Source organism: Dasypus novemcinctus, chromosome 19 (genome assembly GCF_030445035.2).
Source record: "Dasypus novemcinctus isolate mDasNov1 chromosome 19, mDasNov1.1.hap2, whole genome shotgun sequence".
In the NCBI taxonomy this organism is placed as follows: domain Eukaryota; kingdom Metazoa; phylum Chordata; class Mammalia; order Cingulata; family Dasypodidae; genus Dasypus; species Dasypus novemcinctus.
Genome location: NC_080691.1, coordinates 68581189 through 68653277, shown reverse-complemented (window position 1 = coordinate 68653277; position 72089 = coordinate 68581189). Strand labels below are relative to the sequence as shown.

Sequence of the window (72089 nt, the reverse complement as noted above, 5' to 3'; positions counted from 1 at the left end):
AAAAAAAATTAAAGGTATTCAAACAGGAAAACAGGAAGTAAAACTCTATTTGTGGATGACATGATCTTATATTTGGAAAATTCTGAAATGTCTACAACAAAGCTACTCGAGCTAATAAATGAATTCAGCAAAGTGGCGGGGAACAATGTCAACAGAGAGAAATCAGTAATGTTTTTGTACACTAGTACTGCACATTTTGAGGAGGAAATAGGGGGGGAAATTCCATTTACAATAGCAACAAAAAGATTCAAATACCTAGGAATCAATTTAACAAAAGAAGTACAAGACCTACAGGCAGAAAACTATAAAACAATGCTAAAAGAAATTTAAGAAGACCTAAACAAATGGGAAGACAGTCCATGTTCATTTAATGGAACTAAGTATCATGAAGATGTGAATCCTACCCAAACTGATTTATAGATTCAATTCAATACCAATCAAAATTCCAACAGCCTACTTTACAGAAATAGAAAAGACAATTACCAAATCATTTGGAAGGGAAGGTGCACCTGAGTAGCTGAAAGCATTCCAAAAAAGAAGAGTGACAAAGGAGGAAGTTCATTGCCTGATCATGAAACATATTACAAAGCTACAGTGGACAAATCAGCATGATACTGCCACAAAGAGAAATACGCCAATCAGTGGAACAGAATTGAGAGTACAGAAATAAACTCTCACCACTCTGCTCAACTAGTTTTTGACAAGCCTATCAAGTCTGTGTTAACGGGAAAAAAAAAACAGTCTCTTCAACAAATGCTGCTGGGAGACAGGATCTCTATAACCAGAAGGATTAAAGAAGACCCCTATCTCACTCCCTGTAAAAAAATCAACTCAAAATGGATCAAAAATCTAAATATAAAAGAAAGTACTTACTAGAAGAAAATGTAGATAAACATAAACATCTCAAAGACCTTCTGGTACACCGTGGTTTTTTGGACATTTCACTCAACAAAACCAACAACAAAAAAATAGATAAATGCGATCTACCCCAAATTAAACACTTTTGCACCTCCCAGGACTTTTGTCAAAAGGGTGAAAAGGCAGTTGACTCAAAGGGAGAAAATATTGGGAAATTGCATGTCCAATAAGGGCTTAATATCCAGGATATACAAAGAAATGTTACAAGTATCTTGGACAATAAAAAGACAAATGACCCAATTAAAAAATGGGCAAAAGACATGAACAGACTTTTGTCAAAAGAAACACAAAACACATGAAAAATGTTCAACATCATTAATGATTAGGGAAATGCGAATCAAAAAAACAATGAGATATCATTTCATAACTATCAGAATGGCCAATATTAAAAAGCCAGAGAGCTACAAGTGCTGGAGAGGATGTGGAGAAATAGGAACATTTATTCACTGTTGGTAGGAATGCAGAATGGTACACAGCCACTGTGGAGGAGTTCCTGCATTTGGCAGTTCTTGAAGAAGTTGAATATAAACTTGCCATGTGATCCTGCAATACTGCTACTGGATGTATACAAAGAACAACGGAGAGAAGTGAGATGAATAGACACCTTCACACCTATATTCATAGTGGCATTATTCACAATTGCCAAAAGCTGGAAACCACCTAGGTGTCCATCAGCTGAAGAATGGTCAAACAAACTGTGGTGTATTCACACAGTGGAATATTATGCAATGATAAGAAGAAACGAAGTCATAAACCATATAACAACATGGATGAATCTCGAAGACTATATGTTGAGTGAAGCAAGCAGACACAAAAGGACAAATGCAGGAAGGTTGCATTACTATGACCTAAATGTATTGAGTAATATAATGCAAGATTCCACTGATATAAAATGGAAATATAAATCAACTTATAGAGGAAAAAAAAGTATTTATGCAAAAATAGCCAGAAATGAGATTTGTGGATAGCAGGGGAAGCATAGAGAGATTGAGAGGTGATGGATTTTCTTATCTGTTTTTTTGTGTGTGTTTATTATTATTGTTATTGTTATTGAAATAATGAAAATGCTCTAACAATGACTGAGGTGATTGATGCCTAACTATGTGATTGTGCCAAATACCACTAATTGTGCACTATGGATGAATTGTAGGCTTTGTTGATATACAACAATAAAATTGATTTGTTTAAAAAAAATGAAAATAGCACTTAAAAATGGCGAAGTATGTGAATACACATTTACCTAAGAAAAAAGGTTCACTAGGGAAATACAAGTTAAAATCTGCTCTACATAATGCCTAAAATCAAGAGAAATAATACCATCTATTAAAAAACGTGGAAAAAATGGAGCACTCATACATTTCTAGTGAGAATGCAAAATGATGCTGCCACTTTGGGAAACATTTTGTCAGTTTCTTAAAAATATAAACTTACCATAATTTTTGGTAATTCCACTCCAAGAAAACTATTCAAGACAAATGAAATCATGTCCAGGCAATGATTCCGAGGGCAAGAGCATGGCAGCCAAAGCTGGAAAAAGAAATACCAATGTCTATGAGCTGGAGCAAGGATAACAAAAGGTGGTACATCCATAAATACATTTACGTCTATTTAGGGGGGACCATTGGGGGCTGGAGCGATTGTGGAGGAGAGAAAGGACCAGGGGGAAGGAGGGATTGTGGGCCAAGGTGATGGGGGGGAGAGGGTCAGTGAGGGGTAAGGAAGGACTTTGGGGGACTGGGAGGACTGTGGGGGAGGGGAGGGCCATGGGGTGGAGGGACTTTGGGGGTCAAGAGGGACCGTGGGGGAGTAGGAGGGAAATTTGTGGGGTCGGGAGTGACCTTGGGGGGGGGGGAGGGAAGGGACCGTGGTGGGCGGAGGGACGGAGGAAGGGCAGCAGGGTCCACTGGGCAGGCACCGTGGCAGGGAGGAGGAACGCTGGGGGGTGAGGGGCCGTGGAGGGGAGGAGGAACCGTGAGATGTCAACAACCTTGGGAATTGAGGAGGGACAGTAAAGGGTCAGTAAGGGGTGGGAGAGACCATGGGGGAAAGGGGCCGTGGGGGGGTTGGAGGGAACTTGAGGGTGAAGGAGGGACCATGGAGGAAGGCAGGCCGCCCTTCCCGTGTGCTGTGGGACCCTTATTCTGAAACGGGGCCTCACGCCACAGACCAGCAGGGTTGGGCCAGGATCCCCGACAGGACCCTGAGCCCCCCGCCCGCCCCCTCAACGCCCCCAAAGGCAGCGCCCCAGGCCAGGCGCGGCCCTGCCCCCACCCGGGCCCTGAGGGGCGCAGGACCCGCGGAGATGGCGCTGCGCACAACTTTCCGAGACCCCCCCCCCTTCTCCCCCAGGAAAGCGAGCAGGAACTTTAACAGGCGCAGGACCAGCGCCCCCTAACGCAGCAAGGTGAGGCTCCCTCACCCACTTCTCAGCGCCTGTAAGGGTCCCCGCCCAAACTGCGCCCCGACCCTGACGCCAAGCCGGGTCCCAACTTACCTCTTCCGCAGGCCGGGGACACAGGCGGGGGTCCCCAGGGGCGGGGCCAAGCACTCTCCGCAGCCGCCCAATGCACGGCCACACACTACGTCCCTCGTGCCCTCCTGGGTCCCGGGGGCACAGCCCGAGCCCTCGCAGCAGGTCCTCCGCAAGCTGCCCAAGCACTTCGAGCTCTTCAAGACACAGAGGCCTTCACGTGGACTATGAGGGACTCGAGGTGCCGCAGCACCAGCCTTATCGCAGGCCAATGAGGTCTGGACCCGGTTCCGGGACAACGCCCCTGAAGGGTGCGTGGCCTGTTCCTTGATGGACAGTATCCGACATCCAATCAAAGCACGGTCCATCTGGCGCACGTGTTCTTGCTGGTGGCGGGGTGGGCCCGAGGGGGCGGGGAATAAGGGTAACTGATAGGGCACCGGTCAACCGGAATGCAATGTGAATTTCCAGGCTTGCGGAGGTGGGGCTCCAGCCACAGGGCGTAACACCCCAAAAGGCGGGCCTGGGGGTTCGGTAAAGTCCTGGCCAGCTTGCTCGGAGGGTGGTTTTCCCAATCGCCTTGTCGCTGGAGACTGGTCGGGCACGGGGTTCCCCCAACAGTGGAATGTCCCTATCCACAACGCACCTAGAGGCGGCCTGGCCTGGGTCGGGTGAATTAGGGTCCCGGATTCCGGACTTCATGTGGGGAAAATGCAATTGAAGGGCCCCTGCGCCAGTCGCAGCCAGACCCAGTCCCTCACCGGTTCCATTGCCCCTGCGCTCCTTCCTCCTCAGACTTGGGGGCTTGGCTTTTCTGAGGACATTCTTCAGTAATTTTTGCCCCTGGCCGGTGTTCTGAGAATTTCTTTTCCCAAATCAATTTTATTCATACATATTAATAATTCATACAATAAGTCCAAAGAATACAATCAATGGTATTTTGTACATCACATAGTTGTGCATGCATCACTTCAATCAGTAGTGCATGTTCATTATTTCAATAATAATAATAATAAAGAAACAGGAAAACAGGAAACTTGACTCCTCAATCTGTTTCCCCTGCTGTACCGAGCTGCTAGTTTTGGCTACAGAAACACATTTATTTATTAAATGGTTTTATTCAGAAATATTCACATACCATATGATCTAAGGTGTATATTCAATGGCTTTTATTATAATCACAAAGCCGTGCATTCATCAAAACAAGAACTTTTAGAATTATTTCATTACTCTAAGAAAAACTCCACACCCCTAAGCATGCCTTCCCTAGGCCTATGTAACCATTAATCAAAGTTCATCTTTATAAATTGATTTATATTTATTTCATATAAATGGAATGATTCAATATCTTTTTAAACTTTATTTTGTGCATTTAATAATTGAAATATAAATATAAACAATTAAGAAGAAGAAAACAGTTGAATAAAAGTATTCATTTCTCGATTAATGGGTTAAATTTATTGGAAACAAATTTTTTTTTGAATCCTACAATGTTACACAATATATTTGGTTCATAGTATCGCAATCATTCTATTTGTGTCTGGCTTGCTTGGCTCAACATAATGTAGTCCAGGTTCATCCATGTTGTTAAATGTTTTACTTCATTTCTTCTTACAGCAGCATAATATTCTATCATGTGAATATACCACAGTTTGTTTATTCACTCATCTGTTGGTGGACACCTGGGTTGTTTCCAACTTTTGGCAATTGTGAATAACAGCACTAAGAACATCAGTGTACTATTGTCTCTTCATGTTACCGCTCTCAGTTCTACTGGGTAAATGCCCAATAGTGGTATTGCAGGGTCACGTGGCAAATCCATATTCAACTTTGTTAGAAACTGACAAATGATCCTCTACAGTGGCTGTATCATTCTGCATTCCCACCAGCAGTGAGTGTTTCTATCTCTCCATGCCCTCCCCAACACATGTAGTTCTCTGTCTTTTTAATAGGGGCCATTCTGATAGGTGTGAAATGATATCTCATTGCAGTTTGGTTTTTTTTTTTTTACTTTTTTTGTCACTTTTTAAATTTGTTTTCCTTGTTTTATTATTTCATTGTAGCTTTAACTTGCATTTCCCTAATCATTAGTGATGCTGAGCATTTTTTTTTTCTTTTTTTTTTTGTTGCTATTTGTATTTCTTCTTTGGTCAAATGTCTATTCAAGTCTTTTGCCCATTTTAAAAATATTTTTTATTAATTTATTGAAGTATATCACTCATACATAAACAATAAGTGTATAATAATAGCTGTGAGCTTACAAAACAAACATATATAATATCATACGGGATTCTCATAACTCATCCTACCACCAATAATTGCACTGTTGTTAAACCTTTTTAAATAATGATTAAAGAGGATTATCAAAATATTATTACTAACCAAATTATTTTCGCCCAACCAACCCTAATATTATTATCTTTATATCATTTATATATGAACATACATAAACAAGTGTATAGTAAAAACTGTGAACTTACAAAGCAAACATGCATAACTCATACACGGGTACGCCAACATGTTGCATTGTCATGAGACATTTGTTACAATTTATGAAAGAATAAGTGGATAGGGCATCCGCCTACCACATGGGAGATCCACACGTCAAACCCCGGGGCCTCCTTGACCTATGTGGACCTGGCCCATACGCAGTGCTGATGCGTGCAAGGAGTGCCCTGCCACACAGGGGTGTTCCCCGCATAGGGGAGCTCCACGTGCAAGGAGTGCGCCCTGTAAAGGAAAGCCGCCCAGTGCAAAAGAAAGTGCAGCCTGCCCAAGAATGGTGCCACACACACGGAGTGCTGACACAACAAGATGATGCAACAAAAAGAAAACACAGATTCCTGGTGCCTCTGATAAGGATAAAAGCGGTCACAAAAGAATACACAGCGAATGGACACAGACAGCAGACAACTAGGGGTGGGTGGGAAGGGGACAGAAATAAATTTTTTAAAACTTTTTAAGAAAAGATCTTGTAACCATTGTCCTCATCTTACGTTTGGTGTGTTTTCCCTCAACCCATTCTAATATTATTTTTTAAATATATTTTTTATGACAGATGTTGTAAACTTATAAAACAATCATGCACATGTACAAAATTCCCAAGCAACACCGCTCCACCAACACACCACACTGTGGTGGAACATTTGCTACAGATAAGATAGTATCATCTGATTGTTACCATGTCCATAGTACACATTTAGCTCACATTTTCCATGCTGCCTCATTATCAACAATTACATCTTTCACATAGATGCAAGAATATTATCACTGCTAGCCACAATACATAGGTCACTCCAGCTGTATTTTTCCCATATTTCTCCACATTCCCAACACCCTGCATTTGTGATGTACATTTACTCTAGCTCACAAAGGACACACTTGCATCTGTACCATCAGGCACAATTCTCATTCACCTCTTGGTTTACCATGCTATTCAGTTCCTAGATTATTCTCTAGCGTTCTATCACTTTCCATTTACATACCTAAACTACCATTTTCAGCCATACTGCCATTTATACACTAGCTGTTACTCACTATGTGTTACCAGCCACTCTATACATTTCTATACTTCTAGAATAAAGCTAATTAATACTTCTACATACATTAAACATCATTAGTCCATTTCAGTCCTTCTCTTTATCTCCATTAATAATCCACCACCTACCATCAGGTCTTGAATATATTTTCCTACAGTTTCTTCTAGAAGTTTTATGGTTCTTGCCTTTATTTTTAGGTTTTTTATCCATTTTGAATTAATTTGGATAAGGTGTGAGATAGGGGTCCTTTTTCCTTCTTTTGGCTATGGATATCCAATTCTTTCAGGAACCATGTGTTGAATGGACTGTTTTGCCTGAGCTGTATCGGTTTGACAAGCTAGTCAAAAATCATTTGAATATTCATGTGAGGGTCTGTTTCTGAATGACCAGTTTGGTTCCATTGGTCTATGTGTCTCTCTTTATGCTAGTACCATGCTGTTTTTACCACTATAGCTAAGTAATATGATTTAAAGTCTGGAGATAAGGGTTTGCTTGTCGTTTTTATAATGTTTCCAGCTATTCAGGACAAACTTACCTTTCCAAATAAATTTCATGATTGTGTTTTCAATTTTTTTTTTAATGCTGGTGAAATTTTTTATTGGGATTGCATTGAATCTGTATATCAATTTAAGTAGAATTGACATCTTAATTTTATTTTGTCTTCCAATCTATGAGCATGGAATGTTCTTGCAGTTATTTGATCTTTTGGGATTTCTTTCAACATTACAGTTTTCTGAATACAAGTGCTTTACACCATTGTTTAAGTTTATTCCTATTTGAGTTTTATCTGTCACATTTTATTTTCACCACTCCTTTGACAATTTTATTGATATACTCTTTTATTGATATACTTTTATTGATATACTCTTCATTCCTAGACTTCCTTCCAGGCCTCTCTCTCCTTTCTTTTCTTTTCAGGCTCTAGTACAAACTTTAGTATTTCCTGAAAATCTGGCCTCATGCTTAGAAATTCTCTCAGTTTCTGTTTGTCTGTAAATATTCTAATCTCACCCTCATTTTTGGAAAACAGTCTTGCTGGATATAAGATTCTTGGCTGGAAGTTTTTCTCTTGTAGTATCTTAAATATATTAGATGACTGTCTTCTTGCCTCTATGGTTTCTGGTAAGAAATCAGCACTTAATATTATCAGGTATCCCTTCTATGTTCTCTTGCTGTTCCCAGAATTCTTTCTTTGTCTTTGGCATTTGACATTCTGATTTGTATGTGTCTCAAGTTGATATATTCAGATTGTTTCAGATGGAAGTACATTGTGCTTCTTGGACATGGATATCTATTACTTTTAATAGGATTTGGAAATTTTCTACCATTATTTCTTCAAATATTCCTTCTGCCCCTTGTACCTTCTCTTCTCCTTGTAGGACACCCATGAACTATGTTTCCATGCCTTTTGCTGTCATTTAGTTCCCTGAGATCTTGTTCATTTTTTCCATTCTTTTCTTCATCTGTTCTTTTGTATGTTCACTTTCAGAGGCCATTTCTTCAAACTCACCAATCCTTTCTTCTGCCTCCTCAAATCTGCTATTATAGGATTCCAATGTTTTTTTCTTTTTTTGAATTTCATTTATTGACCTTTCATTCCCATAGGATCTGCAATTTTTCTATGTATGCTTTCAAATTTCTTTATACTCATCCAGTGTCTTCTTAATATCCTTAATCTCTTTAGCCATCTCATTGAATTAAGAAAATTTGTTTGAACATCTATGATTAACTGTCTCATCTCCATTATGTCATCTGGAGGCTTATCTTTTTTTTTTTTTTTTTTTTAAGATTTATTTTTATTTACTTAATTCCTCTCCCCTCCCCCGGTTGTCTGTTTTCTGTGTCTTTTTGCTGCGTCTTGTTTCTCTGTCCGCTTCTGTTGTCGTCAGCGGTACGGGAAGTGTGGGCGGCGCCATTCCTCGGCAGGCTGCTCCCTCCTTCGCGCTGGGCGGCTCTCCTTATGGGTGCACTCCTTGCGCGTGGGGCTCCCCTACGCGGGGGACACCCCTGTGTGGCACGGCACTCCTTGCGCGCATCAGCACTGCTCATGGGCCAGCTCCACACAGGTCAAGGAGGCCCGGGGCTTGAACCGTGGACCTCCCATGTGGTAGACGGACGCCCTAACCACTGGGCCAAAGTCCGTTTCCCGTGGAGGCTTATCTTGTTCCTTTAACTGGACCAAAGCTTCCTGTTTCTAGGTGTGGATTGTAATTTTTTGTTGATGTCTTGGCATCTGGATTACTTAAGTATTTATACTGGGTGCAGTTTTTCTCTTCTGTTTAGGGCTTCCTGCCCTTTTCCCTTGCTGGTTGTACAGTAGGAGCCAAGGTTGTAATTGGTACTATAAGCTATGGAGGCTCAAGCTTCCCTCATTGTGCCAGGGATGAATGAAGCTTCTTCCAACTTTCCCCTTTGCCAGGGATAGAGACAGAGTCACAGCTGCGTGGAATAATGCAAGTCATGCAGGCCTATACTGTAGCTGCCCAGAGGGACTGATGAAACTTCACCCCCTTTCTCCTCAGCCATGGGCAGGGATGGAGCTGCAGGTGTGGGCAGGAATCTATGAGTGTGGGTCAAAGATGACCGCAGTTGCCCAGGTTGGCTTCCAATTTTCAGTCTGTGGCAGCCAAAGGTACCTACAGTTACCTGGATAGGCTGGTGCATGGCCCACCAATTTCCTCCCTGCCAGAGTGGCAGCTGAAGCCTAATTTAGTGCTGCTTTCATATGGAAGAAAGAAAGTGGTTCCTGACATCACTGTGATTTTCAGTTCTCAACCTGGGGGCAGAGTAAAAATGGCAGCCACTAGCTGCCAACTTGGGCAGATTCACACCCCAGCTGTTCCCAGGGTTATATCTTAACCAGTCCAGTCCACCAATCAGTAGCTGAAATCCACAGCCAATCATATCCTCCTCCTCTGTTTTTGGGAAATGGAGCTTCCAATTCCAGCCACAGAATAGTTCCTGGGGTGGCTAGTACAATGAGAGTAGTCTAATCACCAGCCTCCACAGTGTGGCTGGTAATTTCCCAGAGAGTCTGGTGCAGGTCCCCCACAGCTTCCTCCCTGCTGGAGGTGGCAATGGGGCCTAGGCTAGAGCTGCAATATGATCCGGTTGGAAAGGAGCCAGTCCCCACCAGCACTGTGATTTTCAGTCCACCCTGCTATCCCTCATGCCAAGCATGGAGTTAAGATGGCAGCCACCAGCCTCTGTCTGACTTGGACAGGCTCAAACTTTAGCTGGTTTCAGGATTATACTTTAGCCCACTATATTTACTCATCAATAGCTGAAGTTGTTAATCAACCATATCTTTCTCCCTTGTTTTTGGGAAGTGGAGCTTTCAATTCCAGTCATGGAACAGCTCCTGAGGTGGCTTGTGCCTCCAGTAGAGGATAGGCACCAGCCTCTGGGGCATAGAGTCTTCTCTGTAGATGGGCAGTCTCCTCCTTCCATTCCTTCAAAGATGTTGCAGGATGCTCTTCTGGCCTCCTGGAGCACCCAAACAGGTGCTTCAGTGAGTTCCAGATAGCTCTGGGTGTTTACTGACTGCTCTGTAGCAGGAGCTGACTAAGAGCTCCTTACTCCACTTCCATCTTTCTAGTTCTCCCTCTACTATACATTATTGAAAACTTGCATGTATGTGTATGTATGAAAGAAGTATAACATTAATTTTATGGCCTTTGCATAGAATCATAATTTATAAGTGTCTTTAAGTAACTGTGTTCCTGTTCCTTGATGCCAAATGAGACTAAGGGTAGAGGAAAGGTCCTTGGATGATCCACATATGTCCATGCCAGAATTTCCCACTTTCTCCTTTTCCTTGAGAACATGGGCCTCTACACAATGTGGGTGGTCATAATTTGGTCTGGGAATTGTCAGGCTTGAGCTGAGAGAAGAATCTTCACAGAAATGATAAATGTTAAGCTCTGTTCACACTTTCAGGCACATTTAGAAAGAGAAAATGTGCCTGAAAGTGTGAACAGAACCTAACATGTATGTGTGTGTGTGTGTGTGTGTGTATATATACCTTTTAATAATATATATGTATATATGTGTGTGCATATATATATATATATATATGTTCACATGGAGGGAATAACAATAAAAATATGTTCTGAACTTGAAACTTGGATACATCATAGCAGTACCTAGAACTGATGAATTAGAATGCAGAATATTGCAAGGTGATTATTAAACAATCTTTTTTTAAAAGATTTATTTTTATTTAGTTCTCTCTCCTTCCCCTCCCCCCTTTTAAACAATCTTAATGCATTGTATTAAAAGGAAAAATATATAGGGCCAACATATTGGGAGACTGAAGTCTCCCACTTTGAAGGCAGAGTTTGTGAACTTAGGACAATACTTGCAGCCAGATGATAATCACATAAGCCTGGGAGAGAATGTTGTGAGATAGAAGGAGAGTGACAGAGGAGAATAACTGCTTGGTGTAAGTGAGGAATTTACACTAGAGACCATAGGGCTATTGGATAAATATTTTGTAGTTGCCTCAAAAAGCAAGAGATAATGAATTCTACCAATTCATTCTGTAGCTTGGGGCATGAGAGCATAATCTTCTTGGAGGAACTGGATGAGCATCTGACTAAAGACATGAAGGATATATGACGATTTTTAATCTTGGAAGTGGTTTCTAGAATCAAAAATACATTCTGTTAATGGTGGGAGATCATGGTGTACAGAATTATATTGGGGAGGACAAAACACAGGACATTATGAGAGGATGGTAGGACTCGAAAGTGTGCTCTTGGAGGATGTGCTGGTTCATGAGTTTTCTATGAGAATAGATACTGAGTTGTGGAGTCCTGTGCAATAAAAGCTATGGAAGTGGACTTGGCTCAATGGATAGAGTGTCCGCCTACTACATGGGAGGTCCATGGTTCAAACCCAAGGCCTCCTTGACCTGTGTGGAGCTGGCCTACATGCAGTACTGATACACAAGGAGTGCTGTGCCACACAGGAATGTTCCCCACATAGGGGATTTCCACATACAAGGAGTGCACCCCATAAGTAGAGCAGCCCAGTGTGAAAGAAAGTTCATCCTGCCCAGGAATGGCAGCCACATACACAGAGAGCTGAAAGATGATGTAACAAAAAGACACAGATTCCTGGTGCCACTGACAAAATAGAAGCATGTGAAAGTAGATGAGCCCCGACCTGCAGGGCTGTGAACGGGGGCTCGTGGTTGCACAGAGAAGAATGGTGAGACAGGAGACGCGAGGAATGACAGCGAGACAGGGTGAGGATCAAGCTGTGAAATTTTATTGAGGGAATAAAGCATATATACTCTTGGGAAGGGGAGGGGTGGTGGGTGAGGAGGTAGAGGCTAGGGATTGGCTGTCGCTGTTGCTGGGGTGGAAGGCAGACTTCAGTTTCGCGCCTTGCGCCTGCGTACTGCCTTATCAGCCTGGGCAGTGGTGGGAAACGGAGAACAAAGGAGTGGGGAGGAAGAAGAATAAGGAAGTGGGCTCTGCTCTGGCAGCCATGTTACTGGCATTGCTGAACTCAGTGTATACTCGTATTGACTGCTCCCAACAGAAGCAGACACAGAAGAACACAAAGCAAATGGACACAGAGAACAGACAACAGGGTGGGCAAAGGGGAAAGAAATAAATAAAAAATAAATCTTTTAAAAAATCCTGCCCATAGAATTAAGGCCTATTGTAAAGACCTACAAGCTGAGACCAGGGCCTCTCCATTAGTTAAAATTCATACCTTTCACCCAGAAATTGATGACAATCACAGGTCCAGAGATCCCTGGTGGAAAGAGGGAGAAGTAGTGATTTTATGAGAAGTCCAGAAACATGAGTCTGTCCTTTGAGATAGGAATTGTATTTTCATCCAATATATGCCAGAAAAGGAAGCTCTAGGGAGACAGGCATATTCAAGGTACAACTTAACGGTGCTAATCATTCAGTTTTTAATGCACATTTAAGTTTTCCTTTCAAATTGAAAAATTAGACATGGATGGGACGATTCTAACCATGATGTTCCTATACCAACCCAAGTGCTATTTAATTCAGCACCCTGGAGTGTATCTACTTGGTCAATGGTTTATTGTCCCTCAATGCAGAAGATTCACCAATCAGAGATTTCCCAGTAGTCAGTTGGAAGTAATAATTTTCTGAGTTGATCATCATGCTTAAAGTCCTCCTTGCCCCACAGAACTAACTCCACTGTCCTTAACTGAGTAACAATCATGATTAGATTGCCTAACACCTGATAATTCCTTAGAATAGCTGCTTTTCTGTTAAAAGATGCCTTCAGTTTTATTAAAATTATAGCATTAGGAAGTTAATGCTCTGTGTTATGTCATCTCCCTCAGATCTGTTCTGAGTCAGATGAGGAAAGGCAATGGGGGCTGGGATAGGGCCTCAGCCTCTTCCCTCTTCCTTAGCGACAATCCAGGCTCTGCCCACACCTGATGGGCATTTTTCTTTAAAATATAACTTGTGATTTTCAGAGTCAGGGAAGGAGCCAGAAACTTGCTGCTGGCAAGGTGAGATAAGAGAGGAAGCCCTGGCAGGAAGCTCTTTCCCTGCCTCCCCTCTCCCTGTTCCTGGGAAGAGCTTAAACTTGTCCTGATCTCACTCAGCCCAGCATCCTCCTGGGTTCACTGAAGGGCATACCTGGTTCTGGTCTCACATGTTCTCATTGCCTATGTCTTCTATCCTTGTAACTACTGAGCCCTCAGATCTCAGATGTTTCTGTTACATTGCAGCAGCTTCATGAGATTTTATTGGGAAGGACACTCAGCTTTTCACTGTCCAATGAAGTACATATGACTCTTGATGAAACACTTTGTGCTACAGTTGTTTATGTGATTTGAGCATTTTCCAAGAGAGAGGAACTCTCTTGTTTGCATACCTGCAAATGCAGAAACACTGGTCCCTGGGACTGATTCTCTATCCCTGTTTCTCTCTGTATATACATATAAGATGTGGTCAAAAGAGCTGTAGATCAATACCAGCTAGAAATTATAAACATTCATATTAATTGGTCATCATAGATCAGTGATACTACTCCATGGTAAAACTCACAATTTATTTTAATGTTGCCATCACTTAGAATTACTACTTACACAAATGATGAAATATTAATAATAAATGAGAGAAACTCACTTGGTGCAGGGAAGGGAAGGAATGGAGTATTTTAAATATGGCAGTCCCATCATTTTTCATGTGAGTATCTCTATATAAGACAGGAAAGTCTTAGGAGCTGTGAAGTTGGGTGAGCTGAAACTTTTGACTCAGGCATAGGTTACCCACAAGCAGATGGGGTGGAGAAAGAAGAATAGCTTGAGTCATAAAACAAATTTATAAAGCAGGTTCTAGCATGTTAGCTATGTTCTCTTGAAATGGATTTTTTGGATATGGGGAAATGGGTGAGATGACCATGGGTAGACTTCAAGGGGGTGACACATGGAATGTGGGAAGGGGATTAAAAGGGAATGGAGGCACTGGTGTGCAGACAAGGGATATGATGTCAAAAATAGTCATGTCATCCTAGAACCAAAGTAGAAGGTATGGTGATGGAGAGAGTGGTGGCAGTGATCATGAAGTCACTGTGAGGGGAAGGGGGTGAACAGGAGTGCTGAGTCAGGACAGAGAGGAAGGGCCATTGGGCTTGGGGATCACAGTGTTAATTCTAGAAGGAACACAGTGATGTGGAGTGTTCCTACGAGAGGAAACACTGGAATCAGCAAGTTGCCCCTCCTTACCATCACACTCTTCATCTATCCTCCCTGACCTGTAGCTTAGATGTCATCACCCTTGTCCTGCACTGGGAGCCAGACCTAATGTATAGATTACTCAGGAATTCTTCCCGACACATTTAGGTAAATCAAGTAAATCATGATAGAGATTTATTTAGTGTAAATACTTAGAGTTTCTGAGGCTGTGAAATATCCAAATCAATACACCAGCAAAGATGCTTTCTCACCAGTGTCAGCCATTGTGATCCTCAGGTCCTACCACATGGCAAATATGGCTGCCCATTTGTGCTGATCCTGCCTTCCCCTGCAGAATCTACTACTGTCTTCTGGATTTCAGCTGTGGGCAACTACCCATAGAGCTTTTCTCTTACAAAATCAGAGAAGGAAGTAAAGAACTGATATATGACTATTTACATTTCTTTCTTTTCATTTTTGTAAATTATGATAAAAGATAAATGATTTAGTTTAAATGGGTTCATATCAGAGAAAAAAAGATTATATAGCACACTTTTTCTATGACATCCACAATTTCTAAAATCATTAAAGATATTTTAATTAAATATAGGAAAAGTACAACTACAAACAAACACATGACTCTTCCAAAAGGCTACATTGTCATGAAATATATAGGCATAATGTTCAAGATTCTTTTCCCTCTTTTAAAGTGGGAAGGTTTTTCTGGCTTGTGAATAACCTTTTGCTTTAAAATTCTTTCTATTCATCTCCAGCACTTTGTCAGGTATCATTGCAAAGGTGTAAATGTGGGCAATACATATGAAATGGGCTTCAAAAGAAGATTCCTAGACCCACCATTTCCAAGTCCAGCAAGATTGATAAGAGGCACAACTGCAGAGCAGGGAGTAAGGATGGATTCCTATTTCCTTCTTTACTGGTTCTGGACAAGGCTATATCTTTTAAGCATGGTGGTACATTTGTGGCTGGTTTTGTCCTTCCTGGTGTATTTCCAAGTTTTATATCATGAACAGAAAGCTTTGGTGGTGGGACAGGTGGATGAGATTCTGTTTCTAGAAATTTAAGAAATTGTTCTGAAAAATAACTATTAAGCACAGGCTGGTGCCTCAGGTTTGGAGGTGTTGTGGGAATACTCTTAGGTCCTCCTCCAAGCCACCCACTCATCTGCCTAGTAACTCCACCATGATCTTCAGTGAGCTACTCTTTCATTTCCTCCATTTTAATTCCCAGGCTGATTCCCATTAATCTTAACACCTCATGACCTTGTTTATTGGTTTGTGCTAATATTTAACAAAGAAGTTTCTCATTAGGACTTTGTCTACTTTTCTTTCTTTGTTGTTTACTAAATTCATCAATTTCTTTTGTAACTATTGATCATTTCTTATTGGAGCAGATTTTGTTTTTTAAGTTTTTCAATTTGTTCTTCCTTCTGATCTAACTGTTCTCTTGATGTGGGTTATGGGTGGGAGTCTCTTTGTCTTGTCAGAGACAACCTTAACCTAAACTGTCTGTCCTGACTTGTGGGTGTGGAATGGTAAGAGGCTGCAGTCCTGCTCTTGGTGACCATGGCAACAATTCGGTCCCAGGAGGCAATTTAGCAATGCAAACTCTATATACATACCAGTCTTTGCTGGGAAACTCTGATAGTGGTGATGCCAAAACTTAAAGAAACTTGGACTTTGCCTCGAATGAGAAATATAATATAGCCTGTGCATAAATTCAAAATCATCTAATTCTATATCCAAGTGTGCCTAGTCTCTAGAAATCCAGTTAAGTGATATGGGCTTTGAATGTTCAGAAAGGATGTAAAACTGAATGTGTATTCAAGGTTGCATCCAGACAGAATGTGGCAAGATGCTAATTCAGGCTCACCTGAGGTGTGAGCAATATGTTAATTTGAAACCTACCTGGTACTCAGGCAAAGACTTAACTAACAAAGAAAGTAGTTTTCTTTGATAAAAGCACCATTTGACTCCCCATCCTGTATAAAAGGAACTTGAAAATCTTGTTTGGGGCTTGGGTTTGCACCAGAAAGCTCCTGAGTCCAGCCGGCCATCAATAAACCATTTTTCCTTCTCAAAATCATTCCTGAGTCCTAGCCTTTCTATATGCAAATAATTGAACCTCTCTCAAATTCTACAACACTGTAAGTTTTGATGCTGAATCCAAGGCAATATTCGCTTCATCCAAATGTTCTTGTAATGATGCAAGGTTTCCTTCCAGTTTTTCTGCCTTTGTCTTCCACTCACATACAAGCTGCTTTGCTTTTCTAGTTCAGCAGAGGACATTGCTTTTCCCTCTTCTTGGAAATGTTTAAGTATTGTCTGCAGGTTGGCTAATGACAGAGCGTATTGCTTTACTTGATCTCATGAGATGGAAAGCTGATGTGCAGTTTCAGCCCTCTGCATGGAGACTGCATTCAATTGGACCTGCAATGATGCTACCTGCAAACTGCCTTGATGACCTGCATTCACCATTGCATTAGAGGAGGAAAGTAGCTTCCTTTCTTAGATTAGTCTCCTTATCTTCTGCAGCCAAAGCTTCAAGAGTAGGAGAGTCTCTGATTCTAAAACGTTGCTATGCAATCTCTGTAACTCCTGGTTTAAGAGCAATTCTTTGTTATGTAAATGTTGTACTTCATTCTGCAGGGCACTGTTTTCCATTTGTTTCTGTTTCAGGGCCAACATGACTTGTCTCTCTCCTATTGAAACATACCTGCCTTTTCCTGCTTGGATTTCACTGCCCTTAAAATCTCATTTAACTCCCCAGTATTGCCCTGTCCTTTTTCTTTCAATAGTTGATCAAAAGCAAGAGCTTTCTCTTTCATGGCCTGGTATTCAAACTCTCTTTCTTGCACCATCATAGAAATCACAGAGAAGTCTCTTGTGATGCTTGATATTCTGTTTCCTTTACCCTGGATGTTTCTACTGTTTTTTTTTTTTTCTTCTTCTTCTTTTAGTTTACAAATGTCCATTTGTAAAATTAATATTCTCTCCTTCAGGTTTGTCACTGCCTGCCTCAAAAGTTTATTTTCTTTCACTTTGTTAGTGAAATTTTCATTTACAGAAAGTAACTCTTCAATTTTAGCTTCAATTAAGAGGTCTTTTTCCTTAAGCAACTGTTATAAAGCATCTTATTGTTCCTTTATCTGCTCAATTTTTTAATCATTTTGTTCATATTCTTTTCTTTCTAGCTCTGAGGTGGCAGCATTTGTATCACATAGTCTGTGGCTATCTTTCTATAAAGTTCTGATTGTTGCATCTTTTTCCTGCAGTGATTTTCTTGACTCTTCTAACTCTTGTTGAAGCAATTTAGAAGACTCACTCAGTATATCAGAGTTACCTGACTCAAAAGATTCTGCTGACTGAATGAAACAGGTGATGGTCCAGAGGAGGGCTGTGGTAAAATATCAAGTTTTCCTAAAAGAAGATCCTTGGTGTTGCAAAGCTGACCTATGCTGTGTGGAACTTGTGTTAATACTGATATAGCCTGTGCATAAATTCAAAATTGTTTCCAAGTGTACCTAGTCCCCAAAATGGCCAAATAAGTAATATAGGCCCTACAGTCTTTGAATGTTCAGAAAGGATGTAAGACTGAATGTGTATTCAAGGTTGCCTCCAGACGGAATGTGGAAGATATGCTAAATCCAAGCTGGCTTGGAATGTGGGGAATATGTAACTCACCTGGAGGAAATAACCTATCTGATACTTAGATCAAACACTGAAGAACCTAACCAAAGGTCTATTTGCATACCATCACCGTTAGTCTCCCTAATCCTATTTCCTCTGTATAAAAGGGTCCGAAAAAGGCTATTCAGGGCTTGGTTTTTATTAGGACAAGAGTCCGCCGAGCCCCGGCAGTCGAAATAAACCAACTTCCTTCTCAGTGTTCTTGTGTCCTGGCCTTCAATACCATGCACACCCAATTTCTCTACAACATTTCTGGCGATCCAGATGGGACAGTGCTGAGAAGGTCAGAGGCAGCCACAGTTGTGTGCCCCTCCTGGACATCTCTGGAGAGGCCGGGAGGGCCCGGGTGAAACCCAGCCCTGGGCACCCGTGGACACCCCATTTGAGTCCAGAAAGAGGTTGCGGTCTTCAGTGGAGCCCTCCTGGAGGAGCCGGGAGCACTGGAAGGTTTGAGAGACCCTGAGAATGAAGCAAGGAGCTCCGCACATTGGTCTGGTAAGACCCCCAGGGGCATAGTGCAGGAGAAGCCTAATTCTAAAATTAGGAAGGAGCCTGATCAACTCTCAAAGAGGAAGCCCTAGTACTCCTGAGAATACAGGAGGAAGCTGTCTCCTCTCCAGGTCCAAGGAAAGGAAAGGGGGGTGGTTGTGTGTGTGTGCTTGTGGCGACTGAGTGAGACAGAGAAAATCACTTCTGCGGGGTGAGTGCGGAGTCCGGATCTGCAGTTCCGTGGTGACCTCATACGATCAAGGGCGGTCTGGGGGGTCCCTGCAAAGGGACCCTCTTCCATATCGGGGGCTTATACTGATCTGCTAAGGTTTAAGTGGTGCTGAAAACTCCTGCGAGGGACACAGCCGGAGACGGACCAAGTGTAAGGCTTGAGTGACTATTGTACACCGTTGGCACAGGGTGGAAATGGGAAACACACACACAGTAAAACCCCATTAGGTTGTATGCTGAAAAACTTCCCCCGTGCATTCCGGGAAGATGTGTACAGCATAAGGTTTCAGCCAGGAAAGCTTAGGATGCTTTGTGAATTAGAATGGCCAACTTTCCGCGTGGGCTGGCCCCAGGAAGGCACTTCAGATTCCTGGATCATCTGTAAAGTCCACGATGCAGTAACCAGAAATCCAGAGCATCCAGACCAATTCCCCTACATCGATGTTTGGGAAAATGCTGTGAGCCAAAACCCACCTTGGTTAGGGAAGTGCGTGACTAAAGAAGCTAGAATTTGCTTAATGCAGAAACTGAGGAGTGCCGTCCCAGGGACCAGACCAAACAATCATAGTGCAAAGAGCACAGAGAAAGTGCATCCCAAGTCCAGTGCTAATCTGCCCATTTTAGAAGGGCCGTACAAACATGAATTTCCACCGCCTTATGCGATGACTCCTGCCCGGCAATACTAAGGAATGAAAATGAACTAGTCTCCCTAAGCAGCACCCCGTTGTCATCATTCGCTTGGGGAAGTGCAATGCCCACACCATCCCCACCGCTGCTTTTATCACCATCAGAGAGGGCACCTATGCCATCCCCCGCAGTTGCCTTTATCGCCATCTGCACCTGAGAGCCCTACGCTATCCCCACAGCAGCTTTTACCATCTCTACAGCGGTCTTTGGCACCTTCGGCAAGGGAAAATTCAGACCAGCTGCTTTTACAGCGGGTTGCCCCTTGACAACGCAGCTGCAGCGCTGCCCATCATTCAGGAAGGAGGGGCTAAGAGACTGTAACTCAAACCACAGAGAGCTCCAGAGGCAGAGGGAGCAAAGGAAAAGGCTGCCTTCCAGCTACCACTCCGTGAAGCCCAGGTCCCAATCTTACAATGCAGATGGCCAGGTTCAGGGGGGAAACCGGACATTCATCTATCAGCCCTTTATGACAACGGATCTCTTTAACTGGAAAAGCCACACCCCACCATTCTCGGAGAAGCCTCAGGCCTTGACAGACGTTTTCCAGTCAGTCAATCAGACCGACAGACCCACCTGGGCTGATTGTAAACAACTTATAATGACTTTATTGAACTTTGAAGAGAGAAGGCATGTCACGCAGGGAGCGCTAACCTGGCTTAGAGAGCACCCACCTGAGGGAACTTTGGACAGTGATCAATATGCCCACTTGCAGTTCCCAGAGGAGGACCCACTGTGGGATCTGAATAGCACCGCCGGACTCAATCAACTAGAGACATTTCATAGGGCATTAGTTGAAGGATTCAAGGTGGGGAGCTGCAAGGCAGTGAATATGGCAAAGACCAGTCAAATTCTACAGGCTCTGGATGAGAGTCCTGCTCAATTCTATGAGAGACTGTGTGAAGCGTTCCATGTATACACGCCCTTTAACCCAGATGCTCCTGAGAGCCAAACAATGGTAAATGCAGCATTTGTTGCCCAGTCACAGACTGACATCTGGAAAAAGCTACAGAAATTAGATGGGTTTGCTGGAATGAATATCTCTCAGCTCATGGAAGTAGCTACTAAGGTCTATGTCAACCATGATGTAGAAACAAAAAGGGAAGAAATTAGAAAAATGGGGAAAAAAAAGCAGATCTTCTGGCAGTGGCAATTGTGGAAAAATCCATTCCTGTGTCAAGGAAGGTAACCTGGCAAGCCCCAGCCCCAAGCAGAGGGAAAGGCCCACGTCTAGGGTGAAATCAGCGTGCATATTGCAAAGAGGATGGGCATTGGAAGCGAGAGTGTCCTAGCTGGCCACTTGAACTGGCCTCTGCAGCCAAAAGAAACATTAGCCAGAAAAGCCAGTGGGGCATCACAAACCAAATGCTGGGTCCATAAAAGTTCAGGGAAAAAATCTGCAGATCAGATCATTGGGCTGGCAGGAATGGAGGACTCTGATAGAGATTATTAGGACAGACCGGGCTCCTATTCTCTTGGCCCCAAAGAGCCTATGGTTGGAGTCCAAATTGGGGGCTGCACCATACATATGATGGTTGACACTGGGGCTCAACATTCTGTAATGACCAAGCCAGTTGGTCCTCTATCAAAAAGACAAGCCACTATCGTAGGGGCAACTGGCAAAAGTGCCCAATGGCCCTTCCTTCAAGCCAGGACCTGCAACATTGGGGGAAAGGAGGTCACTCACAAATTCCTTTATCTTCCAGAGTGCCCAGTCCCCCTCCTGGGTCAAGACCTACTGTCTAAACTACAGGCTCAAATTACCTTTAATGCCACAAGGAAATCCACACTGACACTGGGGCCACAAGACCCTCCAAAAGTAGTGCTAACTCTTCCTCTGCAAGAGGAATGGAGACTGTTTTGCCTCAGCGAGACTGGCCAATCCGTGGCCATGCAGCTCCCCTTTGAAGATGTGCCTGAAGTATGGGCAGAGGGTAACCCAATGGGGATGGCACATGACATTCCTCCAATTATTATTGAAATAAAGCCTACAGCCAGTCCAGTAAGCATAAGGCAATATCCAGTTCCATGCGAAGCACAAGAAAGGGTCCAGCTACATATTCAGAGATTGCTGAGTGAGGGCATAGTGAAGCCGTGCCAGTCTCCATGGAACACCCCACTCTTCCCAGTTAAAAAAGCTGATGGAGATTACCGACCAGTCCAGGACTTACGAGCAGTTAATTTGGCAGTAATAACCCTTCATTCTGTGGTTCCTAAACCTTATACTCTTCTCAGCTTAATACCCTCATTGGCAATCTACTTTTCATGCCTAGATCTTAAGGATACCTTCTTCTGCATTTGGGTAGCACCCTGGAGCCAGCCAATTTTTGCCTTTACATGGGAAAATCCAAACTCAGGTGAAAAGCAGCAGCTGACATGGATGCAATTGCCTCAGGATTTAAAAATGCACCCACTATTTTTGGACAAGCCCTGGCCAGTGATCTCAAATCCTTTAAAGCAGAAAGCCATAACTGTTTTCTTCTCCAGTATGTAGATGACCTCATTCTCAGAAGTTCCACCTATCAGGACTGTGCTGGTGGAACCTATGCTCTTTTAGAACATCTACAGCAAAAGGGCTATCAGGTGTCTAAGAAAAAAGCCCAAATCTGCCTACCTCAGGTCAAATATCTAGGTTACAAAATAACACAGGGGCTCTGTGAATTGGGACTTGAAAGAAAGAAAGTGATCTGTAGTCTGCCTGAGCCCAACACATGCCAGAAGCTGCAAGAGTTCCTTGGGGCAGCTGGATTCTGCCGCAATTGGATCCCCAATTTTGGGGTCCTCACGTGCCCTTTATATGAAGCCACAAAGTGGGGAGATCGTGATCCCCTGCTCTGGGAAAGCCCACAGAAAAATGCTTTCACTGCTCTCAAACAAGCTCTAATGGAAGCACAGAGCCTCAGACTTCCAGACCTCAGTAAGCCGTTCTACCTCTATGTTCACAACCGCCAAAGCATCGCAGTAGGAGTACTCACTCAATACCTCAGTTCCTGGCAAAGACCTGTAGCGTATCTATCCAAACAACTGGACACTGTAGCCCAAGGATGGCTCTCATGTTTGCAAGCCATAGCAGCTGCAGCCATGCTTACAGTAGAAGCTATAAAATTAACTCTTGGGCAGCCTATTATTGTCCGGGTTCCACATGCAGTTATCACGATCTTAGAAGCCAAGGGAACACAATGGCTTACTAACAGCTGCCCGGTTAAATATGAAATCCTATTATGTGAAAATCCATCCATCCAGCTGGTAACTTGTAAAAACCCTAAATCCAGCCACCCTGCTACCCGTAGAGACAGGGGTTCCAGCCCATAACTGCCTGGAAACATTGCAAGAAGTATATTCCAGCTGGCCAGACCTTCAAGACCAGCCACTGGCAAATCCTGACATGGAGTTCTTCACAGATGGGAGTAGCTTTATGCAGGGCAGCAATCGGTGAGCAGGATATGCTGTAGTAACATCTGAGACCATAGTAGAGGCACAGTGCCTCCCAAATAACACATCAGCACAGAAGACTGAACTCATTGCCCTCACCCAAGCCTTGCAACCAAAGTTAACATCTACACAGACTCCAAATATGCCTTTCTTACCCTGCATGCACATGGAGTCTTATATAAACAAAAGGGACTCATTAACTCAGGAGGGAAGAGCATTAAATATGGGACACAGATTCTGGAGCTACTAGATGCAGTTTGGGAGCCTGTCAAAGTAACTGTAATGCACTGTAAGGGACACCAGACAAGCTATAGCCCCATTGCCCAGGGAAATCGGAAGGCAGACACTGAAGCAAAAAGAGTGGTGTGGGAGGGATCCCTATCTGAAAACCTGGCTGCTGCTCTCATTCCTCAACCCCTTAATTATCAGAACATCCAATATACACTGCCTGCTCTCACCCCGCAGCCTTTGAGTCACCGAGAGCCACAATATACTCAAGCTGAGAAAGAGTGGATACTCTCTGAGGGTGGAACACAAGGAGAAAATGGTTGGTGGACATTGCCTGATCACAGAATAGTTGTGCCACAAATATTAGCAGCAACTGTAATTCAGGACTACCATGAGAACACACACTTGGGAAAAACCCATCTTAAGGTAGTGTTAGAAAGATTCTTCTACATCCCAAGACTAGTCACTATCACCCATGCTGTACACCAATGGTGTGTGACATGTGCAAGGAATAACCCTCGCCAGTGGCCCACAACAGCCCCAGGAGTCCAGATAATTGGTAGTATGCCCCTCGAAGATCTAGTAGTTGATTTCACTGAGATGCCACGATCCGGAGGCTATAAATACCTTCTAGTCCTTGTTTGCACTTTTTCTGGCTGGGTGGAAGCCTTTCCCACTCAAACAGGAAAAGCTGAAGAAGTAGCCAAGGTTCTCCTCAGGGAAATCATTCCTTGCTATGGGCTACCGCTCTCAATTGGCTCTGACAACGGACCTGCCTTCGTCTCTGAAATCACTCAAAAGATTGCAAAGGCACTGTGCATCCAATGGAAACTGCACACCACTTACCATCCTCAGAGCTCAGGAAAGGTAGAGTGAATGAACTGTACAATAAAGACTTACATTGCCAAAATTTGCCAAGAAACTGGGCTAACATGGGTTCAAGTACTTCCAAGTGCTCTCTTACAAATTCAAGCTAGCCCAAGCCGAAAACTAAGCCTAACCCCTTATGAAATCCTCTTTGGGAGGCCTCCTCCCTTAATCAGAAATACAGAAGGGAACCTCAGAGAAAGAGGAAACTTATCAATATCTCAGCAGATGATCAGCTTAGGAAAAACCCTACATAACCTGCATCACTGGGTCCAAGAAAGGGACCCCATTAGCTTAAGCAGCTCCATATACCCGTACAAGCCAGGAGATGCAGTTTGGGTCAAGGACTGGAAGTCAGCTCCACTAACCCCTCGATGGCGAGGACCCTATCTTGTCATTTTGTTCACCCCTGTTGCAGTTAAAGTAGCTGAAATCACCCCATGGATACACCATAGCCAAGTCAGGCGAGCTGCCCCAGAGTCCTGGACCTGTATTCCAGATACCCACAGCCCAACCAAACTCATCTTGCAAAAAAGGGGAACACCGAGCCCTGCTCCAGTCACACCCCAGAAGCTGACTGGTCCATGCACGGCTGAAGATTGAGGACAGAACACCGAGCTCTGCTCCAGTCATACCCTTGAAGCTGATTGGTCTACACACAGCCGAAAATTAGGAATCCGATTTAATCTGTTGCAATGCCCCTTTGGCTATTTTTCCTACTTCTAGCTCTAACCCTCTCCTGGTCCCAGGTCGACACCACAGAGTGTGAGCCATGTATTCAAAAGGTGTGTACAGGGGCCCATGTCAATACCACATTAATATAGCATAGTCATTACACCTGCAAGGTGTAACCACCTGTCAGTTTCAGGGACTCTCCTATAGTGTCTGTAACGCATCTGGCCAAATAACCTGCTATGACCCTAGACCCCCAACAGTCTCCCATAAATGGGAAATAAGAGTGCTTGATCAAAATGGGGATCTACTTTCCTTCACCCCAGTCATGAGCCAGAACCAACGAGTGTCCCTCCTATTTGACGCATGTCAGGTTATAGACTCCGGGATACCATGGAACACAGATTGTGGAGGGCTCAGCTGGGAGCAAACGTATACTTATAGCAATAAGTATATGTGTGGTCCAGAAATGGGAAGTGCAGCATAAGGGCGGGGGGGGGGGCTTTTGGTGCAAATACATAGGTGCATACTACTGCCCCTACTGGTCTTGTGTCACTTGGGCCACCTGGAACACAGACATAGCTAAACAAACAGTTATCCTCACCAAGGGTATGGCCCCAGCTAACTGTCCACGTAGCCAATGTAACCCTTTAAACCTCACCATCCTTAAACCTGAACCTGGCAGACTCAGGGAGTCCAAATGGGACTCCGCATTGATGGTAAAGGAATAGACCCAGGAGCCTACATCTGGATTGGGTATCGGAAATACCCACTCACAAGTAAAGCCCATTCTGTGTTCCACTCCTTTTATGAAGAAATGGAAAAGCCCTTTTCCATCCCACTAGTGCGGCTGGGGCGGCTTGCACCGCGACGCTGACGGGGGGGGGTTTGGAGGGGTCAGCTGGCTGCAAAGGCGTCTGAGGCTGCGGCAGACAGCCTCAGAGGGGCTCTCAGGCATGGAGGACGCGCGGCGAGGGGAGAAAGAATGCCGCGGAGACCAGGTCTGGTACGCAAGTCCGGTTTATTGCGGAAGGGGACATAGCTTTATAGGGTTAGGGACTGCGTGGAGGGATTTGATAGGTGCGGGCGGGTACTGCTTCCTGATAGGTGATTGTAAGCGGTTGCTAGGCAGAGGGCTGGCGGAGAGGTTTGGAATAGGGGAGGGGAAAGGGGGAGTGAGAGCTGGCCGGATGTTGGGCTAGGCGGGAGATTAAAAGGGGGAGGGCAGTGCCGGCCAGCCGTTAGCAGCAAAGGCCTAGTCAGGCATGGTCACCTTATCTAGGCCCAGTGGGCAGAGGCGGTATCACTTCTTGCTGCACCGTTTGCTACTGTGGCAAGCCGGGCGCCCTTCCTCCCACATTTCCCCCTTTGTTTTTATTAAGCTCCTCCGAAAAGCTTGATTTGAGGAGGGAGGGGGACTGTGCCTGTCTTAGGTCGGGATTGCGCCCAGCCGGGCAATGCCTGTGCCACACAGGTGGCCAGTCTTACCCGTCATGGGGAAGCGCGGCAGCAAAAGGCCGTGTCCCTGCCTTAGGTTGACTGGCGGGCCGATCCCGTTGCCCGTCATTGGCTAACCAGTCCAGCGCCTCGATGGAATGTTGGCGGCCTTAGATAAACAGGGCGGGGGAGGGGAAAGGGTAAGGGTAAGGGGTTAGGATGGGCGGTGAGAAGGGGTAGGGGCAGGGGGGCTGGGGCTTGGGTGCGTTGAGAGGCGGCTGGCCATTTGGGGAGGACGGCAATTAATGGAGACTCCTGGTGCGTCTTCGTCGGTGGTGCGGATTCGCTGGTACCGGACCTGGATGGGCTTACTAAGGACAGAGTTAACTTGACTTTTGACAAGCCGGACAATTCACCTGATGACCCAGGGTCCTAGGGCTAGGAGGACAAGGGTGAGGAGTGGGCCTAGAAAGGGGAGAAAGTAAGAAAGGATTCCATTGGGCAGCCCCCAAGAGAAAGACCATCCGGCTTCACGTTCCTGCTTTCTCTTGCGGAGGCCCTCCCTAACTTGTGCGAGGTTATCTCGAATGAGGCCAGAGTGGTTAGCATAGAAGCAGCATTTTTCTCCTAACGCTGCGCAGAGCCCCACTCTTTTAGGAGGAGGAGGTCTAGGCCCCTGTGGTTTTGGAGAACGACCTCGGACAGGGAGTTGAGAGATGTTTCAAGGTGGGCCATGGAAGTCTCAAGGTGGGCGATGTCTGCATCGACAGCTTGCCCAAGGGTTGAAAAGGAGTTATCTTGGAGGCTGAGAGCTGCAGCTCCAGTGGCTGCACCGGCAAGACCTAGAAGGGTGGCAATTGTGATGGCGGTGGATGCATTCTACTATAGCCTGCCCCTGGGGGTTGTATGGAATGCCGAAGTGGTGAGTAATGTTGTAGAGCTGGAGAAATGCAGCGAATGAGGAGCTGCAATACCTAGGCCTATTATCGGTTTTAACATCCCAAGGAACCCCGATGAATAAGATGGCTTCCCGCAATGCTTTAATGCAATGCTTGGCTGTTTCCCCCGGTAAGGGGACAGTGTAGCAAAGGTGAGAAAAGGTGTTGACTGTGACATGGACATACTTGAGGCGCCCAAATGATGGCACATGGGTGACGTCTATTTGCCATCGGGAGTTTGGCTTGAGGCCGCGGGGGTTGACCCCTTGTGGCTGCAACGGTCCAAGCGGCAAGAAGGGGGCGCATGTTTTACAGGCGCGCACCAAATGCTTGCACGTTTCCTTGGGGAGGCCCGGCAAAAGACGTTGAAGTGAGGCTGCTGAAAAGTGGAACTTAGAATGGAGAAGTTTGGCTTGATTGACCAAGTCTCCGACAGTGGCTATTGTATGGGTGGAGACGGTTTGGTCGGCAGAATTACCCATGGCTAGAGGCCCGGGCAGCCCTGAATGGCTGCGAATATGAGAAATGTACCATGGCTGTGTGCGGAGCTCGAGCTCTCGCTGCAAGGCACGGAGTGCTTGATCAATGGGCGTGTCACGTGGAAAGAAACAGCGTGGGCAATAACTGAACATACTTGCAGGGCATACTATCAGTGAAGATGTTGACGGGCTCATTGCCGTGGTGTTGGAAGGCAGTGAGGATGGCTAGTAGCTCGCCCACCTGAACCGATCCGGGATGGGTTTGGCAGTAGACGGTTGGCAAGTCACGGCTGGGAGAGTAGGCAATATAAGTAAACTTGGTCTTAGAGGCATCCGTGAAGACAGTAGTGGAGTTGGAGAGAGGCTTGGAGCCAGGGAAAGGGTGGTATAGTGGGGAGAGGGGGAGCCTTGTGAGGCCCTGGAGCAACTTGTGTGTGGGGGGGTAATGGCAGTCAAAGGTCCCGTGGAAGATTTCTAGAAGAATTTGAGCACGGGGGTTTTCGGAGAAAAGGGCAGTGGTGTGCTTGTCAGTAAGGCATACATATTCAGAATCAGAGACAATATTCAAGGACTCTCAAAACATTTGTAAAACTTTAATGATGGCTCAAAGCTCTGTGCATTGAGCAGATGAATAAGGGAGTTGGCTAAACGTGTTCTTTTTGGAAAGTAACACATGCTGTTTTTTTTTTTTTTTATGCTGCTTTTTCATTACTATTACTATCAGTAAATACTGTACAAGATGGTTGGGCTATGCACATAGCCTTGAAAAGCACTGCAAAAGTTTATTGTTGGGTTCTTTACAGATAAAGGAATGCAGTTGGCTTGATTTGTCCAAGAAGACATTAAAGAAAGTCTTAGGAAGTTTTAAAACAAAGTGATAGCCATGTAACTGGACTTTAACTTTTTGCAACAAACTAGCAGTATTTGGGATTGCTGCATACTAGCGTTGTTACTTTAATCTATGGTAAGAGGTTGTTTTTGTGACATATACTCTTTTATAATAATTAAAACTATAATTAACTATATTGTACTTTTCTTTAATATTATGCTGAAATATTGGTAACTTTATACACTTTTAAGCATTCATAGAAAACTTTCACTTAGACAACTTTAATTAACAGAGGGTTAAAGGAAAGAAAAAACTTGTTAATTTTATAACACTGTAAAACACCTTTATTTAGCTTATAACATATTAAATGAACTTAATTATTACTTTAATTTTTCTTTCAAGGTAAAAGAACAAATCTCTTATAATTAGTTTGGAACAAAAGGCCACTGTTCAGGATTAGGTCTTGAGAAAGCAGTTTTGAACGTTATGTTCCTTTAAGAGATAAAGCTTTCTTTCTTGGAACAGGGAGGAAACGATAAGCACAAGAAACATTAGATAGACTCTCTTTGTATACTGACTGAGGATAAGAACTTTTATCAAAACAGATTAATGGTGAGAGGCCTTGAGAAAGAACAAAAATTTTCAACTTTGCATCAGCATACTACCCGACACCAAAGCTTGTAAAATTTTATAGATAGACCCATTAAATTTTATTTAACTTTAACTGTAAAAATTCTTTGTCCATTAATCTTCTGCAGTTTTAGCATTCACTCAGGTTTCGTCCTATACTCTACTTTTTCCAATAGTCAATTATTTTATTTCAGGACAAAATTATTTTTTGTTTCCTTAATAATAAAAACACATTCCATATAGCCTACATCAAAGTTATCAAGCAAACCTCTTACAACAATACTGTGAACATTAAACAAGCTTGTTAAAATAATGAACTTTTCTTTAAATACTTAGTAGCATGCAATATTAGAAACAGTTTCCTAGAAGTAAGTTGGCAGGGGAGGCTGGTTGCTGCCAATCTTTCCTGTTATAAAATTACCTTTTATTATTATCATCATCAATTCAGTTTTATATATATTTAGAATGACCTTTTGGAATTAGCCATTTAATACTTTAATGTAAACAATGCTTCATTAAACCTCTTATAATTATTTATAACCATATAGACTATTGAAGACAAATTTTATTTTTATAGAACACATTCCCTTACTTAAAGTTATCACAATACCTTTTACAGCTTGCCATCTGCAAATTAAGTTTCAAGAGTTCATGAAAAATTAGCTATTCTACTTTGGGACAAAATATGCCTTTTTGCAAAACTTATTACATTTCAGTTAGCATTTTCACAAACTTTTAACCTTTTTTAATATTCATTTAAGCTTTACATTCTTTATATTATCCTGTGAAGAAAAATAAGTTATTTATTTTAATCTGGGCAAGAACAACCTTTTATGAAGACGTACAGTTAATCTTGTCAATCAAGACTTATGATTTCTATTATTGTAGATATCTTATTAACATTTAAGCTCATGTATTGATATAATAAACTTAAGTATTAATATAAGCGCTTATTTAATTTTTGGCCATTTGGATAGAGCTCTTTTAAAAATTTTTATTAATTTATATTTACCATCCGGAGGTATCAAAATATACACTGACATTGAACGAACAGACAAACACAGAACAATCACAACACAGTAACAGAAACATACAGTTTATAATTAACTCATAATTCTTACTTTCTTGGTATAGCTGCTTTTAAGTTCTTATTAAGATTTCCTCTGGAATCCATGTTGCCTGTAACATGCAAGCTTGTGCTCAGAAACATTCCTATCAGTTATCAGCAATCATGGAAATAAAACAGAACATAAATGTTGCCACGTTTTTCTCTCATAGCTACATTGTCATGTAGATAGTAGGGAGCCCAAAGAGTTGTGAAAGGGGGTGGGCGTTTGCTGGAACAGAGTTGATTGCCTTATAAGCTTGTGTGGATTTTCGGGCTTGTGGCTGGCCTTGTTGATAGGCGGGGCCAATTTCAGGTAGGTATCAGGGTCCGAGAGATTGGCAGTGAAAGCCAGGGGTTGAAGGGGACCAGTAGATCCCAGTAAGCCTGGAGTTGCCTGCCCGAAACTTTACATTGGTGGCAGGCTAGTAGGCCAGCAAGTGCTCTGACTTGCGGCGCTTGGCGGGAAGATAGACGCCCGCCCATTTTTCTGCCGGGGGCCGATAACGGGGGTCCTTACCTTGAGAGCGCGGCGAAGGGGTGGGAACGAGGTCCCACGGGGGTGAGGCAGTGGTCACGTCGGACCGGACTTGAACTGCCACCACGTTGGGGCGCCAGTTGCGGCTGGGGCGGCTTGCACCCCGACGCTGACGGGGGGGGGGTTTGGAGGGGTCAGCTGGCTGCAAAGGCGTCTGAGGCTGCAGCAGACAGCCTCAGAGGGGCTCTCAGGCATGGAGGACGCGCGGCGAGGGGAGAAAGAATGCCGCGGAGACCAGGTCTGGTACGCAAGTCCGGTTTATTGCGGAAGGGGACATAGCTTTATAGGGTTAGGGACTGCGTGGAGGGATTTGATAGGTGCGGGCGGGTACTGCTTCCTGATAGGTGATTGTAAGCGGTTGCTAGGCAGAGGGCTGGCGGAGAGGTTTGGAATAGGGGAGGGGAAAGGGGGAGTGAGAGCTGGCCGGATGTTGGGCTAGGCGGGAGATTAAAAGGGGGAGGGCAGTGCCGGCCAGCCGTTAGCAGCAAAGGCCTAGTCAGGCATGGTCACCTTATCTAGGCCCAGTGGGCAGAGGCGGTATCACTTCTTGCTGCACCGTTTGCTACTGTGGCAAGCCGGGCGCCCTTCCTCCCACACACTAGCAGCAAGAAACCTCTTTATAAGCCTGGCTGAAGTGGTAGGGGCAGCCTTAAATGTCTCCTCATGCTACATATGTGGAGGTACTAATATGGGAGACCAATGGCCATGGGAAACCAGGGAATACAATTACAGCCAACCATATATAATACAACTAGCCTCCCGGCTGTCCCCCGAGGTAGTATGTGGCCCTTACAAACTTCTGTCATAGGAAAATATTGTGCTTCAAGGGCCTGCCTAAGCTCCTCTATAGCTGTTGGAAACCTAACATGTACAGGGGGAAAATTCCAAAATTATACCACAAATACAACAGAGCCTTGGGGAACATGGAATGAATTGGACCTCGTTCTCATAAATCGTACTTTCCCCAAATTAATCACAGTGTGGAACTCCACCACAAAGGGCCCCTTTACTGTCCCAAATGGTTTGTACTGGATTTTTGGGAAGGTTGCCTTCCAAGAACTGCCACAAAACTGGTGTGGAACTTGTATGCTTGGTGCAATAAAACCCTCCTTCTTCCTCATTCCCTTAACAGAAGGGAAAGGGCTAAGCCAGCCAGTATATCAAAACATAAGGAAAAAAGGGGCTGTCACTACCTGGGGAGGTGAAGAATGGCCCCCTGAGCATATAATCCAATACTATGGGCCAGCAACTTGGGCAGAGGATGGCATGTGGGGTTATCAAACCCCTGTCTATATGCTAAACTGAAGCATCCGCCTACAAGCTGTGGTAGAGATAATAACTAATGAAACTGCCCATGCACTAAACTTACTAGCCCAAGAGCAAACTAAATTCAGAAATGCTATCTATCAAAACTGTCTTTCCCTAGACTATCTCTTAGCAGCTGAAGGAGGAGTTTGTGGAAAATTCAATCTCTCTAACTGCTGCCTTGAATTAGATAACACTGGAAAGGTTACTGATGAAATTACAAGCAAAATAGTAAAAATTGCTTATGTCCTAGTGCAAACCTGGAATGGTTGGAATTTAAATAACTCCTTTGGAAGCTGGCAGTCAATAATAAACAATTTCAAGCTTCTACTGGGAATAATTGCCTTCTTCATAGGAGCATGCACCATCCTTCCAGGCCTCCTCCCTTTCATCATAAACAGAATGCGCACCCTAATAAATGGTATAGTAAAAAGGCAAACAGCTGCCCATCTTATGGCTCTATATACATACCAGTCAGTCCAGAGGGACTCAGACAATAGTGATGCCAAAGCTTAATAACTTAAGCTTGGCCTCAAAGAGGGGAATATGATATAGCCTGTGCATAAATTCAAAATCATTTCCAAGTGTACCTAGTCCCCAAAATGGCCAAATAAGTAATATAGGCCCTACAGTCTTTGAATGTTCAGAAAGGATGTAAGACTGAATGTGTATTCAAGGTTGCCTCCAGATGGAATGTGGAAGATATGCTAAATCCAAGCTGGCTTGGAATGTGGGGAATATATAACTCACCTGGAGGAAATAACCTATCTGATACTTAGATCAAATACTGAAGAACCTAACCAAAGGTCTGTTTGCATACCATCACCGTTAGTCTCCCTAATCCTATTTCCTCTGTATAAAAGGGTCCAAAAAAGGCTATTCAGGGCTTGGTTTTTATTAGGACAAGAGTCCACTGAGCCTGGCCAGTCGAAACAAACCAACTTCCTTCTCAGTGTTCTTGTGTCCTGGCCTTCAGTACCGCGCACACCCGATTTCTCTACAACAGTACTTGCCAGGATTTTCACAGTTGGATTCATTCTGATCATAACTTTGGATTAGGTCAGTAAAATCTACCTGTAATTTAGAATTACTATCACTGTCAACAAGAACCTATACCTGAAGTTGATGTTCTTCCAGTACTTGGCCTAACTCATGCTGTGTATTTTGTACTATGGTCATAACTTTCTGTTTCCACTCTTCTATTTCCTTTATTTATTGCATTAATTTATCATGTCTCTGTAGTAGCTCCTAAAATTGATGACTATTAACACCCCTATCCTTGATACCTGTGTTGGATATCTATAAAACAGTCAATAAAATCTGACATTTCTGACTTAATGCTTCTATTTCCATGTCTTTTTCTCAGATGATATATGATAAATTCTGCACAGTTTCTCTAAACATATCCTGGTCATTTCTTTCAAATCTAGTAGGCAATTTTTCATTTTCATCTTGTAGCTTAATAACGGCTGCTTCTTTGGTAGCAACTATGTCCATTAGTTTGGGATATTCTCTTTTTGGTGGTTATTTAGTCTTCTCACCCAAAACACCTAGTACTTTTTCTCTTTCCGGGACATAGGTCTGCAGTTGCTATTGAAGTTAAATGACATCCTGGGTAAAGGGAGCTAAAGAGATCCTTGCATGAAGAACTTGTATTTCCAAATAATTCTTCTGGATAATGAGTTAGATTTCCAACCTCATCTTTGGATAGCTGATCAATTTTTTTTGTTGAAGATACATTTTTATTCAGAAGTTTAATCTCCAGTTCTCATTCTCTTATCCCTTTTCATAATGTTTTAGTTTCAACTTTAGATAAATCATGGCTTTCACTTCCGTATTCTATATTAAGACTCTGAACTTTTGCTTCCACAAAAATATCCAAATTCTCTGTGTGAATTCCCTGTCTTTCCTCATGCATCTGTGCTCTGACTTGTTCAATAGCTTTTTGCAAATTCCTAATATCCTCATCTTTCTCTCAAAAAATCTGGTATGTGTGGGATTAATTTTCTCATGCTGGTATTTAAACCCATCCATTTCCTTTTTCTGCTCTGTAAAGACTGAAGTAGCTGCTTCTTAGTCTGGTTTTGATTTTCAATTGTCTTTTGATGATGCTTTATTTCCTCTTCAAGATCACCCTTTATATATTCAGTTGAGGTACCTCAGATTCCAGTTCCATAAAATCTAGAGGTTTGGCCTCAACCACAAGGGCAGCTTGACTCTGCTGTTCCCTGAGTTGCTCCAGTTCTTCTTTCAGATAATTGTTTCTTTATCCTCTATGGTTTGTTGCAAAATTTCATTTTTCCTTAAGGCATGACTACATTTATCTAATTCCTCCTGGAGCTTTGACATTTCATGTTGATGGTCATCAATGTCCTGATTTAGGTTCTGTTTAAGCTCCTAGATAGTATTTTGCATTTTGCAGATTTCATTTTGATCAGAGCTATTTGTTCCTTATGTCTGAGCAATATGCCTCCAATGGCCAACTTCAAACTCAATTCTTGAAACTTTATTTGTCAATCTGTTTATTTCTTGTGGTGACCAAATGTCACCAGAGTCCATGTCATCACTGTGGAACACTGAAGCATGATGACTCATGCCATAACCAAATGAAGGTGATACAATGGTTGCTGATATACTGCAAGTTTCTGAGTATACTGGATGAGTGGCTGACTGCAGATTCTGCACATGATCCTGTAGCACAATCTGTCCTTTAAGATCGCTGATCTCTACCTCTTTCTGTTTTAATTGATTCTGGTAACTTGTAGATTGCTTCTTTACTTGAATTTCTGGTGCTTCATGCTTCTCTTCTAGATCTGTACAATATTTAAGTCTCTCATTTTTCTGATCTTAAAATTGAATGACTGTAAAGCTGCTTCCATGTCCTCCATCAGCTTACCCTTAGGAAAGTTTGATATCTGTTCAGTGAGGGAAAACAGGCTACCCCTCACTCAACCCAGAGCTTGGCACAAGCCAGAGCTAAGGCTGCCAAGCCAGGATGACATCACAGTGGGTCAAAGAACTACATGGTCCACTCAGAGAAAAGTGTCCAACATCTTCAGAAGAACCCACCAAGTTTCCTGAGCTGCTGCCTTAACTGAATGAGTCTGAATTCCATAACACAGTGAGGGTTTGCTAGGCAACATCAGCATTGGAAACACCTATGAACTGCATAACTGCCCAGAAACACATGGGCCTGGCCTGAGATTTGACCACAGGCCTCTACCAGTGACACAGTCATTCCTGCTAAGCCTCTGCTCATGACTTCCTACCATCTCAGCTGGCTGCTTCTTCCTCTGCTTTATAGATTTTCCCTGGTTCTGTGGGCAACTCCTTCCAATTTGATGCCAGTGCATACATATATGTATGTGTACAAATATATTTGCACCTGTAAATATGTGAACATGTATGTGTGCATATACATATGTGTGTGTATATATGTATATGTTTATACATGTACTCATCAGCTGGTACATATATATATATGCTAGACATGGTTTACTTCTTTCAAAATACATTATTTCAGGATATATACACTTCTTGATTCCTTTTAGTGGCTACCTGGTATTTTATGGCATGACTCTATTAAAGTTTAATTAAACAAGTCCCTATTGGTAAGCATTTGCATTTTTGCTAGTTTTTTTATTTTGTCATATTGAAATGAACATTCTTGAGTTGTTGTGTATTTCCATAGTCTAAATTCTTAGCAGTGAAATTTCTTGATCAATAGATGTTAACATTTTCATAGATAATGCCAGATTGTCCTCCAAGAGTTTATAGCTGTGTTCACCTCCTTCATTTGTGTATGGGATTGCCCATTTTCCACGTTTTATCAATCATGAATTTTATTGGTCTCTTTGATTTGGGTAATCTGCTAAACAACAATTACTTGCATTGCTTTATTTTGTATTTCTTCATTAATGAGACTGAGCTTTTTTCTTTAATAATTTTTGGCTACCATTTTGTGTTTCTTCTTGGGTTGTTTGATACTTTTCCATTTGTGAGAATCCTTGGTATATTAGGCATGGGTAAACTTTTCTCTGTTATATGCTATAAATATATATGCATATATTTAAATTTTATTGTGGTTGTGCATATATATACATATATCAAATATAAAGCAAGATCTGCATCATTTGGGTTAGCTCAGAACATTTACTTTAGCCAATCCTTGAAATCATGGATTTAATGGATTAGTTGAAACTTCTTATAATAGAGATTTTAGAAACATGACATTACAAATTTTAAAAGAAAGTTTTTTCACCATTGGTTGTAGAGTAGCTGTCCATAAGAGTACCTGTACCATGCATTTAGGAAATGTTGTTTTAGTTGGACAGTTTTATTCATTGTGATTGGTTGTGACTATAAGCTCATTGAGGTCAGGAATCGTTTCTTTTATAAATTGAGGTATAATTTACATGTAGTAAAGTTCACACTTTTAAGTATAGAGTTCTGTGAATTTTTGACATTCAGTCCTCTAATCACCCTCAGAAATCAAGATATGAAACATTTCTATAGCCCTCCCACCAAAGTCCTGTTCCTCTTTGTAGCTGGCGCTCCCCCACCCTCAGTCCTCAACAGGGTCTGTTCCATTCTCTATCCCATAGTTTTGATAGTTCCAGAAGTTCTTAGTAATGGCATATGCATTTGAAATTCATCCTGCAGGGCTGATGTATTGGTGTTTCTTCTTGAGATTCTGAGGAGCATTCTTGGCTGTAGCACAGTTTGTTTATCCATTCAACAGTTGAGGATCAGTATTAATTTATTGATATGTTTCAGTGGTTAGGTTTTAAAAATTATATATTTTTAAAATAGTAATGATTATGCCATGCTGTTAAATCCTGCTTTTTCCACTTAACATGTCTACACATTTATTCATTTTTATTACATATTCCCCATCTAGAATTGAGCACTGTATGTTTCTGATTTTAATTTTTGCTTTTATTGTGTTAATCTACACTGACATTTTCATGCACAGAGGTGTTTTATTTTTCGTATGTAAGTTAATTTCCTTAGGACACATGTCCGGAAGTAGAATTACTAGGTCAAAGGCTACGACAGCAAGTGAGTTTCCCACTACCTCCCTGCTGCTTTCTTTAGTCACTTGCTCTAAGTATTATGGGGTCCAGGGCCCCTTTGAAATCTTTGCTGCATCTTTCCACATTCCTTTTTGTCTAATTTAATATCTTGGCTAAGTGGATTTTAGGAAATACTTACTTCAATTTTTATTGTTTTTATTAGTTGTATGATTGGACATTTTCCTCTAATTTGGCTAAGTAGGTATGGTTTTTTTTCTTTTGTGAACTGTCTCTTCTTGGCCTTTAAACATTTTTCATTTGGTATTTCAGTGTAGTTTATCTTACAGATTTGTATAAGAACTTGTACTAATATTAGCTGGCCCTTTGTCATTAATTATTTCAAATATTCTTTCCAAGATATTTGGGTTTTAATTTTGATTATTTACTTTTGAGTTTTAAACATTTAAAAATTGTATGTTTTTAAATGAATCTATCTTTTCAGATAAGGCTTCATTACTTTTTCCCTTTTGTAAATTATCTTTTTAAGTATATAAATCACACAAAATGTTACAATAAAAAATATAAAAGGTTTCCACATACCCCACTCCCCCCACCCCCTACTCCTCCCACATCAATAACTTCTTTCATTAGTGTGGTACGTTCATTGCATTTGATGAGTACATCTGGAGCATTGCTACACAGCATGGATTATAGTTTATGTTGTAGTTTACACTCTCTCCCAGTCCATTCAGTGGTTTATGCCAGGATATATAATGCTTTGCATCTGTCCCTGCTATATCATTCAGGACAGTTCCAAGTCCTGAAAATGCCCCAATATCACAGTTCTTTTCCCCTCTCCCAGGTTTCAGCAATGGCCACATCCACTGTCTTCATATCAATGACATAATTTCTTCCATTGTTAGAGTCACAATAGTTCTATAGTAGAATACCAGTCCTCTCTAATCCATGTTTTAGTCCTCCATCCTGATGAGCCTGGGATGGCTATGTCCTTTCCACTTCTAAATAGAGAGGGGCTTAGATCCCACATGGCTGATGGATGGAATTCTTCTGTTTGCAACTGTAGACTCTTGGTTCCCTGGCGTGGTGGCTGACCATCCTCATCTTCCTGTTTGCTCACCTGGGTAAGTCCAATGAACCAGAGAATAGGTGTGGCAGCTCTGCTGAGGCTCAGGGCCCAGTTGATACATAGACAGATACATAGACAGATATTAATTTCCTGAGCATACCCCCATCCCAGAGCCAACCACAGGTTCAGTAAAAGTGATGGAAGAAGTACGTATAGAGATGTCAAATCTGAGTCCCACTCTATCACACTCAGCAGCACAAATTCCAAAATGGGGTCCACTGGCAAGGCACTGAGATCCAGAGCCAGCTATCATGACTTTTGGTCCCGGATGTCTCTGTAACCATCAGGAGCACCACTACCTGGGGTTCTATCTACTTTGACTGTCTCTGAGACTTTGCTAAGATGTGCATAAGCATGACCTCTTTGATGACCTCCTGACTCATTTGGAAGTCTTTTGACCATATGAACTCATTCATCTTTACCATTTCCCCCTTTTATTCAAGGTCTTATTCTAGTTGGATCACCAGCTGCTGCTTGATATTAATCCCTTGGCACCAGGGAGACTTATCCCCAGGGTCATGTCCCATGCTGGTGGAAGATAGTACATTTGCATGCTGAGTATGGCTCAGAGAATGGCCACATTTGAGCAACATAGAGGTTCTCAAGAGATAAATCTTAGTCACCTGCTGCTCTAAGCCTAGTTGGAATTTTAAGCACACAGGCTCATAAGCATAGTCATCAGTATCAAAGTCCTATCATTAGGCCTTCCTTCTTCACTGTTCTTTGCCTTTGTACTTGGGAATTGTTGCTGCTCCATTGGGGAATGCAACACATTTTCCTGGAATGGGAACTCAGCACTACCTTGGTTCTCCTATGAAACTCTACCCCCTATATCAATACCCAATGAATATCCAAACAAATCTATATACCCTATATGCATGCCCCGGAGAACTCCTTCCCACCGATGCATCCCTCTTCAATGACACCTCACATCAGTGCTCCTCCCCTGCCATAGTTGAGCCCCTCTGTGGTCCAAAACTTCTTCAAAAATGACATCTAATATATTGCCAAATTCAATTAATAGGAAAATGAAATGGCAATGATAGGTTAGAAATAGAATAAAGATTAGAAATAGAATATATACTAATTTAGAGAAACTAAAATAAAGTGAAAAATAAATTGGGGTATTAAAAATGAAAACTATAATAAGAAAATTTTTTGTAAAGCATTGCCTTTCATTGCTGTAATTGGTGTTGCTTTGTATGTACAGTAATAAGACAATCTCTTCCATTTCTTCTTTAATATCCTTTTTAAAAAAATCTATTATATCTTCAAAAAAGTTTTAGATCACAGTAAAGTCACATATAGAATATAGAGAACCCCCATGTATTCTACATCAAACCATTTTCCCACTTCCCCAGCAGTGATATTTTTTAATGTGGATGTTACATTTTCTGCAACTGATGTAGAGATATTGAAACATAGCTACTAACCATGGTTACTGGTATAAGATATCTTCCTTAATTTTAAGTGTAGGAAATTGAAATTCCTTCACAGATTTAATGATTATTCACTTTTGTGTTCCTAAAGTTTTTCTGCCTTAATTTTTTACATTTGATATAACATTTGGAACGTTAGCTTATAAAAGGGTTTAATTCTTTTTTTATTAGAGCAGTTTATGTTTACAGATAAATCACACAGAATGTAGTGTTCTCGTATGGCCCTCTCACACAGTTTTCCCTATTATTAACATTTTGCCTTAGTGTGGAATCTTTGTTAAAATTGATGCAACAATATTTTAGTTATACTTTTAACAATAGGCTATAGTTAATATAAGGTTCAATCTTTGTGTTGTATAGTTCTATGGTTCCCCCCTCCCCACCAATAACTTACATACAACCTATAATTTCTTATTTTATCTAATTTCAAATATATGGTCTGGTGTGGTGTTAATTATAATCATAAAGTTGTGATTCCATCACCATCATCCATTGCCAAAACTTTTCCATCACCCCAAATAGAAAATCTGTACCAATTAGCATTACCTCCCCATTCTCTATCTCTTCTCAGTTCATACTATTACAGTTTTTGACTTTATGAATTTGCAATTTGCATATACTGCTTAGTTCATATAACTGAGTGGATATAATATTTGTCCTTTTGTGCCAGGCTTATTTCCCTTAGCATGATGTCTTCGGGGTTCATCCATGTTGTAAGTGTATATGAGAACTTCATTCCTTTTTATGGTTTAGTATTCTATTGTGTACAGCACAATTTGGTCATCCATTCATATGTTGATGGACACTTGGGTTTCTTCTACCTTTTGGCACTTGTGAAAACTTAATTCATTTTGATGTGTGATTTTTGGTGAGAATTTAAACTAAAATGTCTCAATGTGTCAATTGTTATAATGTGTGTGTGTATATATATATACACGTGCATTTATATCTCCCTGATGATTACTTTCCTCCTTGATTTACAAATTATTATATGCGAGGGTTTCTTTCTGGGCCCCTTGTTCCCTCTTATGATCCTCTTTGTCATTCTGGGAATGGATTCTAAGGAAATGATCCTAAATATGTCTTAGATGTATTTATTTATTTTATTTTTGTGCCTTTACACACTAGTCTGTCTTCATAATATTTGTTTGAAAAGGACAGAAACAAACTCTCTAAAGTAATATGTGTGGCTAGCATCCCCTTCCCTTGTGTCTACAGAGCTCATGGCACCCCTGGAGATCACCAGCTCTAATGGGCTGTCTGCTTGGCAGGTTTTGGACTTAATAAGGCACTTCATTGTGGTCTTCATTTTTTTTTCCATCCAGATGTTTTTTCTGTAGCTTCTCTGTTATCATCTGACCCTAACTTCAGAAACTGTCCCTCCTCTAAGAATATCCTCCTAGTTAAAATATGTTTGCTAGAACATGCTTGTGCATCCATAAGCTCTGTAGCTTTGCTTCCTATTTACAGACACGTACATACTTCATATGATGACCTGGGACAGTAAAGCTTTGTAAGCTTCATTACTACTTCAGGTGGATTGTTTTTCATCTCCTGCCATTGTCTCATGGAGATAAATAGTATTTCCCTTCTGATAAAAAGAGGTTACTGCTTGTTTTGGAGAGCAGCACACAAGTTGTGGAGCAGAGAGGCGCTATCTGATCACTGTTCAGCCAGGCTCAGTGGGGGCAGGCAGAAGGAACCCAAAGGTGGCTGGAAGCTAGGGGTATCTGTTAGTGATGAGAGCCCATGTTACATAGACTTAAGCAGCGGGACTGTGTTGACAAAAAGTGCAGGGTGTGTTGACTTCAGATGTAGTGATTCAGTGCTAACTTCCACCATCAGAATTCAGTTTTTCTTTATCTGCTTCTCTTAAATAATTGAAGGGCAGGGCTGTGTTGGCTTGCACTCCTTTGTGGTAAAGTCAGCTGGATAGGAGCAGCCCCCTTTATATGGGACAGTGCCCCCACCTCTCCTTTCTGACACCTGACACTGAGCATGATTACTGTTGCAGTTTGTCTTTGCATTTGCACAATTGTTCTCTTGGGGGAAAATGTTTCTGTGCCCATTACCCTGTCCATGGGAGGAAATGGAAAGACAGGTAGGACTGCCAGTGTCATCCCATTCCCTGGTACAGGTCATGTGCCTTCAGTTCTCATCCTGTCCCTACAGACACCGGAGTGTGTTGGCCCTGGTCTGATGTAGAAGGTCATAGGCCTTCTCCCTTTCACTCTCTTTCAGTTCAGTCCACTCCTCTTCTGTGCTGAAAGACATCCTCCTAGTGGAGCCTCTGCTTTCCCACTCCTTCCTGATGAGCCTATAAGCACATTGGGGACTGTGATGCCATCTCCCAGAGAGCTTTCAGAGCCCCCAAGGCAAGACTCACCCCATGGTTATGAGCCCTGGTCCAGTCCCTTACCACTTCCATTTATAATTTTTGTGTTGAAATTGTCCTCTTTTTGTGTGCCCTCATAGAACTCTGAGGTATTAGGCAATTCCTACATTATTTTCCTGTGGTTTACCCTAGCTCACTGTTTTTGATCTGAATTCCCAGAGAGAATGTTTTGCAGTGAATACAACCTACAAGTTTATAAAAACTTCCTGACTGTAGCAGTTTGATATGGTTATGAATACCAAAAATAGATATTGGATTATGTTTATAATCTGATGTGTACCTGGACATGATTGAGTTATGATTAGGGCATTGAGTTCCCACTCCTTGGTGGGTGAGGACTCACAAATAAAAGATGTGGCAAAGAACAGATTTGAAGGTTTTTTTTTTTTTTTTTTTTTTTTTTTTTAAAGATTTATTTATTTATTTAATTCCCCCCCCCCTCCCCTGGTTGTCTGTTCTTGGTGTCTATTTGCTGCGTCTTGTTTCTTTGTCCGCTTCTGTTGTCGTCAGCGGCACGGGAAGTGTGGGCGGCGCCATTCCTGGGCAGGCTGCTCTTTCTTTTCACGCTGGGCGGCTTTCCTCACGGGCGCACTCCTTGCGCGTGGGGCTCCCCCACGCGGGGGACACCCTTGCGTGGCATGGCACTCCTTGCGCGCATCAGCACTGCGCATGGGCCAGCTCCACACGGGTCGAGGAGGCCCGGGGTTTGAACCGCGGACCTCCCATATGGTAGACGGACGCCCTAACCACTGGGCCAAAGTCCGTTTCCCAGATTTGAAGGTTTTTGATGTTGGTGTTTTGATGTTGGAGTTTGATGCTGAAGCCTTAAGTTGGATCCCCAGGAAGTAAGCACACAGAGGAAAAAGAAGCTAGCCCCAGGAAGGGAGGAACCCAGGAAACCTAAACCCTCACAGACATGGGCAGCCATTCTGCTCCAACACATGAAAATAGACTTTGGTGAGGGAAGTAATTTATGCTTTATGTCCTGGTATCTGTAAGTTCTTACCCCAATAAATATCTTTTATAAAAACCAACCAATTTCTGGTATTTTGCATCATCATCCCTTTGGGTCACTAATACAGAATTTGGTACTGAGGAGTTGGGATGTGCTTTCACAGTTACTGAAATGCTGGAACAGTTTTATAAATGGGTAGGGGTATTTTTTGGATGAGTTGTGAGATTCTTGATGGAAAAGGCCTAGAAAGCTTTGAAAAGACTGTTGATAGTAATATAGGTGCTAAAGAGACTTTTTATGATACCTAAGAAGTAAATAATGAACCTATTATTGGAAACTGGAGGAAAGGTATTCTGTGTTTTAAAGTTGCAGAGAGCTTAGCAAGATTAATCTTGGTGTTGTATGGAAGGCAAAATTTGAAAATGGTGAGCCTAGGCATTTAGCTGAAGAACTTTCCAAAATAAACCCAGAGAATGCAGCTTGACTTCTGCTTGAAGCTTATAGCAAAATGCTAGATGAGAGAGACAAGATAAGGACTGAACTCTTTGGCAAAAAGAAACAGAAACTGATCCTGGAAATTTCAAGCCTTTGAAAGTCAAGCTCCCAGATGAAAGTGCACCATTTGAGGACTTAACTAAACTTGGAGCTGGTAAATCAAGATCAAAGATGCAGTTGTGTTGGAAAGACTTCTGGAAAGTCTTACTGTCTGATGGCTTGGACCCCTGCTTCCTGCATGCTAAACCAACAATGTTTTTGAGAAAGCTGTATGAACAAAACCACTGTCAGCTTGGAGTAAAAAGGTCATGGAAAGAAGAGATTGAAGAAGAAACAGCATTAAGAGGAAAACCATGGAAGCTGAGATCTGGAATTAATACTTCACCTTGGGCCAAGAACAGAACCCCATACATTTGTACAGAGGGGATGAATTTGCCCTAGCAATTGAAGAGGGTGACTATTCCCACCCAATTTATGGGAGAATTTTGCTGCCCCAGGGTACAGAGAGGGTGGAGCCCATTCCCCAAGAATTACAGTGGTTAAAGTCAACACCCAACAGGTCTGAGAGGGGTGGACCTGTCTCTCAAAGGTTAAGGTAAGCCAGGTGTTCAACTCATTACTCTGAGAGGATTGAGCCTGTATACCAAAGGTTAGGGGGAAAGTTGTCTTCACATCACTGTACTATGGGGTTAAGAGTCTAACCCAAAGATTGGGTGAGGTGTGGCAATCACCCCAACACTCTTGGAGGGAGAGGTCTGGAGCTTGGTTGACACCCAAATGCTTGATGAAAATGGCCTTTGGGCAAGACTGTGGAAAGGGGGGTCCCCATATGGCCCCAAGGAGAAGAAACCATCATCTTAAGAATGACCTTCAGACTGAAATCGAATGGAGGATGCCCTGCAAGTTTTCTGAACTGTAGAGGGCCCCTGACTCATGTTTTCCTCCAATTTCTCCTTATTGTAATGAAAATGTTAATCCTTTGTCTGTCAATTTGTGTACTGGACACAGATAAGCTGTTTTGTAAGTTTCAGAGGTTATAGCAGACAGGACTTTGCCCCAAGACAAACTATTTCTTTAAATTGATTGTGATATGATTTAGTATTTGGCTTGTTACTGATTTAAGCCTTTTTCAAATATTGTAATGTCTTTTTGGAATTCAGAAGGTGGAGTGTAGCAGTTTGATATGGTTATGACTTCTAAAAATAGATATTAGATCTGTTTGTAATCTGATCTGTACCTGGGCATGATTGAGTTATGATTAGGGTGGATGGGGACTCACAGATAAAAGGCATGGCAAAGAACAGAGTTGAGCGTTTTTGATGTTGGAGTTTTGATGTTGGAATTTGATGCTGAAACCTTAAACTGGAGCCCCAGGAAGAAAGCACACAGAGGAAAAAGAAGCAAGCCCAGGAAGGGAGAAACCCAGAAAGTCTGAACCCTTGCAGACATGGGCAGCCATTCTGCTCCAATGCATGAAAATAGACTTTTGTGAGGAAAGTAACTTATGCTTTATGGCCTGGTATCTGTAAGCTCCTTCCCCAAATAAATACCCTTTATAAAAACCAACCAATTTCTGGTATTTTGCATCAGCACCCCTTTGGCTGACTAATACACTGGCTAATGAGGGATTCAGGTGTTTCATTTTAGTGATGTTGTTATTGTGCCACAGAATCCATGCCAGCCTGCATTCATTCAGTGGTAGTCCCTGCTGAAGGCGTCCTGGGTGGCAGGTACTACACCAGTGCCTGACAAGCAGTTCCCACTGCAGGGAGCAGACAGTGGACTGGGGGGACAGACAAGCAGGTTGAGCAGCTACTCCACAGAGTGAAAAATGTTAAGGTGGATTCTATAGGAACTTAAGACCCAGGCAGTGACCTTTGACCCCAGGAGAATTGGGTTGGTTCAGAGCATCAGGTCTGATTGCTGATGTTCAAATTCTTGCTCCTCTGCTTAACTAGCAGCTTCGCTTTGAGTGACTTAAGAATTTTCTTATTCCTCTGAGGAGTTTAGTTTTTCTAAGGGTTGTTGTGAGCAGGCAGTGTGACATCCCATGCCAAGGGCTTGGCAGAGAGGCTGTCCCTGCTGGTGATGTTATGTGGCTCATGGCAGTGCCTTTGGGTACCACCCACCTGCTACTGCAGGCTGTGTCCTATGTGTGGGATGCAGTGGAAGGTCAAGGTCCACTCTTCACCTGTCCTGGGCAGAGGCTCAGAAGGCATCTCAGTGCACTCACTTGATGTGAATTGATAGCATCATGGTTTTCAACCTTATACCAGTGGAAATGCACTTTCCAAGTATCTTTTCAGTACTGTTGGATAGTAATCTTGGTAAATGGTAATCAGGCAATTATAGTTGCCTTTAAATAACTTGACTTTAATTTTGATTTTTTAGGATAATATTAAGTTGGATAAAAATGGGGGTGGTATTGCACCATGGCAGTAGCTTTCAGAATGTCCAGCATCAGCTGCAGTGGTCCAGATCCTTCACCTGCAGCAAAGGCAAGGAGCTACCACAGTCTCATTCAAATCTGCCCCAGTCCCTCACCATACCCTTCACTCCATCCTTGAGCCCATTGGCACCCCAGTTCCCTGGGTACCAGCTACAGCAGCTGATGAACAGGAGCCACATGGCAGGGCTGAACATGAGCATCACACTTCAGAACATTGGTCCAGTGGTTGGAGGAAACCAGCAGATAATGCTGGCCCCTTTGCTACTCCCCAATTCAGCCATTGAGCAGGCCCCTGGGGTTTGAGAGAGCCTCTAGTGTGCTCCTCCCCAGTGTGGGCAGGTTGGTGGCTGTAGCAGTTTGATATAGTTATGAATTCCATAAATAGACACTGGATTATGTTTGTAATCTGGTCTGTACCTGGGCATGATTGAATTATGATTAGGGCATTTGATTGGGCCACAACATGAGGGCATTGAGTCTCCACCCTTTAGTGGGTGGGGACTCACAAATAAAAAGCATGGCAAAGGACAGAGTTGAGGGTTTTTAATATTGGAGTTTTGATGTTGGAGTTTGATGCTGAAGTCTTCAGCTGGAGTCCTGGGGAAAGAGACAAAGCCATTTGTCTGAAAGTTTATAGCTGACCTTGTGGAGAAAACAGAGGAGCTGAGCCCAGAGGAAGTCAGGAAGCCTGAACCCTCACAAATGTGAGCAACCATCTTGCTACAACATGTGAAAACAGGCTTTGGTAACTTATGCTTTATGACCTGGTAACTGTAAGCTCCTACCCCAAATAAATACCCTTTATAAAACCAACCAAATTCTTGTATTTTGCATCAGCACCTCTTTGACTGACTAATAGAGTGGCTTTGGGCCTAACCACCCCATTTTCCCCCAGAAGCCCTTCCAGAACCACAATGCTCCTGGCCTCTCCATTCTCTCTTGCTTCTACAGAAAGTCCAGCAGTGAACAGGGTACCCAAGAATTTAGAGGAGATTCCTATGGTGACCCAAGAAAAGGCTCCAATGAGGAAGCAGTGCTTAAAGTATCACTACAAAGAAATGGAATGCTAAAAGAAATCTTTAGAGAATCTTTGATTGAACTACTTTTCTTGCAGAATTTTCAAGGGAATATGATGGATTTCTTATCTTTCAAGAAGTGTTATGTCCCACTACAAGCATATCTTAGGCAGAATGATTTGCATCTGGAGGAAGAGGAGAAAGAGAAGGAAGGAAAATCTGATGTTATCAGTGATGATATAAGAAGTTCAGGAGTTCAGTAATCTACAGGGCTTGTGTTAAACAAACCCTAGTCTATGCAACAGTAAATGAGAACAAAGCTTACCTAAGCCTGGCTATCTAGGTGTCATCAGGGTTTGATGTATTAGTACTTGTGGAGTATATGTTGCTTACTTCCTTCATGGAAAGAGAGATTTCTTTTTAGTGCAGCAGTGTTTTGGGAGGAAGGTAAATGATAGGGCTGTTAATGGTTATGAAAAACTCAAATATTTTCATTTGGAAGCAAATATTCATCTCGGCTCAGACAACTTATCTGGTGTGATATAGTTCTCTTCCCTTTAGTTCAGGTGATGGTTATTGTCTGAAAAGGTTTGACAGCTGTTGCAAACTGTACTACCTTTGGCCTGTGCAAGGGGGTGCTGAGCAGAAATTTTCTCTAAATTTATGCCTTTTGGCTGGGTTTTCCAGGTTTCACTTCTGTGGGTCCACCATAAAAATATTGTTAAAGGATTTAAATCACTAACTTTTGTAGTATGCCAGCCATAAATACAAATCACTAAACATATTAATATATTATCTTAAAGATTAAAAGACAGTTATTATGTAACTTAAATGTGGCAAGAAATATGTTTGAGAGTTTTTTTTTAGTTTTTAGATGTGGCCTTAGGTCTTAGGCCACATTTTAAGCTCATATTTTTGCAAATACCTATGGAGTGCTATTTAGGATCCTTTTTGGGTGTCTGGGATAGGTGCTTAATAAATCCCCTGAGACTTTTCAATACTGTAGTGGGTCCTAAGATCCTCCTATCTGTGCTTCCTGAAAAGCCCCAGCTTTCTGCCCTAGGTCTTGGTTGGGTTGCACTCTGAGATGCCTCAGGGCCCTCGCTGGGTGCTGTGCTGGGGAGCTGGGGGCTTTGTAGCTCAGTGAGATTGCTAAAAGTAGTTGCATCCCTGTCAGCCCTTATGCCATGAAGAAATCAGCCTTGGGGGAACACAAGCTCATCCCTTTGCTTAAGATATCAGCATTGATACTTATGGGTGTGTCTCTTTGGCTTAGCCATTTTGTGTTCTCTTTAACACCCTTTTCAGGAGGGACCATTTTATTTTCCAAAGTTTTACATGACTTTGAGGACTTCAATTATAAAAGCTTGTACATCTATGTTGTCTGTAAACTCAATCCCCTTTACCTGTGCCTATAATGAAAAAGAAAGTCCTTTTTTATAATTTCCTGCTGACACAGACATTTGCCATGCTGACCCTATAGAGAGTACATGGGAGAGGGACTCCCCTGTTAATTGCCTGTGAGCTCTTAGGGCCTGTGCTTGGGGAAGTTGACACAATATCCACAAGAACTTCTGCTATGGCTTTTAAAATGTGAAGGTACAGAATTTAAGTATGTTTTTCTTGTGACTTGAATTGGCACTATTGCAAGGTCTGCTGTTGAACTCAGTTGTCATGACTGAATTCATTTCTGTGTCCTTTTACAAGATTTGATGCAAAAACCTTTCAGTCATAAACACTGGACATCAGTGAGCTGTCAGCAGTAAATTTCTAACAAAATGTTGAGCAGTCTTAAAAATTATGTTACCTTTTATCCTCAGAAACATTCCTCCCAGGTAAAGGTTGTGGCAGGAAATAATGGGCAGACTGGTACTACCCTTGTTATAGCAGCCCAGCTTCCTCCAAATGTTCTGCTGCTTTTTCATCCTAGCAGCAGTCACATTGGGTATACTTTTCAATGGTTCTAAAAATGTAGTCTCATCCCTAAATTTCCCTTCACCAGATGTTTTAACCCTCAATTTACTATTTGATCTTCAGCATTTTTTCCAGAGCTAATTCTGTTGAGAAATAAAAAGCATTACCTTGCAAAAAATATCTAATGAGCCACTCCTGCCCTGGCTTCTACAAATCAGCCTGTGAAAACATGGCCTTGCAGGAGAATATCAAATGAATGACTCCTGCCCCCCACTTCTGTAATCTAACAAACCACTCCTGCTCTCCCCTTCTGTAAATTCATCCACAAAGGCACAACCTTGTACCTGCATTCTGCTTCCACAACCCTGCTTGCAAAATTTCGCCTAGTAGCACATTACCCAATGAGAAAAAGTCATGATGATCCCACATAAAATCCTATGAAAACTGAAAAACAAGGCTCAGAATTTGAAAATTAACTCTCCTCTAGGTGCATGCATAATAAATCTGTTCCTCTGCCTCTCCAGAGTGCTGTCTTGGGAGTTTTCTGTGGCTTAGAACTCCCAGCTTTGCTGTAACAATTCCTTATTTTTAAAAAATAAAGAAAATTCCTCCATATAAATAATCAAATTAACTTGTATAAGTAAATGTCAACACAGACTGTAATGCATTAATTTTTTTTCTTGATGACCTATATTTCAGTGTCACTTCTAGCATCCATGTCCTCTAATACTAAGTCCTATTCAGTGTTTGCTCAGGATTCCTTGTGGACTGTGTTTTAAATGCTATGTCTTTCTGGTGTCTTTCTTTTCTTTTTTTTTTTTTTTTTACAAAAGTATTGCTTTATTTTCATTGTCTCTGTGCAGAATCTTTCCACTAAGACCCAGTGGGATTCATTTCCTGGATGTTTACCATTATTTAGCATTTTTTAATACATCTTTTTCCACTGGTAGATGAGCATGTAAAGGGGGTAAGTTCTTAAAAACTCTTTGATGTTGAGAAAAGCTATTATGCTGAAGGCAGATAGTATAGCACCAACTCATACTAAAACTTGTGCAGAATGAATCTCATGGACACAGGAATTTGGAACTGTGATTTTGGTCAGAGTAAGCCGAAGTCCAGGATATGACTGAAATGATCATAGAGATTGTTGGCCACAAAAAGACAAATAAATAAACTATGCTATGAATTCTTTACACTGCACTGCAATTCAGGGATCACTTATAAATTGTTTTCTGATATTAAAAATTGATGACTGGAAATAATTTTAAGATACTGCATGTAATAACAGACTGCTGAGATTATGGATGTAATGACCCTGAGCATTTATAAAGTAGACTGTCTAATATTATATATGCACATCTCCGTGACATGTTATAACACATGATAACTTATTCAGAAGAAAGAATTTTTAAAAAATCAATTTTATATAAATGTTCCCTGAATCTAAAGTGCTGGCAACTTTTGCCTCAAGGGGAACTTATTTTCCTCCTCCATAGCCAGTCATTTTCAAAAAACTCAATTATAAATCCAAATTTTGGTCAGGAGTATATGATCTGATCACACTTGAAAGAGGATACTGCAAAGTGAAAAATATTAATTGTTCTCCACCTGTATATGTTGCCAATAAATTAGTGCATATCATTCAGCTGATATCACCTGGATTGGTTTAACTTATATATTCACAAAGACCAACTGTACTGTAATTTTAGTCAATGTTTGGCACTGCTGAAGAGGAGAAGCTGTAGCAGGTATGTCTGCTAGATAATCTGGGCCAAACTGTAGCAAGGATATATATTGTTATTTTAAAAGACTCATGTAATCCACCTAATGACATTTTGCTTTTTTTGCTCTCATATTCCTCCATTTTGGATTGTAGATTTCTTTTATTCATCAACTCTGTGGCATCTTCCTTGATTGAATCTGAATCTGGAGCAACCGTTCTTTGGGTTAACAAGTTCAAGTGGGAAAATCATGGACTAGACAGGAAGTTATTGTGATCCTGCCAAGAGGATGGGGGAACTAATCCATAAGCATAGGAATCTTCAGTAAGAATTCTGTCATCCACCAGGTCTTGAAGATATTTTCCAATAATTTCTTCTAGAAGTTTTATGGTTCCTGCTTTTATTTTTAGTTTTTGATCCATTTTGAGTCAATTTCTAGATAAGGTGTGAGATAAGGGTCCTCTTCCTTGAGCTATGGATATCCAATTCTTTCATAATCTTTTGTTGAATAGACCATCCAACCTGTGCTGTGTGAGTTTGACAGGCTAGTCAAAATTCTCTTGACCATACTGTGAGGGTCTGTTTCTGAACCATGAATTTGGTTCCATTGGTCTATTGTGTCTGTCTTTAGACCAATACCATGCTGTTGTTACCACTATAGGTAGGTATTATGATTTAAAGTCTGGAGATGAGGGTTCACTTTTCCTTTTTATGATGTTTCTGGCTATCCAGGACTCCTTACCTTTCCAAACAAACTTAATGATTGTGCTTTTGAATTTTTCTTTAATGATGGTGGAATTTTTATCAGGACTGCACTAAATCTGTACATCAAATTGAATAAAATTGACATCTTAATGCTGTTTAGTCTTAGTCTTCCAATCTGTGAACATGAAGTGTTCTTCCAGTTATTTAGGGCTTTTTTGATTTGTTTTAACATTTAGTTGCAGTTTTCTGAATACAAGTGCTTTACATCATTCGTTAAGTTTATTCCGGACTATTTGAGTTTTATTTGTCATATTTTATTTTCACCACTCTCTTTTCACTTTTAGTTACTTTTATTGATATAATCTTCATTTCTAGACTGTCTTCCAGGTCCCTTTCTCCTGTTTTTTCTTTTTGGGCTCTAGCACACCCTTTAGCATTTCCTGAAAATCCGGTCTCTTGCTTAGAGATTCTCTGAGTTGCTGTTTATCTGTGAATATTCTAATTTTGCCCTCATTTTTGAAAGTCAATCTTGCTGGCTATAAGATTCTTGGTTGGAGTTTTTCTCTTTTGGTATCTTAAATATTTCAGACCACTGTCTTCTTGCCTCCATTGTTTCTGGTAAGAAATCACCACTTAATCTTATAGGATATCCCTTATATGTTATGCATTGCTTTTCTCTTGCTGTTCTCAGAATATTCTCTTTGTTTTTGGCATTTGACATTCTGATGAGTGTTTGTCTTGGAGGTGGTCTATTTGGACTTTTTCAGATGGAAGTATGTTGTATTTCTTGGACAGGGACTTCTATGTCCTTCTATAGGGAAATTTTCTACCATTGTTTCTTCAAATATTCCTTCTGTTGCTTTTTCCTTCTCTTCTCCTTCTAGGTCACATATGACACATATGTTTGCATGCCTTTTGCTGTCATTTAGATCCCTGAGACTTTGTTAAATTTTTTCCATTTTTTTCTTCATCTGTATTTTTTTCCCCAAATTCTACTCAATTTATTCAATTTTTTAAAACATATTACATTAAAAAAATATGAGGTCCCCATTCGCCCCCACCGCCCCCACCCCACCACTTCCCCTCCAATAACACTCTCCCCCATCATCATGTCACATCCATTGTGTCTGGTGAGTACATCTCCGGGCATCGCTGCACCCCATGTCCTGTATTCCACACCATAGCCCACACTTTCCCACGTTCCATCCAGTGGGCCATGGGAGGACATACAACATCTGGCAATTGTCCCTGGGGCACCACCTAGGACAACTCCAAGTCCCGAGAATGCCTCCACATCTCTTCTCTTCCTCCCCTTCCCTGCACCCAGTAGCCACCATGACCACTTTTTCCACATCAATGCCACATTTTCTCAATTATTAACCACAATAGCTCATGAATAGAATATCATTAAGTCTACTCTGATCCTTACTGTATTCCTCCTTCCTGTGGATCCTGGCTTGGTTGTGTCCATTCCACATCTATGTCAAGAGGGGGTTTAGATTCCACATGGATACTGGATGCAATCCTCCTGCTTTCAGTTGTAGGCACTCTAGGCTCCATGGTGTGGTGGTTGACATTCTTCAACTCCATGTTAGCTGAGTGGAGTAAGTCCAATAAATCAGAGTGTAGGAGCTGAAGTCTGCTGAGGTCAGGGCCTGGCTATCACATTGTCAGTCCAGAGATTCAAATCCCCTAGATATATCTTAAGCCACAGCACCAACTACAATTCCAGTAAAGTAGAATGAAAGTCTTCTGAAAAGAGATCCCATCTGAGTCCAGCTCCATCACACAGAAACACCAGCTCCAAAGAAGGGTCAACTGGCATGGCAGTGAACACCATCTGCCATGACCATAGAACCTGTGGGTCTCTTTAGCCTTCAAAAGGACCAATACCTGGGGTTGTATCTACCTTATCTGTCTCTGAGACTCTGCTCAGGTGTGCATAGGGGCAATCCTTCTGACAACCTTCAGACTCTTTTTTAGAGACTCATAGCCATAGAAACTCATTTGTCCTTTCCATTTCCCATTAGTTTAGGTGAAACAGCATTTTTAACTCCTGTTATTATATGTAGACAGGGATATTCTGCTGGTCACGTTGAACCTTTAATTCAAGGTCATTTTCTAGTTATGTCATCAGCTGGTACTTGGTAGTGATCCCTCGGTGCCAGGGAGGCTCATCCCCGGGTGTCATGTCCCACACTGGGGGGAATGCATTGTATTTACATGCTGAGTTTGCCTTCGAGACTGGCCACATTTGAGTAACATGGAGGCTGTCAGGAGGAAACTCCTAGGCACAGTGCTGCTCTAGGCCTTGTTCTTATTTCAGGCGTATAGGCTCACAAGCATAGTCATTAGTATCAGGGGCTCACTGTTGGACCCTCATTCCTTCCTGGTCCTTACCTTTGCACCTGGGGGACTGCCACTGCTCCCCTACAGACCATGACAGAGCCCCCACCCCCTGGCCAGTAACCCAGTACCCCCCCAGCTGTTGTTTTTAATTGTTTCTACTATGAGTATATCCAAACACTACAATGCCCCCTGGACATATGCCCTGTATAACTCCCTGTGAACCATATATCGCCTGTCGATAACATCCCATACCAGTATTCCTCCACTGCCATTGTTGAAGCACTCTGTGATCCAACACTTCCTGAAAAGTGAAGCCCAATATAAGGTCAGGTTCCCTTACTAGTAAAATGGAATATAGTAATGAGTTTAAAGGTTATAGAACATGTATTGATTTGGAAAAATTCTACATCCCACCTTTTTCTTTTCTTTTTTCCTAATTATTGAGCTACTCTTCACAAGAGCCTTAGATCACAGTAATTAATATATACAATATACAGTACTCCCACAATCCACCATATAACCTTTTCCCTTCCACAGCGATAATCTTATAACTTATTCACATCATATTTACTGAAACTGATGTACAGACTCTGAGACAATAGCTTTCAAAGAAGGTGACATCTGTGCTTACATTGTGGTCCATACTTTAGGATATAGAGTTTTCTAAATTTTTAGTTATCCTATGTTTTACATTATGGTTTACATTATTAGTCTGTCATCCCCTATATGTTTTTGGTGTAATATTACATGTTTTATATCCATCCTTGTGTACTCTCGTGAAACTCCTCTCTTACCCCCACATTCACCTTGGTTCCATCCACTCAACATCCATTTTCCCCTCCCCTTGGGGCCCACAGCGACAGCCAATGTTCATTTCCCAAGGAGCCACATCCAGAGATACTTGCAACAGTGTTCAGGGCCTGACTTGCTCAACTGCCCTAATGCCCTGGGAGCCACCCTTTCTCTTGAGAGATACAGTTCCCTCTTTTTTGATGGCATTAGTCCTCCCCAGGATGTGGGTCCACCCCCACTCTCACTACTTGGGTCTCTATCCAATGATACAACCCACCCTGGCAAAATTAGCATTCAGCCAGTCCCCAGGAGTTGTCCCGCGTCAGACCATCCCCTCCAAGCATCCTAAACAGGTAACCCTCCTAATTATATTTTGATACGGTTTTCTCAGCATTTTACTCTCAACCAACACTGGACACTCTCCTATGTTCATATGTTGCGCCTCCCTCCCCCTAATTTTTTGGGCAATATTACCCATCCGCCCTTCCCCAGCCCCCCTCAAACCCGCAAAGCCCCACCCAAAGGCAACCCCTCACCCCCATTTTATCTCTTCTTTGTGCTCATACTTACCACCAGCTCATCATAGATTCCACCCCTGCAGACGTCAGCTCAATTCCTTCCTCCACCCCCGGATTTCCTGTAAGCCTATCTTCCAGTCTCTAGCTCTCTGAGGTAGCTTGCTTATTTCATATCATTGAGGTCATAGTATTTGTCCTTCAATGCCTGGGTTGCTTCACTCAACATAAAGTTCTCAAGATTCATCCATGTTATCATGCGTGTTTGTAGTGTATTTGTTCTTACAGCCGAGTAGTATTCCATTGTATGTATATACCACATTTTATTGATCCACTCATCTGTTGATGGGCATTTGGGTTGATTCCAACTTTTGGCGATAGTGAGCAATGCTGCTATGAACATTGGTGTACATATATCGGTTTAGGTCCTTGTTTTCAGTTTTGCTGGGTATATACCCAGCAGTGGTATTGCTGGGTCATATGGCAAATCTATGGTTAGTTTTTTGAGAAACTGCCAAACTGTCCTCCAGAATGGTTGGAGCCTGCTACATTCCCACCAGCAGTGGATGACTGCTCCCATTTCTTCACATCCTCTCCAGCATTTGTATTCTTCTGTTTTTTTCATAGCTGCCAATCTTATGGGAGTAAGATGCTATCTCATTGTAGTTTTGATTTGCATTTCCCTGATAGCTAGAGATTTGGAGCATTTTTTCATGTGCTTTTTAGCCATTCGTATTTCTTCTTGGAGAAGTGTTTGTTTAAATCTTTTCCCCATCTTTTAAATGGGTTGTTTATCTTTTTCTTTTCAAGATATATGAGTTCTTTATATATGCAAGTTATGTCTCTTATCAGATATATGGTTGCCAAATATTTTCTCCCATTGTGTGGGTTCCCTTCTTACTTTCTTGACAAACTCCTTTGAGGTGCAGAAGGCTTTAATTTTGAGGAAGTCCCATTTATCTGTTTGTTCTTTTGCTGCTCGTGCTTTTGGTGTGATATTCATGAAGCCATTTCTTATTACAAGGTCCTGTAGATGTTTCCCTACACTGCTTTCCAAGGTCTTTATGGTCTTGGTTCTTATATTTAGGTTTTTGATCTATCTTGAGTTGATCTTTGTATAAGGTGTGAGATGGTAATCCTCTTTCATTCTTCTACATATGGATATCCAGTTCTCTAGGCACCATTTGTTGAATAGGCCATTCTCTCCCAGTTGAGAGGGTTTGGTGGCTTTATCGAATATTATATGGCTATATATATGAGGTTCTATATCAGAACCTTCAATACCATTCCATTGTTCTGTGTGTCTCTCCTTATGCCAATACCATGCTGTTTTTACTACTGTAGCTTGTAGTATGTTTTGAAGTCTGGTAGTGTGATTCCACCAATTTCGTTTTTCTTTTTCAATATGTCTTTGGCTATTCGGGGCCTCTTTCCTTTCCAAATAAATTTCATACTTAGTTTTTTTAGTTCCTTAAAGAAGGCTGTGTTGATTTTTATTGGCATCACATTGAATGTGTAGATCAGTTTTGGTAGGATAGACATCTTAATAATATTTAGTCTTCCTATCCATGAACAGGGGATATTCTTCCATTTATGTAGGTCTTCTTTGATTTCCTTGAACAGTCTTGTATAATTCTCAGTGTATAAGTTTTTTACATGTTTAGTTAAATTTATTCCTAAATATTTGATTTTTTTATTTACTATTGTAAATGGTATTTGTTTCTTGATTTCCTTCTAATCTTGCTCATTATTGGTGTACAGAAATGCTACTGATTTTTGCGCATTGATCTTATAACCTGAGACTTTACTAAATTCATTTATGAGTTCTAGAAGATTTGTTGTAGATCTCTCAGGGTTTTCTATGTATAAGATCATGTCATCCACAAATAATGAAATTTTGACTTCTTCCTTTCCAATTGGAATGCCTTTTATATCTGGTTCTTGCCTCAGTGCTCGAGCAAGTACTTCTAAGACAATGGTAAATAGAAGAGGAGACAGTGGGCATCATTGTCTTGTTCCTGTTTTTAGAGGGAACGATTTTAGGATTTATCCATTGTAAACAATGTTGGCTGTAGGTTTTTCATATATGCTCTTTATCATGTTCAAAAAATTTCCTTGTATTCCGATCTTTTGGAGTGTTTTTATCAAGAAAGCATGCTGCATTTTGTCAAATGCTTTTTCTGCATCTATAGATATAATCATGTGATTTTTTTCCTTCAATCTGTTTATATGGTGTATTACATTGATTGATTTTCTTATGTTGAACCATCCTTCCATACCTGGAATGAATCCCACTTGGTCATGGTGTATAATTCGTTTAATGTGTTGTTGAATACGATGAGCAAGTATTTTGTTAAGTATTTTTGCATCTAGGTTCATTAGAGAAATTGGTCTGTAATTTTCCTTTCTTTTGGTGTCTTTGTTTGGCTTTTGTACTTGGGTAATGTTGGCATCATAGAAGGAGTTAGGCAATGTTCCTTCTGTTTTGATTTTTTGGAATAGTTTCAGTAGGATGGTGTTAGTTCTTTCCGGAATGTTTGTAGAATTCACCTGTGAAGCCGTCTGGCCCTGGGCTCTTCTTAGTTGGGAGGTTTTTAATGATCAATTCTATCTCTTTACTTGTGATTGGTTTGTTGAGATCATCAGTTTCTTCTTTCATCAATATAGGCTGCTTATGTGTTTCTAGGAATTTGTCCATTTCCTCTGAATTGTCATTTTTGTTGGAATATAGTTTTTCAAAGTATCCTCTTATGATAGTCTTTATTTCTGTGGGGTCAGTGGTGATATCTCCTTTTTCATTTCTTATTTTGTATATTTGCATCTTCTCTCTTTTTTCCTTTGTTAGTCTCATTAAAGGTTTGTCAATTTTGTTGATCTTCTCAAAAAACCAGCTTTTGGTCTTGTTTATCTTTTCAAGTGCTTTCTTATTTTCCATTTCATTTAGTTCTGCTCTTATCTTTGTTATTTCCTTCCTTCTTCTTCCTGTGAGATTACTTTGTTTTCTTTTTTCTAATTCCTCCAAATGTGCAGTTAGTTCTTCAATTTTTGCTCTTCCTTCTTTTTTGATATATGAATTTATGGCTATAAATTTCCCTCTCAGTACTTCTTTTGCTGCATCCCATAAATTCTGGTATGTTGTATTATCATTTTCATTTGTTTCAAGGTAGTCATTGATTTGGTTTGAGATTTCTTCTTTGACCCACTGTTTTTCTAAGAGTGTGCTGTTTAATTTCCAAATCAGGGTGTGAAATCTGGGTCTCTGGCCCTTGCAAATTTCCAGCTTCACTCCACTGTGGTCAGAGATATTATTTTGTACGATTTCCATCTTTCTGAATTCATTAAGCCTTTCTTTGTGGCCTAGCATATGGTCTATCTTGGAGAATGATCCATGTGCACTTGAGAAAAATGTATATCTTGCTGTGTTTGGGTGAAATGATCTATATATGTCTATTAGATCCAGCTCCTCTAATATACTGTTCAAATATTTCATTTCTTTAGTGATTCTCTTTTGATATTTTCTGTCCAGCGTTGAAAGTGTTGTATTAAAATCCCCCTCTATAATTGTAGATGCATCTATTCTTTCACTTACTTTTTCCAGCATTTGCCTCATGTATTTAGAGGCGCCCTTGTTAGGAGTATAAATATTTATGATTGTTCAATCTTCTTGAGAGATTGTCCCTTTCACTAAAATGTAGTATCCTTCTTTGTCTCTCACAATTGTTTCACATTTAAAGTCTATTTTGTCTGATATTAATATAGCTACTCCTGCCTTTTTTTGGTTATTGTTTGCTTGTACGATTGTTTTCCAACCATTCACTTTCAGCCTCCATGAGTCTCTGGGTCTAAGGTGTGTCTCTTGTAGACAGCATATAGATGCATATTTCCTTATCGAATGTCCCAGTCTGAATCTTTTGATAGGTGAGTTTAGTTCGTTGGCATTCGGTTTTATTACTTTCAAGGAATTATTTGTGTTAGCCATATTTTGATTGGACTTGTGTTTGTCATATTTTGTTTGCTTTTTTTTCCCCCTTCTCTTTTTGTTTTTTGTTGCTCTTACACTCTCCTCCAACTCTGCCTGTCCTGCTTTTTCCTTTCTTCCTGCAGAACTGCCTTTAGAATTTCTTGAAGGGGAAGTTTCTTGTTGGCATACTCTTTCAGTTTCTGTTTATCTGTAAATATTTTGAACTCTCCATCATTTTCGAATGCTAGTTTAGTGGGATAGAGTATTCTTGGTTGGAATTTTTTTTCCTTTAGAGCCTTGACTATATCATACCATTGCCTTCTTGCCTGCATGGTTTCAGATGAGAAATCAGCACTTACTCTTATGGAGCTTCCCTTGTATGTGATGGTTTTCTTTTCTCTTGCTGCTTTTAGAATTTTCTCTTTGTCTTGAGCATTGGATAATTTGACAAGTATATGTCTTGGGGTGGGCCTGTTGGGGTTTATGACGGTTGGGGTGCGCTGTGCTTCTTGGATATGTACATCTGTCTCTTTCAGTAGATTTGGGAAGTTTTTAGCCATTATTTCCTGCAACACTCCTTCTGACCCCTTTCCCTTCTCTTCTCCTTCTGGGATGCCTATAATATGTATGTTTGAGCATTTTGCATTATCATCCAGGTTCCTAAGTCCTATCTGGATTTTTTCTATCTTTTTATCAACCAATTCTACTTTCTGTTTGATTTCTGATGTACTGTCTTCCACATCACTAATTCTCTGCTCTGCCTCTTCTAGTCTGTTGATATTTCCTGCGAGTGTATTTTTGATTTCTTGAACTGTGGTGTTCATTCTCATCATATCTGTTATCTTTTTGCATATGTCTGCAATTTCCCCTCCAAATGTTGTCTTCATGTTGTTAACCTCTTCCTTTACTTCATTAAATTTGTCAGTGATAAATGTTCTGAGATCTTTAATTACTTGTGTGAAGTTCTGCTCCCCTTCCTGGTTTTTAGTTTGTTCACTGGATTCAGCCATGTTTTCCTGATTACTGGTTTGGTTTGTAGATTTTTGTTACTGTCTGGTCATCATTTTATCTTGATGGGTTTAATCAGTTCCTTAGCTTCTTTGTCTAGTCTTGGGGATTAATTAGCTGTTGTTTTTGCGTAAGTGTTATATCTTCTCTTTGTCACTTTGTTCTTCTTATTCTAATTTTTTATTGCTGGTTGAGTTCAGTTTAAAGGAAAGTATTAGCACCAGGGAAAGGCAATTGTGTAAGCAAGGAAAAAGTGTAAAGTAGTATTGGTGATAAATATTACCAGAGCAACAATATGAGATCTAGGAGGATGGATTTTAGATTCATGTAAGTTGTGTAGAGTTATAGCAGTAGGTAGAGTACCTATAATGAGGTAGTCGACTGAATATGGGAGGAATATGGTATGAATTAAAAAGCTATTCTTTTCATGAGAGAGTGAAAGAGAAAAGAAAGGCAATAGTTTCAAGAGTGGATAAAAGACAGAAAACAAAACAAAGGTATTAGAAATTAAGAGTTAGACACTTTGGGGATCAAAGAAAGGGAGGTGGAATTTAGGAGAGACAGTAGATGATGGAGGATATCAAGATGTAGGGGAAAGGGGATAGTGTAGGTAGCCAAAATCAATTCACACAGATATGAGGCAGCAGAGGATGAGGAAACCCAACAAATGTGAGGTGTTCCCTGCAGCACCTATTGTATAATTAATATAAAATAAAATAAAAAGAAAATGAGGGACAAGAGAGAAAAAAAGAAGAGAAGAAAGGAAGAAAGAAAAAGGGAGTGGGTAAAGGGTCGGCAACAGGTAGGGAAAAGAAAAAAAAAAGATATAGAACAACCACAACAGCAACAACAACAACAAAAAACCCCTAAATAACTGAAAAAAAAAAAGACTTTGGGGGATATGCTGGGAGGAAAGACTAGGAGATAATGCAATGTTAGCAATCAGGATATTAAAAAAATTAAAAAATAAAATAAAATAAAAATAAAAGCAAAACAAATCAAAACGAAAAGGAAAAAATGCAAGCGTTGAGGGCTAGGACATTCAAGGACCTCAGATGGACCTCACGGTGTGATGGATTCAGGGATCGAAAGTCTGAGATATTGAAGACTCAAGAGGTGTGAGTCTCTGGGGTGTGGGCCACCAGTGTTTAGGGGACTCAGGCCTGGCAATCTCAAGTCCACTTAACAGGGAGCCTGGGAGCACCACAGTGCAACACAGCCTTCAGGGATCCCCCACAGCTGGGTGCCAGCCCTATGGGTGAGGTCACATCCTCAAACTCTACCCTGTGTGTCTGAACCCTGCAATTCACTCACTCACTGGGGTCTATTCTATGGATGTATCACCAATTCAACTTCAGGACACCTCCCACCCTGTAAGCCCCCAGAATGGCCTCCTGGGGGCGCCTCTACACTGCAGCCAATTTAATGATGCAGATCAGTAGACAGGACTGGGGGTGGGGCTCCAGCCGGAAACGCCGATAACAGAGTCCAAAACCGAAATTCCCATGCTTCACAAAATATTCCCCTAATGGGCTTCCAGACGTCTCCCACCCTGCCAGACCCTGCAACAGCCTCCTGGTGGTGTCTCTTTATTGCTATCAATTTAAGTCCGCTGCAGATCTGCTGCCAGGCTTGGGGGGTCGGGGCTCTAGGTGGAAGCACTATTATTTGTGTCCGCAATCAAAAATTCCCCGCTTTGCAATAAAACTCCTGTTTGTCTCCCCAAATCGGTCTGCAAAGGCCTCCTGTCCTGTTAACCCCCAATAGCCTGCTCAGGGTTTATGAATTCCCCAGCACCCTTGCCATGGCTCCACCCACCACAGGAGGGAGTGTCCCGCACGCAGTTCCCACCTCCGTGTAATAGAGTCTCAATTATATCTTATAGATGAATTTTCTCTGTTACCTTCCCATCAAATCGATGTCCAGACACCTCCTGCCCTGCAAAAATCCTGAAACAGCCTGGTCCTGAAGAACCTCCAATGCTGCCCAGCCACTTCTTTGCAGGAGATATTATCAGGTATGCTCACTCAACCACCATCTTGCCCCGCCCCTCCTCATCTGTTTTTTGTATGTTCAGTTTCAGAGGCCATTGCTTCAAGCTCACCAATCTTTTCTTCTGTATCCTCAAATCTGCTATTATGTGATTCCAATATTTTTAAAATTTCATTTATTGCACCCTTCATTCCCATAAGTTCTGCTATTTTTCTATGCGTGCTTTCAGAATCTTCTTTGTGCTCATCAGTGTCTTCTTAATATCCTTAATCTCTTTAGTCATCTCATTGAATTTATTAAGGAGATTTATTGAACATCTATGGTTAGTTGGCTCAACTCCTTTATGTCATCTGGAGGCTTATCTTGTTCCTTTAATTGGGCCATATCTTCCTGTTTCTTGGTGTGGATTGTAATTTTTATTGGTGTCTTCGCACCTGGCTTACTAGAGTATTTTTTCTGGATGTAGTTTTTCTCTTTATTTTAGGGCTTTCTGTCCTTTCTCCCTTGCTGGTTGTGTAGTAGGAGCCAAGCATGTGGTTGGTGCTGTAAGCTGTGGAGGCTCAAGCTTCCCTCATTGTGCCAGGGACAAATGAAGCTTCTTCCAACTTTCTCCCTTGCCAGGGGTAGGGAAAGAATCATAGCTGTGTGGAATAATCCAAGTGCAGGCCTAAACTGTAGTTGCCCAGAGAGACTGATGAAGCTTCACATCCCTTTCTCCCCTGCCTGGGGTGGGGATGGACCTGCAGACGTGGGCAGCAATCCATGCAGTGTGGGTCCAAGATGACTGTAGCTGCTCTGGTAAATTTCTGATTTTCAGTCTGTGCCAGCCAAAGTTACCTGCAATTACCCATGTAGGCTCTTGCAGGGCTCCTCAGCTTCCTCCTTGCCAGAGATGGGGCTGAAACCAAGGCTAGAGCTGCATGCTGATCTGTGAGAAAGAAACTGTTTCCTGCCAACACTGAAAGTTTCAGTCAGCCCAGCTTCCCCTTAGGCTGAGGACAGAGTCAAAATGGCAGCTACTGTCCTCTTTCTGACTTGGGCTGGTTCACACCCCAACTGTTCCCGGGGTTATATCTTAGCCAGCCAATTCTACCAATCAGTAGCTGAAATTGGCAGCCAACTATCTCCTCTTTCCCTGTTTCTGGGAAATGGAGCTCCCAATTCCAGCCACATAATAGCTCCTGGGGCAGCTCATGCTGCCAGAGTAGGATAATCACTGGCCTCTGTGGCTTGAGCAGTAATTTCCTGAAGAGGCTGGCGCAGGTCCCTGAAACTTCCTCTCTGCTGGAGGTGGAACTGGGGCTTAGGCTGGAGCTGCAATATGATCTGGATGGAAAGAAGCTGGCCCCCACCAGCACTGGGATTTTCCATTCAACCCGCTTCCCCTTGTTTTGGGCATGGAGTTAATATGGTGGCTCTTTCTTACTTGGACAGGCTCAAACTAGCTCTTTTCAGGATTCTACTGAAGTCTACTGAATTTACTCATCAGTAGCTGAAATTGGTGTCCAACCATCTCTTTCTCCCCATTTGGGAAAGTGGAGTTTTCAATTCCAGCCACAGAACAGCTCCTGAGGCAGCTTGTGCCTCCAGTGGATGATGGGCACCAGCCTCTATGGCATGGGGCACTCTACTTATGAGTCTTCTCTTCAGATGGGCAGTCTCCTCCTTTCACTCCTTCAAAGATGTTGCAGGATGTTCTTCTAGTCTATTGCAGCTCACAAACAGGTGCTACAGCTAGCTCCAGAGAGCTCTGGGTTTTTGCTAACTGCCCTGTAGCAGGAGCTGATGCTAGGAGCTCCTTACTCTGCCACAATCTTGCTGGTTCTCCCTTTCTTGTGTCTTTTACCTGTATTTTTGAGAACAGTACAAAGCAGAACAAGAAAAAAAGATCTAAATGGATGGCAACTTGGTATTTTCTGTAGATAGAAGAAATACTGAAGTGAAATCTCCCTAAAAGCGGCAATACCATAGGCTCCTAAGTGAATGTTAATTGAAAGCAAATTGCTGATTTTTAATTTTTGGAAAACCATCAAGTATTACATAATAATGTCAAGATCTTGGGAGTGAAGGTCAAATTCTAATAATTTTGGCATAGATTGTGCTAGGTTTAGGTTCTGAAAGTAGTTTGATCTTTGCATTGACATGGTTCGCGCTATTTTTAATTTTGATATAATAACACCACACTTCCACAAAAGTTGCAAGAATAGTAATAATACAAAGAACTCCCTTTATTCCCTTTACCCAAATTACCAGTTTTTGCCTTTTTATCCCCTTTGCGTTATTCTCCTTCTCCCTCCCCCTTGCACACTCATTGACATGTCCTTGTCTGTGTGCCCCTGTCCCCAGCCATTTGCAAGGAAGTCTGCACTAGGTAATAATACTCTTCCCTACCCACAGTATAATGGTCAAAATGAGGATAACTCACATTAATGCAAGACTGTTGTTCACACTGCAGTTATATCCAAATGCCATCAGCTGTCCTGTGGTGCTCTTCATAGCTCTTCTCCCCATCTAGGGCCATACATTGTGTTTATCTGTCTTGCCTCTTTGGCCTTTAATCAGTCTTTCATGACATTTTTGAAGAGTAGAAAGCAGTTATTTTGTAACACCTCCTTCAGTATGCATTCCCTCATGTTTATTTTTGAGATTTGGGTCATGCATTTTTGAGGAGAGTACTCAGAAATGATAATGTGTCCATTTCAGTAGAGGCCATGTTGTCCATTTGTCCCCTGCCTGCTGTTGTTAAATTTGATCCCTTGGCTAAAGTGGTATTTATTAGGACTTTTCACTGCAAAGTCGTTAGTTTTCCTTCTGTGTAAGGTAAGTAGAGTCACTTTGATACTGTGTATCTATCCTGTATCTCATTAAACTTTCTCCCACAACCTTTGCATCTATTGAGTCTTTCCTGAGTCAATTGTTACTTTAAAGGTTGCAAAACAGATTTTGTAACCCTTCATTCCTTCTGCCTTTAGTAGTTAGCATCTAATCTAATGAAGAACTGTCCCTTTGCCTCCATTTACGTCTTCATTCATATATGAATTACTTAAATCCATGGGTTATATGACACATCACTGTTGGTATTTCTTTTTGTTTCTTTAAATTTATTTAATCTACATTCAGTACAACTCACTCTTTTTTGTGTGTGGTTCTTGGAGTGTTGACAAATGCATCGAGTTGTGTAATCATCACCATAGTCTGGGAACAGAACAGATTCTTCAACCCCTAGAAAATCTCATCATGCTACCTCTTTGTAATCAAACAATTCCCCACCTTCAATTTCATTTTTCATATGGTTTTGTCTTTTTTACAGAATGTCATTTAAATGGAATCATAACCTATGTAGCCTTATCTGTTTGGCTTCTTGCACTTAGCACAATGCATCTGAGATTCATTTACATTGCATGTACCAATAATTTATTTCTTTTTATTCCTGAGTAATATTCCAAGATATGAATGGACCACAGTTTATTTAACCATTCACACTTTGGAGGACATTTGGATTTATTTTAGTTTCCTAGGCTGATTAAAGCAGATAACATGAAATGCATTGACTTAAACAATGGAAATTTATTAGCTTAAAGTTTGACCTCATGAGAATGTCCAAACCAAATCCTCATCAAGACAATGCTTTCTCCCCAGGACCATCTGCCAGAGATCCTGGGCTCCTCCTACCACAGCAGGGCTCACGGCAGCACCTGCTGGTCTCTCTCTCTCTTTTTTTAAAAGATTTATTTATTTATTTAATTCACCTCCTCCCACGGTTGTCTGTTCTCTGTGTCGATTTGCTGCATCTTGTTTCTTTGTCCGCTTCTGTTGTCGTCAGCAACACAGGAAGTGTGGGCGGCGCCATACCTGGGCAGGCTGCACTTTCTTTCGTGCTGGAGGGCTCTCCTTATGGTTGCACCTGCTGGTCTCTCTTTATTTTTCTGGGTTTTCCTGATTTCAGCTACTTGCTTCTGTGTCTTTTCTCTCTCTCTGTCTGAATACCATTCCTTCTATAAAGGACTCCAGTAATAGGGTTAAGTTCTACTCTGACTGAAGTGGATCACACCTTAAATGAAATAGCCTGACCCAAAAGTCCTACATATGTTGGGTTCCCAGCCACAGGAATGGATTACCTTTAAGAGCATGATTTCTGTGGTACAAACTGCTTCATATCACCACAGGGTTGTTCCAGTTTTTTTTTTTCTTCTAAATATGGAAATAGTTTTGTTTTTAACAAGTATACTCACTCTATCAGTAAAACCCTATTTTAGTGAAATTTAACATGGCCTGTATTCATTGTTGCATGATCTTGTGGAACATTTCCATTGTCCCCAGTTACCTTCTCTTCCATCTATTCTATTCCCCTTTCCCTCTCTCCTTGGGGCCCACAGTGACAGCCCAGCTTCACTGCTTGAAGAACCAGATTCATAGAAGCTTGCAGCAATGCTGAGGGCTTGACACACTAATCTGTCCTCCCCAATTGGGAGCCACCCATGCTCTTGAGAGACAACTTTCCCTCTGATTCAGAACATCGGGCCTCCCCAGGATGGGGGTATAACCCCCTCCCACTTATATGGGTCTCTACCCAATGATATAACACATTATGACAAGATGAGCATTCACACACTCCCTAGAAGCCTGCCCCAGGTGTACCCTGGGCCTGATGTCCTGTCAAACACCTTAAATAAGTAACCCTTCCTTATTATCTTTTCTAAAGAAATTTCTCAACATTATAGTTTTCACCACATACCTGACAATCTCCCATGTACACCCACCCTGCCAAATTCTCCCCCCAATTCCATGGATCTATCTGACCCATCCTCCCAACCCTAGTCCCCCTCAAGTCTACAAAGCCCCACCCAGTAGTGTCCCTATGCCCCTGTCTTATCCCTTCACTGCACACCTACTTACCTCCACTGAATCATAGATTTCACCCATGATGCCGACAACCTTCCTCTCACCCTTTTCCCTGTAAGTCTATCATCCAGTCTCTAGCTCTCTGAGACAGCTTAATTTGCTTAATTCATATTAGACAGGTCATGTAGTATTTGTCCTTCAATGGCTGGCTGGCTTCAGTCAACATAAGGTACTCAAGATTCATCCATGTTATCCCACATATTAGTACTGTATTCCTTCTTACAGTTGAGTAGTATTCCTATATATATATACACATCTTTTAAAAAAAGACAAAATTTTCTATTAAAAAACCTTATTTTATTTTTGTTATTGTAAGTGTTTTCATTCTCTTATATTTTTGATAATCTAGGTAGGAATATCTTAAATTGGTTTTCTTTTCAGATAAACATTTTTGTTTTAGTCACAATTTCCCTTTGTTGCACTACTTTTATAGCAAGTATATTTACAATTGTCTTTTTTTAAAGATACATAATTCACACAAAAAATGTTACATTAAAAAATATAAGAGGTTCCCATATATTCCACACCCTTCCAACCCCCCACTCCTCCCACTTCAACAACCTCTTCATCACTGTGACACATTCATTGCATTTGGTGATTACATTTTAGAGCACTGCTACACAGCATGGATTATAGCTTACATTGTAGTTTACACTTTCAACCAGTCCACTCAGTGAGTTATGGCAGGATTTTGTCAGTTATAAATAAAGCTGCTATAAGTATTGACACATAGTTTTTAGCATGAACATAGGTATTCATTTAATTTGTTCAAATACTTAGGGATCTGACTGCTGGGTTGCATGGTATGTTTAACTTTGTAAGAAACTGCCAAATTTTTCTAAAGTTGGCTATATGAGAATTCTAGCTGTTCTGCATACTCCCTGGCATTTGGTATTTTCATTTTTTAAAAGTCACACTAGTAGGTATGTAATAGTTTTAATTTGTGTATCTCTAAAGACTAATGATGTTGAATATGTTTTTATGCACTTATTTCCAAATTTGCTCATCTTCTTTGGTAAACTATCTGCTCATGTCATTTTTTAATTGTGTTTTTTTAAAGATACATAAATCACATAAAATGTTACATTGAAAAATATGAGGTTCCCATATTCCCCACACTCCATACCCCCTACTCCTCCCACATTGACTACTTCTTTCTTTAGTGTGGTACATTCATTGTATTTGATGAGTACATTTTGATCTGTTCATGTCTTTTGGTCACTTTTTTCCTGGGTTGTTTATTTTCTTATTATTGCATTTTGAGAGTTATTTATGTAATCTGGATGCAAGTCCTTTGTGTGATGTAATTTGCAAATATTTCCTCCTATATGTGTCTTGTCTTTTTTATTTTCTTAACATTATCATTTTTAGAGCAAAAGTTTTAAGTATTAATGAAGTCCACTTTATCAGTTTATTCTTTTATGAATTGTGCTTTTGATTTCATATCTTAACTCCAGGTCACAAAGATTTTCTGTGTTTTCTTCTAGAAGCTTCATAGTTTCATGTTCATGTTTAGTTCTATGATGCATTTTGAATAAACTTTCATGTAACGGGGAAAAATAGGTAGAAGTTCTTTATATGTGTATTTGTGTGTGTATCCAGTTGTTCCAGCACAGTTTCTTGAAAAAACTGTTCTTTTTTTATTGAATTGGCATTACATCTTTATCAAAAATCCTTTGATCCTAATTGTTTGGGTCTACTTCTGGGCTGGCTATTCTCTTCAATTGATCTATATATCTTTTATTTTATTTTATTTTATTTTATTTTATTTTTTATTTTTTTACCAATTCCTCATTGTCTTGATTACAGTAGCTTAATAACAAGTCTTGAAATCAGGTGGTATGAGTTCTCCAACTTTTTCAAAATTATTTTGGTTATTCAAGTTCCTTTCCCTTTTCATATAAGTTTTAGAATCAACTTGTTGATATCTTCAAAACATCCTACTGGGAATTTGATTGGTATTGTATTGAATCTGTTGACCAGTTGGGAGAATTAATGTTGTGACAATATTGTCTTTCAGTCCATGAATATAATACATCTCTCCATTTATTTAGGTCATCTTTGATTTATTTCATCAGTTTTAGTAGTTTCCAACATACCAATCCTGTACATATTTTGCTAGATTTTTACCTCAGTACTCCACTTTTTGTGTGATATTGTAAATGGTATTTTTATTTAAAATTTTTGACTTTCATTTGTTCAGTACAAGTATATAGAAACACAATTATTTAAAGTTGTATTCTGCAATATTGCTAAATTCATTTATTAGTTTTAGTAGCTTTTTTATTTCTATGAGATTTTCTACTTAGATATCATGCAAACAGAACAAGAGTTTTTTTCTGATCTTTATGCCATTTATTTCCTTTTCTTGCCTTACTGCACTTGAAAGGACTTCCACTGTGATCTTGAGTAGGAATAGTGAGAGCAGATATCCTTGCCTTGTTCCTGGTCTTGGTGAGAAAGTGTTCAGTCTTTTACGCTTAAGTATGATGTTAACTGTAGGTTTTTTAGATGTCCTTTATCAGGTTAAGGAAGTTCCCTTCAATTCCTAGGTTCTTTAGAGTATTTATCATGAATGAATGTTGAATGTTATATTTTGTCAAATGCTATTTCTCTATTTTTTAGGTGATCATGTGATTTTTTAATTCTTTAGTTTGTTAATTGGTCAATAAGTGTGACAGTTAGCTGAATTTTAACAAATACACCCATGTAACCCCCATTGCCTGTAAGTCAAATGTTTCCATCACCCCAAAAACTTTCCTTTGCCCTGTGTCAGTTAGGTGCTGTGTCCACACCCCACCCAGTCTGTCTTTGTTTTGATGGTCAAATTATCTGTGAATTGACCAGTAGGTGGCCCTTGGTATACTCGTAACATATCTCTATTACTTTCTGAGCCCATCCTTCCTTCCTCTTTCCCTGCCTCCCTCCCTTCTTCCTTCCCTCTGTTCCTTCCTTTTTGTGGTAACCTATAACATGAAATTTGCCATTTTAACTGTTTTAACACTTCTGTACTTTCTTGCACAAAATGTTCTTCTTGTCTATTTCTTGATCCAGCCCTGGGATCAGCCATTTCTCCAAGGAGTTCAGGTGCCAATTAGTAGAGAATAATAATTTGAAACCAATATTTAGGTGTTTGTAATGATTTTGATAAAATTTGAAGATAAATCTTAAATTGAAGATTGTTTGAAAATTTATTAGTAGGACATCTTTCCTGTTCATGCTTGGAGGAGTGTTATACAATAGTGTATTTATAGGCCACATTGATCAATATTTGCATTAAGACAGAGCACTTTTTGGTATCAGTGGGATAAAAGAAGGCAAAGATTACCCATAAACATATGAAAAATATGCTCATCTCACAATGGTGCAGATGAAACCATTCTGAGTTATTATCACACTCACCAGATTATCAGAAATTAAATTGAATGGAACCTGTTGACAGACAAAAGTGCCTTCTCTTCTGCTTTGGATAGAAGTGTGACTTGATGTAGCCATTTGGAAACCTTTTGCTTTATCTGGAAAAGGTTCGTATGTGCATACCTTGTGACCAAGCAATATGTTCTAGAGATGCTCTGGTATTTGCATGCCAAAACATATATGATAATGCTCCTGGAAGCCTTGGTTATAATCATTCCAAACAGGAAAGGACTGAAATGTCCAGTGGCCATAGAGTGGATAAGTGGATTGTGTGAATCTGTACAGAAGAATACTAATCAGTAGTGAAAATGAACCAAACATTTCCTCACTGTGCATTAACATGACGTTCAATGATGGATTCAGAGAAGAATGCAAAGAGTAGAATTTTCTTGACATAAAGTTCAGTAGTAAGCAAAACCAAACAAAATGTTGCTTAGAGAAAAGTCTGTTGGTGAAAACACTATAAAGAAAAGCAAGGAAATATTTGACACAGAATTCAGAGACCAGTTCCCTAGGTGGGTATCTTGCTATCTAGGGCTGCTGTGATAGAGCACATACAGCTGAATGGCTCAAGGCAATAGTTGTTTATGCTCTGACAGTGGTGGAGACAAGAAGCCTGAATTGTGGCGTTGGCAGGGCCACATTCCTTCTGTTATAAATAAAGCTGCATCTGTAAGAGAATAAAATCTCACCCGATTGTGGAGGAGAAAATTTCATTAACAATCTTGCAAGAAAGGGTCCATGACCTAGATAAAATGGCTGGCACACCAAACAACAAGAATCACTGACATTTATACCCTAAACCTAACATGCAGGTCCCTCCCCTGTTCCCTGTTGATTGGGTACTTCAGGGGTTAGAGCCTATCCAGAGGTCTAGCGAAGTTAACCCAGTTCTCGCTCTGAGTCCCACTCCCCGATTCCCTACATTCTTGCAGTCTGGATGGGCTCAGCGTCGCTTTCACTCTGGCACAGCTTTTCAAATTTGGTGCCACTTTCACTGTTGGCCCTGTCCTCACTTCTCACCATTGGCTGCCCTTGCTTTGGCCCCACCCTTGCTGTGGTGCCATTTTTCAAATTCTTTTGGCCAAAGCCATTAGATCCCCTTTCCCTCCCTCCTCAACCTGCAAAGCTGGCTTTGGCTTCACCTTTTTGTCAAAATTAAATTTAACCTTTTCCCTATACTTCAGGAGCCTTCAGGTTCTGGTCATGACTGGTGGCAATCTGTGGGGCAGGTCCATCTCTGCCTCTGTCTTGTGGCTGTCCTCTCTTTGTCTCCTGTGGACTGTGCCCAAATCTCCTTTCCTTTATAGGTATACCAGTCTACTGAGTAACTCCAGTCTATTGGATTAGACACTACCCTGATCATTCTGGGCTCATCCTAACTCATAACTTCTTCACAGATCCTCTTTACAAGTAGGGTCTTATTCACAGAACCAGAGGGCATGTCTTTTACCACAGTCGGGAAGGGGGATGTACAGATGGCATTTTCTTTCTCAAGCTGTGTGATGAGTGCGTGGGTGATTGATTGCTTTTCCATAATAGCATACATATAGATTTTTCCATCTTTTCAACATTTTCTTGCCAAATTATTCACAAACAGAAAAGTTTAGCACATTGTTAAGGTAAACCCATATACCTACTACTTAGATTCTGCAATGAATTTTACTATACATTAAAAAAACCTCTCATATATATATATGTTTTATAATCTACTTTGTAGATA

The 72089-nt window shown here is 41.3% G+C and overlaps 1 pseudogene; it reads right to left on the bottom strand.

The window, feature by feature from the left end:
• Positions 1 to 15395: 15395 nt before the first annotated feature.
• On the bottom strand, positions 15396 to 34528 carry LOC101418725 (thyroid receptor-interacting protein 11 pseudogene; annotated as a pseudogene).
• Between the last annotated feature and the right edge of the window lie 37561 nt (positions 34529 to 72089).